The sequence below is a fragment of the Corapipo altera genome, unplaced genomic scaffold (genome assembly GCF_003945725.1).
Source record: "Corapipo altera isolate COAL_440 unplaced genomic scaffold, ASM394572v1 65, whole genome shotgun sequence".
Taxonomy (NCBI): Eukaryota; Metazoa; Chordata; class Aves; order Passeriformes; family Pipridae; genus Corapipo; species Corapipo altera.
The window spans coordinates 5,558,335-5,629,609 of record NW_020884891.1 but is presented as its reverse complement, the minus strand read 5'-3'; the positions used below and the strand labels follow the sequence as shown (position 1 = coordinate 5,629,609).

Sequence of the window (71,275 nt, the reverse complement as noted above, 5' to 3'; positions counted from 1 at the left end):
GAGAGCCCTGGTGATGGGTTAAAATGCTGCAAAGGTGGCCTCTGCCATCTCCCTCATCCTGCAAACCTCTCCCTGTGAAAGGATTGTAGGAAAAACTGAAATGCTTGACTTGTAGATAAGGGCTGGGTCTGAACAGCTGGTTATGCAGGTGTAGTGACGGGCAGAGCCTCTGCTCTGCTGCTGCTCCAGGTGCTGGAACAAAGACTTGGAAAACCTCACCCTCTTCTGCAACATACCTGGGGCGAGAGCTTGAGAATTCATCTCTGCCATTATTTCACCTTTAAGTGTCCCCAGTTTATGTAGATTAGGACTGGACTTTGGGAGTCACCTCCTGCCCGAGCACAGCAGGCACTGTGGGAGCAGCTGCTGCAAGCAGAGATGTCTTTCCTGCTCTCTCCTGCAGAGCTGAGACCGGGGTGATTGAGGTTGGGATTGGAGGGGGCTCTTGCTGTGCCAATGGGAAAGGCAGGACAAGGAGGCTGTGCTGCACTTGATCTCTTTGGCAGCCCAGGCAGGGCTCCCATAGCATCCTGCACCTTTCTCTGCTAAGGCAGAGATGTTTCCAGGTGTACTTGCATGCAATTTTCTGAACTAATACAATTTTTAACTGAAAAGATCTGTCTGTAGGAGGAAGTACTGCCTGTCTCTCTATACTAGGGTGCTACAATGGGGAGGCTGACAAAGGGGTGGCAGTGGTCTCTGCTGCTCCTTTTTCTTGGGTGTTGTTCCCCATTGCTGAATTATCAATACATGAGATTATGTAGAAATACATCAGAACATCACCTGGCAGCTGTCTTGATGAAGCAATGCACGAGCCCCTTACCAGGGGCCCACTGATGGATTTCACCAAATCTTTTAAGATGTAGTTACCAGTGACTGAAACAGGTATCAATTACCAACAGCACAGATGCAAACAAGAGCTGAGCCCCTGAAATGTAATCCGTGAACCTCCTCACATGATGCAAAAACATAATCCTTTTTAAAATTAATCTCGTGGCTTTCTGGACCAAGGGAAGAAGGTTACATCTATAAAAGAGATCTGTTTCAGCAGGAGTATTTTGGAAGTCTTTTATTATAATTTTACAAGCATGGAGTGATCTGTAAAATTATGTCTTTTTGCAAGTCCCTGTCAGGATTGTGGGTGGATTTTTTCCAACTCTTTTCTGGAGCCATGTGGGAAATGCTTTGTGGCATGTCCAAGTCCCTCAGCATCATGGGCAGCTCTGTCAGAGCCACCACTGCATTCAACCATCAGCTTTAGGGAAAGGTTCATGAAAGTAGAGAGGCCTTTTATAGCTGGCAGAGTGGGCAGTGCTCTCGGTGGTGTGCCTGGGTTTGAGTCTGTGTGACTCTGCTGTGTAGCACAGACTCGTGCCCTGGTCACTGTGCCCTCTGAACAACCCATCACTGAGCTGGACATGATGCTAAACAACTAACAAACCTACAAATGCCACTGCAGCATTTTATCTTCTGCTTTCAGCAGCTCTTTGAAGACAAGACATCGTTTGTCTAAATGTGAATTGTTTGCATGAAGTGTTTGATGCTCCTTTGTGTCACCTCTTTCCTGGGGGTGCAGCAGTGAACATTAACATTTGGGAGCAGGACAGGCATCCCTGCAGGTCTACAGGTCTTCCCCATGTCCTCTCCCAGTGTTTCACCTCCTTGGTATTGAGGAGTGTTTGCTTTTTGGCTGTCTGTGGACAAGTAAACATATTGCTGTGCTTTGCAGATCCTGGACTTGGCCAGGACTGAGCCTAAGCTTGCTCAACACTGGCACAAAGCAGGCAAGGCTTGCTACCAGGTTTGCTCTAGCACAGTTGAGAAGAGAATTTGGCTCAAGAGGTGTAACTTTATCAAAGGGACAGCAGAGTCCTTGCTATTGCAGGAAAAGTCCTTGATGCTTTGGAAACCTCACCCTTCCCCCATTGTTCTGCCGTATTCCCAGAGGGACATGGGTGCTTGTGGGCTCTCATGCAATGTAGTTGCACAAGCTGGTTTTAAAAGAAAGCAAACCACTGTTTCACATCTGCTTTAGCTTTTTGACAGTTTTGTTTGGCATTTGTGTGCAATTAGCACTGCTTTTCTGTCACACAGAGCCCATCCTCTAATAGCTGGATTTGGACAGCAGTTGGACAGCTTGCAGTGGTTGTACAGCGAAGAGCTGTTTCTCTTTGCAGACTGTGTTACTTGTTGTCTCTGAACTTATTGTCTCATTGCTACTTGAAAAAGAAAGCAAAATAATTTTTTAGGCCTGGATCCAGCCACAGAGCAGGGGAAGGCTTAATCAAATGCATAAGTGCTTCCACCAACTCCAGTTGGTTTATTTCTATGTTTAAAAGCAATCACTCTTCTAAGTATCCCACTTTTCTTATTCCAATGTTTGTGTTTAATGAGCGTACCAGCCCAGAGACTTTGCCATCGCTCCAGGAGTCAGCACTGATAGAAATGTTGTAACGTGCAGTGCTGCTATGAGAGCCTTGGAGGAGCACAGGAGAGGAGAGGGAACCTTCTCTTGCCTCTGAATGCCTTGGCCTGGCCCTGGGGAGGTGGGGGATGAAGGATTTTGCCATTTCAGCAAATGAGAGGCAAATTAAATTTAGCAGTTTAAGTAACCTCTCCTCTCCACCCTGCTTTGGCCCTGACTGTCTCTTACTAAGTATTAGTCTACTGAACTTAACATTTCCAAGACATTAAAGGAACTCAAATTTTGCCAGATTACCCAAAAACTAGAATGGGAGTGTGCTGGGGAAGGAGAATTCGCCTGCCTCCCTCTCTAAAACAGTCTTCATCCTGCAGATAATGACAGCAGGGATGCCACAAACCAGGGCAGGGCTCTGAAAGCCATTCTGGGCTGGGACTCTCTGGTTTTGGCTGAAGTTGAACCCTAATCCTGATGAAAGACTTTAAGATATTTGTTCCTTTTTTTACATTTGAAGCTGTGTTTTCTAAGTGGCCCTACAAGAAATGCTTTCCAGGGTAGTCCTTACCCAGCTCTGATCTGACATGATTTCCAGGGAGACTCGGGATCCTTATCACTTTATGAAATTTACATTGCCTTACAGGCACTTTGAAAATATTATCCCTGACTCCAGAGAACTGGCTCATACATTTTAATGCTGTTATTAGAAATTGAATTGACAACACTTATCCTCAGTAGAAATTGCAGTGCAGCTCAGGGGGAAAAATGTACAGAAGGCATTGTTGGAGACTTTGGAGAGCTCTTGTCATCCTGAGATATGTGTGCTTCTAGTGCAGTGTGTCTGCTGAATGAGAAAAGCAGGGGTTGGTATACACCAGAGGAAGGGAAAAGAAGAAGTGTGTGGGTCAGCAGCATGGGATGAGACAACAATGGGACTCAAAGCATCCTAAACAGCTTCTGGACTGAAAGGGAGAGCACAGTGGTGGGGAAACATGGGCTGCTCTGGCTTCTGTGTCCTGGGATGCTGTGGAGGTGCTGCACACCAAAGATGAGACTGAGGGGACACTGCATTGCAGTCTACAACTTCCTCAGGAGGGGAACAGAAGGGACAGGTACTGATCTCCTCTCTAGTGACCAGTGACAGGACCCAAGGGAGTGGCCTGAAGCTGTGTCAGGGTATTTAGATATTAGGAAAATATTTTTCACTGAGAGGGTGATTTGGCACTGGAACAGGATCCCCAGGGCAGTGGTCACAACACCAAGCCTGATAGAACTCAAGGAGCTTTTGGATGGCACTCTCTGGCACAGGGTGTGGTTCTTGGGGCTATCCTGTGCAGAGACAGACTTGGACTTGATGATCTTGTGAGTCCCTTCCAACTCAGGATATTCTATGATTCTTTATTTGTTGTTTTAGTACTGTAGAGAAAATGAGTGGGTGAGTGCTGGCTTAAACTGGCATGTGAGTAGAGTGCTGCTGAGGTGCTCAGATTGGTGAAAGGTGCCCTTCATAGGAGAAGCAGCAAGGTACTGCAACAAAGAAACACACTGAAAACACATTGCTTTTAGAATGAATTCTTCTTTTTTGGTGTAAATGAACTTATAAGAACCAGGTGACCATGGCGTGTGGTCTCTGAGGAGCACTTCACATTGGGCTGCAGGGCATTGAGGCTCTGGAGCTGCTGAGCTGGGAGTTCTTGCTATTGAGTGCGGAGGGAGGAAGAGGGACACAGCTGGCAAAATACTCCTTTATCAGGGCTTCAGGCTTTTCCGGATGCCTGGCTGACTTCTCTGGTTTTGCCTGAGTCTCTTGGAGGTCAATTTTGGAAAGACCAGCCATGGCAAGTTCAGTAGGATTAGTGCAAGTGGTCTCCCAGTCTGTCATGGGCTCCAGCTTCCCTGTGGAAGGAGAGAGGCAAAGAGCCTGGCTGAGCAGTGTGATGCGTGGCCACTGAAAGAACAGGGCTGTAGCAGGAGGCTTGATGAGCTGATCTGCAAGATGTTAATGTGAATGAATGGTCGTTAAAATCAACCAGCTAAGTCTGGGCAAAGGAGAAAGTTAAACGGCATCTGTTTTGGAAGAGGAAAAGTGTGAAAACGGAGGACCTGAGTGAGGTGTCTTAGAAGGTGTGCCAGGCTCCATCTTACAAGTGAGCAGGTGCCTCCTCACCTGCCTTGCTGAGTGACCTGGAGCACGTCCCCAGACTGTCCTGAGCATGTCCCTGGATTGTCCTGGAGCATGTGCCCTGGCATGGCCAGCGAGTCCCCGTGTGATGTGGTGCCAAAGAAGCAGTTGTGAATCTGAAGCCACTCCAAGGTGAAGGGTTTCCACTTCTCCTGCCCTTGTTGGTGCAGGGCTGGACATGGCCCAGCCTGCCAGCCTGGCTGAGCCCTCATTGTGAGTGTTGGGGTACAAGGACGTTGACTCCTTCTCTCATTTTAAAACACACTTATCTGAAGCTGGAAATTAAATCAAACATTCTCAAAGCAGAGGTTTATGAAAATAGCTCTTGTGACTAATCTGGCCCCTTAGGCCTCACTGGAGGAGACCTTGCAGCTTTGTTTTTCCTTGTAAAGAATGCTCAGCATATGTCCTGACAATTAGTCAGACTGCCCAAAAATACCCGTCAGCCCTGCAAGCTGATCTCCTTCAGCTCTTGGAGCTGAGACAGACACAGGGTTATGCACTGTGGGGATTTGGGAAAGGTTATTTTTAAAATGGCCACATAACAAGGGGGATTTGGTCCTTTCAGCCATCAGTTCTGGCTAATAACTGAAGGTGCAGGCAGCCAAATGCTAATCTTGCTCGAGGTGACTGCCCAGGGTAATGGGCTGTTTCTCCTGCTAAACCCATGGGCAGGGCTGGCTCTGTCAGCTCTAAATCAGTGCTGAGGGCATGGCCTAGGGCCTGTGCCAAGTTTGGGCAGTGCTTTGATGGTGTGCTGGATGCCAGGGTGTCTTCCCAACTGGCATGCCAATGCTTGGAAAGGCACGTCCTCACTGAAGCAATGGCCTTTCCTCACCTTTAGCCAGGAAATGTGCTTCTGCCCAGCCCTTTTCTGAGGGCTTTGCTTTAGCCTTCTCTGAACACCTGAGCTGAAGTTTTCTATCCTCAGTGTCTCACGTGCTGAAATTCTGGAGGATGTTTTGCCAGCATCACAGTCCATCCACAAACAGCCCTGTCTTCTCCTCTGACAATCAAGCTCTGAAACAGGTAACACCAAGGCTCCTCAGTCCTGCAGAGCCCTGCTGGTGTGGGGTTTTGGCTTGGCCACTGTCCTGTGGGGGCAGAGGACAGACGTCTGCAGAACTATCTGCCCAGCAGCTTCCCAGGAACATGATGTTGTGCTAGGAGACATCACACAGAAAGCATTCCCAGCCTTCAGAGGCAGAGTTTGGGCATTGCCTGCAGAACTATCCTTGCAAGTTTTCCTTGCTGCCAGGTCCTGTTGACCAGGGTGTCAGGGGAGGGTATCAGAGCTACTGCAAACCCATGGGGGGATGCTGGAGAGCATGTGTGTTGTAACTGATGTCTGGGTAGCTGCTAATTTCTGACTCCTAGTGGGTAGGTTTCCAGGGAACAACCCAGCTTTCAAGGAGTGATGCAAACTAACAGCTGAACTTCCTTCCACAGTGAGCTGTTTAACTTCACTGGAGCAGAACATCGCTCAGCCAGGCTGCCCATGAGAAGTAATTGAGAGCAATTAGAAGTGCAGAGAGCAGAATGGAGGCTGTGAAATATTATTTCAGTGATGGCCCAGTAACTGCTCAGTGAAGTCCTGATGTGAGCACTTATTGTGTGGGTATGGTAGGATTATATTGCTGTGCCTGTTCATCACACCTCATCTGTCCTGGAAAGATGGCCATGCTGCCTGGCTGAGATCAGTGTGGTATTTATTTGACGGGGACTTAAGTTACTTTTCTCTGCTCTGAAGCCAGGGCTAAGCCATGAGGGGAAAGATGAGACTGGCAAATGTTTGCCTCACTTTTGACTCCACTGGTCGTTCCTCCTGCATGTGAGCGTGTCTAAATGTGAAAAAAGACAGACCCAAAGTTGGCCAAGATTGCCCTAAGGAGCTTCTCTGTCCTAAGTGTGAAGTTTTGGGGCAATAAATTAGGGAATAACCAAGTTGTGGTGCAGCCTGTTTGGCCCCAGGGCTCTTCCCAGGACCACATCACCTGGTGGAAGTGCTGTTGGTGATAGAGAAGCATCACAGCCTGACCACAGCACTGCTGGGTGGGTCTGTGCACCACCCAGCTCCAGGGCTGCTGGGCGGGAAGATGCAAATGCAGTATTTGAAGCTTTTTAGCTTAGTTTTGGGCTTGATACTCTTAAAGGCAGATGAATCAGACCGGTCTTGGCAGTATATGTGGATCTTTCTCCTGAGAGGAACGAAGGAAATCATGTCCCCTTAAGGTTGGTTGATATTCATGGGCACATTCAGACCTGCTGTTTTCACCTTGCAGTTTGTCAAGGGGGCTGTGGGCAGCCTGCTGAACCTCCCAGTGTGCTGTCTGCACACTCACAGCTCCCCTCTGCAGTGTGAGTTGAGGCAGAAAGACATGGGAGACAGAGCTGGGAAGAGAAACACAGCTCAGGTTTAACTGAGTGCATTTAAGACTAATACATTTAGCTTTCTAAGAGATTTAAAAAAAATCTTCAGCCTTTTGGGACTATCCCTTTTTGAGCTTCTACTGAATGTCTAAATCCTAACTGTTGGAACTACATCGGGCACTCAGTGTCCTTGCTGCTGGAAGATACAGTCTTGGCATTTTATGTGTAACATATGAAAGAGGCACAGGGAGGAGGGAGCAGGGATAGGGGAAATGGACTTTCTCGTGCAGTCAATTCAAAGCCAGCCCTGCACAGCACCTAAAGCTTCTGCAGCCTCTCCTCACCCCAGTCCTCTCTGGAGCCTGTGTGTTCTGCTGCTGTTGCCATGGGGTTGTTTGGTACCTGAGTCCCACTGCACTGTGGCTTCTGTTCTCCAATCCTGCAATAGCCAGGACAGGGAACAGGAGCTGAACAAAGCTTCGGGACTACAAAGCAGCTCCTGATTTATGTGCAGACACTCCCCCCAGGCCTCAGTCACTTGGCTTTCAGCAGCACTGAGAGGTCTGCCATGTCAGCAACAGGTGATGGGAAGAAGTGCCAGTCAGGAGCATGTGTGTAGGGGAGCCACAGAGCAGATGGCAGCAGAGAAATAAATTTGGAGCTGCCACGGGAATAGTCCTGGAAACAGTCCAGCCTGTGGATGGAGGCAGATGGAAAAAAACTTGGTTTATATCTCTTCCTGGTTTTGCTTTTTTTTCAGATGCTTTTATTTCCAGTTCCATTATCTCTTAAGCATTATTTCCTGTCTGTTGCTTCACTCTCGTTCCTATTTTTTTATCTCTTCTTATCTTGTCTTCTTTTCCCTCTTTTGTTTCTACCCTCACTATATCTGAGTTCATTAAGGGTTGCCCAGCCTGCATCCGCTTCCTTATAAATCTATTCCCAGATCCTCTATGCCTGCCTCCATAGTTGATCCTAAAAGCTTCCCTTGGCACTGAAAGGCTCAGCACACTGGTCTGACCCAACTGTGAGCTGGAGTTCAGCATGAAAGAATGAAAACCACTCTGTGTTCCTTTGCCACGTGTCACTCCTTTTCCTTCTCTACTGTCCCCTCTGGAGCTGGTTCCCTGAGGCCACAGGGCTCACCTGGTGGCTGGTGTGTTCATCCCTTCTGTCACTGCAGTGATCTCCTTGCTGGTTTAGCTCTGGATGTGGGTACATCCCGTGTGGACCCGGGTGTCTCTGCCTTGTGTCCCTGTGAGTGCCTGTGGGAAGCTTCAGGGGTGCGGAGGCACATCCTTGTACAGGGAACAGGGGAACTGAGCTGTGTTTGAGAGTTCTGCATTTTTGTGATACTTCTAAGAAAAACTGTCCAGTTTTGATCTGGACTGGCTGTTTGAAAGGACTAGGTGGAAACTCCTTATTTTGTTTCAGGTGTAATCCTGGTTGGGGCAGACCAGGGGCCATCCCCTGACTGCTCTGCAGTGCCTTCTGCCAGTGCTGGGAGAAGAAAGCATGTTGGATACTGAGTGCTTGGAGAGCTGGATCAGTCCCAGGTGGCAGTCCTGGTCCCAAACCTGCCCAGAATTTCTGTGGTATGGGGGCTGCTGCCTCTTCTGTGAGAGAACACATGCATGCAATCTGAGAGATTTAAAATGGAAAAAAAAAAAAATCTGCTGTGCTGTTACTTGCAAAGAAAGAAGTGTTTGTACAAACCTGGATGTGGGGTGCCAACCCTTGTCTGCCTGGTGCAGTCCTGGCTGATGGGACTGTACTGGTCCTGTGCTATTCCTGCACAGCCTCCAGCTGGAGTGAGTCCAGGGTAAGGGTAGGGACAGGAAGGGTAGGGAGCAATGTGGGACTCTCATTTTATGGGGAGCCTGGTGAAGGGCCAGTGTGCTTTTCTGTGCAGGTGTGCTGTGCACTGCTAGCAGCGTGTGTGGAAGGAGAAGGTACAGCATTATCTTAAGGGGTGGACAGGTGCTCTGCTGCTGGTATTTACTGCTGCTTTCTTTGATGATGGTGACTAAATAGTTCATCAATGCCTGGGTTATAACGGCTCTATTTAGGACTTTCTGCCTGTTGAGTGACAGCAGGATGTGTGTGAGCAAGCTGAGAGGCCCAGACCTTTTCTGGCAGGATTCTTAGGGCAAGAAAATACTCTGGAAATCACAATGTGAATCATTTGTTTATCTGAGTGGATGACATTATGCCCCAGCCATGCTGCTTTGCAGTCGGACCCATGTGGTGGGATCAGGGTATCCAGGGCAGCTCCCTGGAAAGCCTACAGGACAGGTTTAATGTTAAAAACATGACATCCCAAGCCTACATGCCCTGCTGTGTACTCACTGATGTATTTGTACCACTCTTCTCTCAGGGTGGGTGCATGTGCCTGGCTCACAGAGAAGGGCTCAGACGGGGCTGGCACACCTTGTTCTGAGGCACCCTCTCCTTCCTGGAGATATCTGCTCTCTGTCATGTTTCCTTGGCACCTCTGCTATATACTGCACCACTGGTGTGTTTATTCACTTGTGGAGGAAGAGGGGCCTGGGAGGAGCTGGGAATTGTCCAAGGTCATATGGTTTAGACCAGCCAAGAAACCAAGAGCAGCCGTAGGAGTTGATCCCCAGTCTATTCCTGCTGTGTTGGACCAGGAGGCCACAAATTCAAACAAAGTGGCCTTTTTGTCATAGACTGCTCTGGAGAATCACCAGAGGCTTGGCAGAGTGAGCTGTGCCAGACAGTTTCATGGTGAAGCTTCATGGGCATCAGCAGGGCTGTGTCTTCATCCTGTTTTCTGGCCAGGCTTTCTCCATCCCACCTCCTCTAGCCCAAACCTGTTGTGGTGCTGCAAACTCATGTATGTTTGTGCACATGAAACACTGTGACGGCCAAGTGTCCACCCCTGCCCTCCACACCCCTCTGCAGTGCTGCCAAACCACTGCTGATTGCAGCTGCCTCTGGGTGGGTGTGGCAGCTGCTGGCATCACACAGCAATGCTGTTCCATCTTTTAGGATGGAGAGCAAAGGTTTCTAATTGAAATGCCAGGGTATTCTGGGGGAAGTAGGAAATGACTGCCTGGTGAGAGGGTGCCAGAGCTTTGTGTAGGGAACTAGAAAGGAATGAGAATAGTTAATGGAGTAAACTCTACGTGCATTGCCAAAAATGAACTCATGTCTGTAAATATTACACTGCACGCAGCAAGATTAGCACAGGAAAATACCAGTTGTTAGGGTTCCTGTTACCATCTGAATTATGCAAACAATTTGCTGGAGTTTATAGATGAGCTGGGGCAGAATAACATTGGGGTTTTCTCTGCCAAAGTGTTTCAGTGCATTAGTATCTTAGTGTGTTTCCCAGCCTCAATCTGCTACATGAGTGGATCCATGCTGTGCTCTTTTGGGATGGCAGGCTGTCAAGTATGGTCTTTTCCAGGCCATGTTGGAAACTTGGAGATGTTGGGATGCTGGTGAGGTGCTGACCTTGTGCATGTGCTCCATGGGGGCCCTAAGATGGGTGTGAAGGCCCAGGTGACATGCACGGCTGACGAGCTCTTGGGACCTCTGCAAGTGGGAAGCAGAGATGCTCCTGGCTGTAGCAGGGTTGCTGTTCAGAGGCCAGACACCACCACGATGGGCTCCCTGGAAGGAATGATAAACACTGGCTTTTCCCAGTGGCTGTCAGGGAGGTTGACTGACTTTCCCACGGCCGTGCAGTGCGTCAGGGGTGAGGCAGGATTAGCAGCTGGGTGGCCCTGGCCCCCGGCCCTGAGCGTGCGCCGACATCAATTGCATAACCCAGAGTGAGTTAGGGGCTGTGGAGCTGCTGCTGCCTGGGTGTCCCCATGGGAGTGAACCCCGAGCCAGAGCTGCCTCCACCCTGCCATCACTTGAGTGGAAATAGGTTGGTTGGAGCCATGGAGCTGGGATTTTCTAGGGAGCTTTTGTGGGCACCTAATGGAGAGGACAGAGACATGAACCGGTGCCCTCTAAAGTCACATTAGATGCTAGAGAAGCCCCACATCATGAAAGCCAGCTTTCTAAGTGCTGCTGTTCAGGGACTCACTCACTTTGAAGAGTTAATACCTTGAGCTTCCTCAGTGTGAAAGCTGGGGAGGGCCAAGCACGGTAGTTTTACTGGCAGTAAAACTTCATCATGATCTTCGTGTTGAAAGCAAGTCCAACCCACCATGAATTTATCTGCTGGTACTTCTGCGGGCTGTCAGCTGAGTTCCCAGGGCTACAACCCACATCCTTCCATGGTCCTACATCCAAAGGACAGTCTCTTGCTGTTTCCTGGGACTGTAGCCCCTTCAGCCCCCACAGGACTGAAATCCACCTCTTCCCTTCAGCAATGGCACAGCAGCATTAACATTGGGTCTGTAATTTAGCTTGGGACTGTTGAGACACAATCTCACTCTAAAGCCAAGGCCAAATAGTACTAGCATGGGGTCAAGTTCCTGAGGCACCCTCTGCCTTTGGGACTAATTTGGGTGCTGAGTAGCTGGGCAGGTATTTGAATGTTGCCTACAGAGACCTAGAGGTCTCAGGATCCTATTCTTCTCCCTCAGATCACCTAAAATGGTAAGAATTTTCCAGGGGGATTAAGGTTGTGATCTCTGGGGAGGGGAGTGGACATCTGGTAGGAGTCCTGTCCGTATTAATAGCCTCCGTTTAAATGTATGTTATCAAATGGGGCAGCTCCTTATCAGCCAAGAGACTGTGAACTCCATTACCTGAGGGGCTGCTGCTGACTTTGGGCTGCTTAGTCATGGCTTTCCACAGGCACACAGGTAAAGTGGACGTGCTGCCAGGTGTTGTGGGAATATGCCTGGTAGATGGGGAGGAAGGTTTTGCTGACAGTCTCCTGCACCAGAGAAATAACTCTTTTGAATTCAGTCTGAAGCCTCAGCAATCTGCAGCTGTAACTCCTGATGGCAAATGGACTGATAACTAGCGGGGGGGGACTGGTCCTGGGAGCAGGGGGGTGATGGTGGCCTCATTTATTTTGTAAAATGCATTGGATGGTAAGTGGTATTGTATTTGCTCCTGGTAAGTGCTGCTGTGGGAAGGCTGGGGCTCAGCTGCTATTTGAATAAGACTTGGTGACAATGGGAACAGTGCTCCTTCTTACAGCAAGCTTATTGTGGTGAGCAGGGAACCCAGAGCTGAGGGGAGCCCATGTGTAAATCCCAGAGGGTTTGCTCTGCTCTGGTGGTTTTGTGGTTACTCCCCCTTCTCTGTGTTTGTCTTGTACATCAGATAGGCTGACTTGCCAGTGATAGGAAAATGTGAACTTCTCCTTCCCTTTAACACTGACAGGAACCTTGAGATCATGTTTTGCATGTCCCCACGACATGCAGATGTGTGGTGTCTTCCCATCCCAACTAATCTCCTCTAGCCCTCCAGTTGAAGACAATTGGAAGCTCTTTGGGATTTTTAAAAGTCTATCTGACTCTTAGAAGCTGTTTTTGTGTGTGCCCAACATGCATTTACAGCCCTACAGCGTAATGACGATGGCAGTGCCATTGCATCTCTTGATGAGATCAAAGGGTGGATGTGCTTGGGGAGAGATTTGGGGTGCAGGTGCCATGGGCACCAAAGTGAACTCCTGCCCACCGGGAGCCAGGAGTGCTTGTGAGACTTGGGAACATAGAGCCTCCTCAGAACTGGGGAGGAAAGGCACAGCACTGCTCAACTTCGTGCTCAGCCTCCCAGGACAGGGCATAAGCACGAGGCTGCTTGCACAGCCTGTAACTGCTTCGGATTTGCTTGTCTGATGAAGATGTACATTATGCAAGGTGCCTTTCTGAGTAAAATTTGACTTCTGTGTTATAATTTGATGTAAGACAACACTTATTTTTTAACTTCAGTCCACAAGACTGTCTAATGTAGCGTCCTTTCAATATCTTCCCAGCTATACCTTTGTTTTCTTTCTCACCTTCCTCAGGAGGTGTTCTCTGGGGCAAGGACTTGTATTACAGCACAACAGACTTGATGTTGTGCTGTAATACAGAATGCTGAAGTGTCTTCTGAGCAGAAGCTGTGGTTGGAGGACAGTGACCACTCTGGCACTCCACAGGGAGCCCCAGTCCTGGGGACAGTTGCAGGGGTACCATAGTGCCTGCTCTGGGGGTGAGGTGACTCCTCCATAGCAGGAGGAAGCTCACATTTGGCTCCCTGGGTATGAGAAGGGCATCCAGCTGCTGAGGTGGGGGCAGATCTCTGCATAGCTGGGAACACAGCTGAAGAATCTCAAAGGCTTAGTGCAGCCACAGAGTTAGTTACTGAACAGGATTCTTGTGTTAGCTGATTTGGTTACTTTTGAAAGGTTTGGACTTTGCTGCTTAAACTCTGCCTAAGTACTCAGCCTTACTTGAGGCAGCTGTGCCTTGTTAGCCTCAGCTGAGCCCTGTACTGAGTGCCAAAGCAATCCCTGGGGGAAGTGTTTGCAGGGCTGGAGCAGTGGTTTTTAATAAATAGCACATCCTTACTTCCCTGGGGAACTGTGAAGATTTAATAATGATTGGGATGTGCTCAGACATGGTGGCAATAGGACCGTAGGGAATGTTTTTGGCCACCGCCTGAGGAACTCGGAGCTGTTCTTGTTCTAAATAAAGAAGCTTCCATTTTATCAACAGGCTAAATTTTGAATTATAGAGTACGAGAGTCGCACGCCTGGCAATGGGAGAGCAGAGTTCTCCACTCAGTACTGCCAGCCCTCCCAGCAAAAATAACCTGCAAGAGTTTTCTTTCCTTCTTTCTTTCCTTTGGCTTTGCAAACGCTTGCTGTCCAAGGCAGTGTGCCAGTCCTGAGTGTCACTTTGCATTTCGGATTAACAGGACCCTTTCTTTAAGGGTTTCCCTGGTATTTATAGCAAACCATGCAACATTGCACAGAGGAATGCTGAGAATGGTAACTCAGGTGACAGAGCAGGGGATGCCAGGACTGAGCTGGAACAGGCGGGTGTAGCCAATCCTGGCAGTGTGGGGGCTGTGTACTCAATCTGCTGAGAAAAATAAAACTGATGGAGAGTCAAAAAGCAATTGCTCTTTTTCTTCTGTATGCAACTGTGGGTAGGGCACAGGGTTAACAACTTCAACCTCATCTTCTTCCTTAAGTGACAGAATAATCTGTAAAGTATAAGTACAGTTTATATTGTTGTTTTTAGAGACCACACTTCAAGTTCTTCCTGGGTAGTTTATCACATTTAAACATACTCCCCAGAGACATTAACACATATCCTGTGCTAAGTGCTTTGCTTATCAGCTGTGCTTCAGCTCCCTTTGCTGAATGCTTTGGTTTTGTTTGCTGTGCAAACCACTGCAATGTTGCTCTGGGTATATAATGAACTGGGATGAACCAGCCCAGGGGTGACGGGAGACAAACCCAGGGAGAGGCAAGGGGTTGTATGAATGCAGTAGCTTTTGTAGGATGACACTTCTTGGGTCTGTACCCTCTCCATCCCAACCTCACCATGCTGCAGGGTGCAGACAGCCCTGACACTGAGCCTGACACAGCCCTGCGACAGCTCCACCGCACAGTGTCAGGATGACTTGAGGTGCGTGGCAGCCGACAGGCCCCAGATGTTTGAGATCTCTGGAGGGTGGAAGTCATGGTTGTCCAAGGGCTGAGGAGCTGCTTTTGAAAAGCAGAAGATGCTCCCAGGGGACAAGTGGCTAACTGGCACCTCTGTGGTCAGGTAAATGTTAGGGTTGTGTTCCAGTGGATCTTTGTGCCAAATACCCTGATACTCGAGAAGGCCACTGGCCTGGCCATCTGCCCTTGAGCTGTAGCCAAATCCATCAGGGAGCTACATTTAGACAGCACCCTGCCAGGGCTGGTAGGACAGGGACACCTTGCTTAGAGAGGGATTAGTTTCTGGAAGTATTGCTATGCTTTTCTTTATCTCTTATTCTTAATGGGGGTCCTCTAGGCTATTTAAGGATGGGCATGTACCCCTCTCCCCTGCCACCTGTGCTGTCTCTTTTCACCTGCTCCTCTCCAGCAGAACATCCTCCAGTCTGTCCGTACTTTTCTTATGTTTTCTAAATCCCATTCTGTGGCCTCAGTGACAAGCTGAAATGGGGTTTGGATTAGTAGATGTCCTCAGGGTACATTATTCTCCTGGAACCAAACAAGAGACACTTGACCAGGCTGTTAGCTTGGAGTTGCTGTAATTTGGTGTAAAAGTACAGACAAAGAAACTGCATTACAATAACTCCCAAGCTCAACCAGCTGCATTATTGATCTTATTTGAAGCACAGCACTGTGAAAAGAAGCACAAGGGTTCAGTGCTTTAGGGTCTAGTGGTTAGTTTGATGACTGCTTACCCTGAGCCCCAAATTTTGTGTTGCTGTAGCATAGTTGTTAATCCACAGTTGTGAATCTCCACTGTGTGCTCAACAGCTGCTGCACCACTTACATGGGGAAGCAAGACAGTGGGCACTAACATAAAGGCTCCAAGGAAGAAATGATTTTTCCATATACCCAGCGTGTCCTTAGTTTCATGACTTGCCTATTTTTCAGACAGTAAAGACAGGCCAGGGTTAATATACCTGAAAACTCTGGAAAGTTAAGCTGTGGGGACCGGGTGCGGCTGGAGGGTGAACAGGTTATTAAGTAGATAAACAACTCCAAAAGCATGACTTGCTGCCAACGAGGCTTTAGAAGATGTAATTATTTTTATACAGAGCAGAAGAAATATCTGCTCTGTTTACCTTCTGTGAGAGGGGATAAGAGGTCTGAGGGGAGCAGCTGTAGGATACTAAATGAAGCTGAGCTCTGAAGAGTCCACTAATGTTTGCTCCACTTTGGGAGAACGACCCGGTGGTCCCAGCACATCTGCAACTTGCCCGGGGCCCTGTTCTGCCACACACTAGTGGCTTTTGGGGCTCTTGTGCACCAGCCCCTGGATGGGCTCCTCCTGTGGGAGGTGGTCTGGCTGACATGGGCTCTGGACATAACCCCGGGTGAGCAGAGCCCATGAGCAGGCAGCATGTTTGCTGTGGGAATGTGCTCAGTGCATCCTCACTGCAGGCAAGGGGACAGAGGTACCTTTCCTGGGTCTAGATCAGGAATGATACTGCTGAGGACAGAAAGCTCCTGGAAAAACTGGAAGTAAATGCCTATGTATGAGGGGGGCTTTCTAGTCGGTGAGGTGGCATGAGGCAGGCAGATGCTGGTCTGGCTGTATGCACAGCCCAGCTCCAGGAGCCAGGCCAGGCCCAGTGTGAATTTGTCTAACTCCAAAGCTGCTGTGATAAATGTGCCTCACATTAGCGCGTGATGCATTACATGGGAGCATAGGATTATGTTACTCCCTGAGCCATACTTTTAAGATTATGTGTTCTGGTAGAAGGCAACCCTAAACCTGAGATGGGGAATGTTTGCTGTGGACTCCATGCAGTTGCATTTCTTCCAAATTAAACCCACCTGCTTGCTAAAGCTCTGCAGAGCTGGCAGTGGCTCACATAGTTTCCATATTTCCCAGCTGTTTATTTGTTTCATTTGCTTGAACTATCTTGGGGTAGTTGTCAGCAGGACATGGACATCCCCTGGCCTTGGCAAGGCGGCATTTCCAGCCCTTGGTTCCCCCATAGAGTGCAGTTCCTGCCAGCTCAGCCTCCAATCTGCCTCTGTAAGTTTTAGGGGAAGGAAAAGGGTGTGAACTCAGCCTTTAGCTCTGCTGCAGCCTCCCCATGTCTCCAGGATTCATGGGCCAGGCTGGGCCCTGGTCGGGACCTGGTGGGTTGGATGTGTGCCCAGCCGGTGAGGTTGGGCCCTGCAGTTGGTGGTGAATCTGGAATTACTGGGGTGGGCAAATGTCCATGAAAATCTGTATGAACAGGTCCTGAAGGCGTAACAGGGCAGACCCAACAGCATCCTGGGGCTGAGGATGAGCCCGACAGGGTCCCGCTGACCCTTCCTTGCTGTGAGGGCACAGCTAGGAGAGACACACCCTCTCTATGCCCCAAAACCCCCAAACCCTATTTCAGTTTACAGACACTGTGCTGAGGCTTGGAGCAGCATGGCTGAAATGAGCACCAGTTGTATCAATGACCTCTGTAGGAACAGGCACCAAAGCAGCCCCCAAATCTCCAGGGCTGAGTGGGTGTTCTGAGGTGAGGCCACGCAATGGAGGCAGCAGCAGTTCGCATGGCCTGAACATGTCCTCTCCTTCCTTGCTCTGTGCTGGCACTGCTGCTCCATCAGGAAAAGAGGACGCTTCCTCTTGGCAGCCCCCATTGCCAGACCATGGTCATAACTCCCATCCGGTTGCCGATGGTGCAGAAAGTTCAGGGCTGTGTCCCAGGGTGTTGGCCATGAAGGGAAACAGGGCTCTGCAGGGCCGGGGCTGTGGGAGAACGAGCTGGGATGGAGCTGCCTTTCCTGCCACTCCACAGGCTTGTGTAACCCTTACGCCCCACCCGTGGAATTGTTCCAGGCCAGCTTGGATGGGGCTTTGAGCAACCTGACCCAGTGAGTGGCATTCCTGCCCACGGAAATTGATGATCTTTAAGGTCCCTTCAAACCCAAACCACTCCAGGATTCTCCGAACCCTGCCAGAGCCCTTGCAGTCCCCTCACACAAGTGATGATGACTTCTGCTGAGGAAGAGTGTATGGAAATGGAGGGAGCTTTTAGCAGGAGTGGTCTGGGAGGCTGTGGCTGGGTGTGCAGGATGGGATGGGTGTCTGGGGAGAAAGCATGAGTATGCACCTCTGGCCAAAGTGGAAAATCCTCTGGTCAAGAGCCCCCACACCCATGGATGTGCTGGATCCCTGGCCATGGGCCTTGGCAGAGCCTTGCTGGCATGAACTGAAGAAGCATCTTTCCATGCAGGGAGATATTTTCCTGTTTGTTTTTTTTCCCTTATGATTTTATATCTGAAAGCCTGGTGAAAAGAGGCAGCTGGAAGCTGCACAACTATCCAGCACAAAAGGCCTTGGAGGGCTGCAGCTGGCTGAGGGTTCAGGCTGGAAACATGGAAACTATTCCGCTCTACTTGTTTGGTGGTGATTTCTGCACACAACTGATGTAGTGCCTCAGCCAGGACCTCGCTGAGGCCTGCAGTAATGAACTAAGGGACTCTCGGGGAGTGATTAGGTGTCATTACCCTTGCTTGATGTGAAATATGTAAATACAACAGTCTAGTGTCCTTCCTGTTAAGAATGTGATGGGGAAAGGCTGGTGTGGGACTCAACAGCAGCTGTGCTCCCTGAGTGAGCAGCCTGTTTCTGAAGGACTGCACCCTGTGGAAGGGACACATGCTAGAGCAGTTTGTGAGGAACTGCAGCCCATGGCAATGCTTCAAGTTGGAGAAGTTCATGGAAAACTGTCTCCTGCTGGAGGGACCCCACGCAGGAGCAGGGAGAGTATGAGAAGGAAGGAGGGGCAGACAAACTGTGATGAACTGATCATTGTCCCCCTTCCCCATCCCTCTGAGCTGCTGGAGGGAGATTGTAGAGGAATCAGGATTTAAGTTGAGCTTGAGAAGAAGGGAAGTGGCAGGAGGAAAGTGTTTTGAAGATTGATTAAGCTACTTTCCCCAACTCAGTTCTGTTTTGCCCATGACAGTAATTGCTGAGTGATCTCTCCCTCTCCTTATTCCAACCCAGGAGCCTTTTGTATTTTCTCTCTCCTGCCCAGCTGAGGAAGGCACTCAGCCTCCCTGAGTATGATGGTTCATTAGCCTAACCTAGACCCTGGAGACACTGGGAAAATGCCAGCGCAGGTGGCAGAGAGGTGTTGTGTTTTCTAACTGCCTGAGCTGCATCATAGAAAAATTGCCTTAACAGTGCTGCCACTGGGGCTGCTTTCTCTACCAGCAAGCTCTCAAGGAGTGTGACACCACCACATGCTCACTGCTGAGCCATCCTCCTCCTGATTTGCACAGCCCCAAGAAGCTGGAGCAGTTGTCAGGGCTGCAGTTCCATTCCCTCATCCTGTGTCCCCTTGCAGGGCCTGGCAGCAGTTACACCGTGGGCACCATGTCAGAGCGCTTTGACTGCCACTACTGCCGGGACCCCCTGCACGGGAAGAAGTATGTGCAGAAGGAGGGCAGGCACTGCTGCGTCAAGTGCTTCGAGAAGTTCTGTGCCAACACCTGCACCGAGTGCAAGAAACCCATTGGAGCTGACTCCAAGGTGAGTGCTGATGGATGATGAGAACAGGCAGATGCTGATGAACCCTCCTGCTTGTCTTGATGGCTCTGGTCTTGTTTGTGAGCTACCGTGTGAAAACAAGTTCTTTGTGGGTGCTGTGGCTGGTGGGCCATGTGCTCCTTGGCAAAGAGCCAGTGACACTGGGAAGTGCAGAGGGGATGCTCATGGTGGGCTGCTGTGGCACAGCAGCTAATTTCAGGTTCTAGATTCAGCAACATGGACTGCTGCAAATGCTGAGTTGCCCTGAAGAGAGAACTGCAGGTAACCTGCACAGGACCTACAAAAACTAATCTGGGCAAAGCACTGGGGAACTCAGGGTCTGATGTTGTCAGTTTGTCAGATGTTTCTTACTTCGTGTTGATGGTAGTAATAATGTACACCTGGACTAGAGGGAGTGTGACAACCTGAGAAGCACACACTTGCAGAACTTCAAATCTCAAAGCTGTTGGTTTGAAGCAACCTCTGCCACCCTCAAAAGTGATTGTGATTGTGTCAGTGAGTCTGGTTAAATGTCCTTCCCTTGACTGCTTGCAGAGGAGCTGCAGCTCCACCCACAGAATCAGACAGTGCTTAGGACAAGGAATCTATCCTTGACTGCCCAGGCTGATGAGCCAGATGCTTGGCTTTAGGGCTGCTCAGTGACAGAGAAAAGCTTATCGCTCCCTTTCTGTTTGTTCCAGGAGCTGCATTTCAAGAACCGTTACTGGCACGATAATTGCTTCCGCTGCTTCAAGTGCTACACATCCCTGGTCAACGAGCCCTTCATGCTCCGGGAGAACAACAAGGTCTGGTGCAGCAACTGCACTGCTACTGAGGATGCACCCAGGTGTAAGGGCTGCTTTAAGCCCATTATTGCAGGTACTGGTGCCAGTGAGAGGGGTACAAGGGCCACATTCTGCTCCAGGGCATAACCAGGGGGAATTATCAAGCTGTGAGGCTGCAGTTATGGGTATGGGCATCACAGTGGAAGACAGAATCACAAAATAGTGTAAGTTTTGACTGTTGCTTTCACCTGTCCATTTTATTCAAGTACTGAAAGGCTTCTTTGCAGTTAACCCTCATGTGATAATTAATAGTTAGTCTTAAACCATTTCTACCAAAAGCTTTGCTCTCTAAATCAAGCTATTCAGAGGCTCGGGCACCTGGTCTGACAAATATTTTAAGAAAATCTAGCAGCCCCTGGCTAAAATCAGATACAGAAATTAACAGCTTTTCTCTTGTTTACATTCCAACTGAATCGTGAGTGTTAAGTATGGACAGTTCTTGCCCACAGATCAGTTACACTGCACAGGGTGAGGGTTTGCCACAGGCCCAAAATCCCACATAACAAGTTATTTCTATCTGTTGCAGGAGACCAAAATGTTGAGTACAAGAAGATGGTCTGGCATAAGGATTGCTTCACCTGCAGCCAGTGCAGGCAAGTGATTGGATCCGGGAGCTTCTTCCCCAAGGGTGATGAATTCTACTGTGTCTCCTGCCATGAGCACAAGTTTGCCAAGACCTGCGCTAAATGCAAGAACGTAAGTCCTTCCCCTTTGCAAAGGGAGCTGCCAGAACCAGCTCTTGTGTGTCTTTTGGAAGCTGGGAGAGTAAGCCAGAGACAGACCATGCTGAAGCTATACCAAGGCTCATGTTATGTCCTTGAGATACTGGTGCCAGCAGCTGGTGGAATAGAAGAGCTGATGGTTCCTGCACAATATGGGATCTGGGCAGGGTCTGTCGGGTTATCTGACGGCAACAGTGCAGAAACCAAGTGGGCACCAGTCTTGCACTTGCTCTGAGGATAACTTAAGCTCTCTAGTAGATCCTGTGTATTCAAGAAGTGAATGTTTTACAACTTTTGCAACTGGTCAGTGTAGAATTGCAGTTACTGCAGGTAAAAGAAACTATTGTGAAAGTGCCAGGTACACAGGACTTTGGGCTAGAGATACTCAAGTGAGCTGCACAATTTAATTTTGATGCAAACTTCTGATGAGTTCCTCTCCATGACAAAGCCTTCCTTCCCTCCACCCCATGTCTGTGTCGCCTCTCTTCTTCCCTACTGCTTCTAAACCACACCTCTGCTCTTTGCTTCCCAGCCCATCACTTCTGGAGGCCTCACTTACCAGGAAAAGCCTTGGCATTCCGAGTGTTTCATTTGCTCCAACTGCAAGAAGCCACTGGGCGGGAAGCGCTTCACACCTGTGGAGGATGACTTTTACTGTGTTGAATGCTACAAGGAGTGTGTGGCCAAGAAGTGTGCTGGCTGCAAGAATCCTATTACAGGTATGTTGGGTTAAATGCAGCTCGAGGGCAGTGGGTGCTTAAGGTCAGAACAGTGACCCCCAAAAGCCACGGAGCCCAGAGGCGGGTAACATCAGAGCAGGTCTAGTAACCCAAGCTCAACTACAGCAATTTACAAGTGATCTGACTCCAAGACATGTGTTCTTGCTGGATGGAGTTCGAGCCAGTAACTGAGCTCTTCACCCTTTGCATGCCTCAAATTTACCTCCTTCAAAACTCCCCCAGCTACAAGTGTTCCCACCTGTATCCTAGTTTGGGACCCTTAAGTCTAAAGCATTCTACTGTCCCAGAGTGATATTTGCTTCGCTGCTGACGTATTTTACATTTAACAGTTACTGGATTACAGAGCTCAGCCTTGAAAAGTGGGCACTGTCCTGCCAGTCCTATGAGACTCATATTCCATTCTGCATTTTAGAGCCAGGATCTGAGACCATAAGTCCTGTCCTTGCTCTACATCTTTCCTTCAGCTTGACTGCTTCTTGGAGCAAGGATCCAAGGGAAAAAGCTTATTGCAGAGACAAGCCATGCAACCCTTATGCTAAGCTACCTGTTTCTACAAGAAACGTCAAAAGATGCATCAAAAAACGTGCTTCATTTGCTACTTTGACTGGATTTTGAGGCACACACTGTGGCCTGCTAGCCTAGAGAAGCACAGGAGGGAATAAGAAGGGGATCTGCTGCTTGGTGGGCTGACCCAGCCAAGGCAAAGCTACTATCGCCGTCCTATAATTGTGTTCTCTCCTAGCAGGATTTGGAAGAGGAACCAGTGTGGTTAACTACGAGGATGAATCCTGGCACGATTATTGTTTCAAATGCACAAAGTGTGCCCGTGGTCTGGCCAACAAGCGCTTTGTTTGCCATAATGGAAAAATTTACTGTGCTGAGTGTCCCAAACGACTGTAATGAGCAGACAGCAAGTGCTGTAAGATGGATTTTAAAGCCCTGCTTTCCCAAACAGTCCTGGTAAAGGAGCAGGTTTTTGCATGTTGAGAATTTTATCTGTTTCCATTTTAGTGTAAGAACTAAATTAGCCTCGATATACTGGGTTTGACTTTTGAAGCTCCTGCAGTACAAGAGCATGTAGCCTTGCAAAAATCTAACCTTGTTTCCAAGTAACTCTTAGTGTAAAAGCTTGAAATGCTGTTGTTAGATTTAGCATTAGAGATCCACACACTACATCATCTGTGTGTGGCTTAACTAAAACAAATCTAGTTTTAAACTTGTCTGGTATATGTTTAAGCTTGGCACTTAAGTGAAGAGGGTTTGACAAGGGATGAACCTGGGATACAAAGAGATGCAAAGATTGCACCTGGGATCAGAGGGATTCATTATTATGCTTTTACAAGTACAGGTACACAACATGCACTACACCATTAATAAATAATCATTAAATACCTTAGCTTACCCTACCCCACCAAATTGCAGCACATGTACGGAATGGCTTCATCTTACTTACAACAATGTTTTGGCAGTGCAATTTAGCTTGGTTAAGGTTCCATAAACTTGTTTTAGTCTTGATTTCCGCATGGTTTGTCCAAAAGTTTTGCTCATCAGCTTTTTTTATATCATTGTTTAAACAAGGCTGTCTATGTACAATTATTAATCCATTAACAAGCAGTAAATCTTTCACCTAAAACATGCACATGCATTTACAAGTGCCTTAAAAATAGCTCAGACAACGATAGCTCTCCTATCCTATCAGTGTATGTTTTGTGATTGAATAAAAGTAAGACTAGTGCCTGCTTGGAGTTCTACAGTCTGCAAAAGTTTTTTCTTTTTCATTTTGCCATCTTACATGATTGACACATCTTAAGGCTGAGCTACTGAAACCAAGTCTCATACACTGATACTGGCAAAGTAAAGAGTCAGCTGTGCTGTCACTGCACCCTTAAATATCTGAGGACCAAAGCAACAATTTCCATAAACTAATTAATTTTTTTAATATATTACTGACACCAGACCATCTGCCAGGAACAGCCTGTGTGAAAAAGCCCTTTGGAGAACATATGTACAGCCACTGTTCGTGCACAGATCCACAACCCTTCAGCAACCTTAACACTGGTTTAAGGTTGGTGGGGTTTTTTTCCACAGTACTGAAATACAGAAATATTTTATCAATTGGATGCTGCTCCAGCCATTCCTTTTCATCTACCAACAAAGAACCCTCGCCTTGCAAGAAAAAGAAAAGGCAGCATCTTGCTGTATTCTTGCTGGGCACTGCCCCACTGTGGCCACAGAGCACTGCTGGACTCACCCTTCGAACACAGAGATCCTGGTGCTGCAAGGGAAAAGCAAAGGCTGACAGGGAAAAGCAGGTTAAAGAATTCAAGAGTTACAAACACGCCATCATACATATGAGCATGTACAAACACAGCAAGAGCTGAAGGTGTTAGTGCAAATACCCTCCCACCCACACAGATGCAACTGCTAAAGAGGCCTCTAGTTTGGGAATGTGCACTTGGGAGTAGTTAGAGCAGCACCAGGGTGCATCTCAAGGCAGGTCAGCAGGGCAAGGGGTTGGAGAGGCCTAGTAAGGTCATGTTTAGCATTACAAAATAAAGCATTGTTCAACTGCAAAGTTTATTTAACAGTGCACACATATTTACACAGAGCTGTATCAGACCATTCAACAAATATCAGCACAGAAGAAAATACTGGCATCTTTGTTAGAATGATTGTCTCTGCCAGAACGAAACAGCTATCATACAAAAATACAGTTTTCCTTTTACCTAAGGCACTGCTCTAAAAGTCTAAAACAGTTCTATGGCATTTCTGAACAGCAAGAGGGAGAGGGCTGAGGGCTTCTGTTGCAACTGTGGTGTTGAGGAAAGAACAGGTGTAGTTCCAGCAAAACCATTTCCATTTACCTACTGCAAACAGCTGCCATTTGGATGAATCACTGGAATTGGAGGATCAGCCAGTGGTTTGTAGAAATTTGAGACAGCTATTCTTTAAAGTAACCACCTATCCAGTCTATCTTTACAGGAGACATCAGAACAAGGCTGCATTATTACTTTTAGTAGCAATTTTCAGAAGATGCTTCATTAATCTTTCATGCTGTAAAAAGCAGGCAAGTTCAGGTTAAATAGATTATTTAATGCAGGCTTTAGGGGAGGGAAAATATATATGCAACTTGCAGCCATTGTTACAAAGCTGGAACTGATACACACAGAATAATGAACATGAACAAAACATGACTTCAGTGGTCTAATACTGTTATGTACACAATAAAATAATACTTCCATAAGTGTAGATAAATAAGTAAATCAAAAGGAAAACATTTTTTAAAAGCATGACACATTAAACTGCACCGACAGACATATCTAGGGACTTGACATATTTGCAATATATTAGTGCACATGCTGTAAAATGTTTTGATGTTTGCCAATAGATTAAAACATATTAGTGATGGTACAACACCAGATTTTGAAACTGTCAAAATTTTTAAGTTAGATAAGGAATTTTTCTTCTCCATTCAAAACTGAAGATAGTCAATTCTGCATTTTTAAATAGCACATGAACTAACAAGCAACAACATTTTTCTAGACATTACAAAGGGAGTTCAGCTTTAACACACACTGAATGAGTCTTTTATTTAATCAAGGGCCATTTTAGAAATATGCAAAGTCTGCAGCTAAGAGGGGAGCCTCCAGTAGCCTTCTCTTGTACATGATACTGATATGGAAATAAAAAAACCAAAAGACTCAAACAGGTTACTGTAAAGCCTGTAAAAGGGAAACAAGGGATATTTGAACTAGGAAACCTTATCTAACAATAAGCTAAACGAATGGAAAAAGAACATCAGCACAACAGTTTCCCTGAAATGTTTCAAGGTGCAAATTAGAACTTTTTCATCCCTCCCCTGGTGTTTTTTGCAAAGTTGAAGATGGATAAAGGTAAACAAGCAGCTTTTCAAAACAAGGCCTTCGGTACTTGAGAAAACACTGGATTACTGAAGTGCAATCAATCAGATTATTTCCAGGTCTCTAGTGTTCACAGTTCTGTCCAAAGAGCAAAGAGAAGAAAACATGTAACCATCATAACTGTGTGTATGCCACATGCATCCGTCATCACTGTCAGAGTCTACATCCAGGAGTGAGCACAGAACCACTCAGACACTTATGGTCCAAAACCAGCACAGTAGGGTTTTCTTTCTTTTTACAGGAATGTTAGTTTTCAAAGTTATATACAGAATTCTTAAACCATATTAAGTCTAAACATTTTCAAGGTCAAAATTAGAAGGCAACATTTTCTTTGCTAAAAAGTTAATGATTTTGCTCACAACAAAATGTGATCAGCAGAATCACATTAAATCTGTCTATTCCCATGGCCCAGTTAGTTTTGGCCATGAGGGAGGCCTCGATCAGGTTGTGCTCACGGGACTAAAACTCACAAGACGCAGAGTGACAGAGGAGACTCAGGAAACAGTTCAGTCTAGAAAAGTGCTACACTTTAATCAAACAAAGTGCTACACATCACTGAAAGAAAATGTGGATAGCAAGGCTCATTTCTTCCACTACCATTCATTTCACTGATCACACAGTCATTTATCTCCTGGAAAGAGATCTCCTGCTGTGAATATGACCATTTGGGGTTTAGCTCCAACACCAGGGAAGTCTAGTCTGTGTTACATAAACTACCTTCCTGAAGCCTCTCTGACACACTAGGCTGTACTGCATGAAGGTTTGCCTTCCCAAGTACATGGGGCTTGAGATGCAGCCCTGCTTCTTTCAGGAAATTCAGAGAATTTTGTGTGTGTACAGCTTTATTACTCCTCTCAAAAATGTAACACAACTGTCTGTGGAACTTCAGGTTGGTGCTACCTGCCTCAGTGAAGTGAAACACTATTCTACAGCTAATACCTTGCTAGAGTTTGAGGACACCTTGTAAGACCACGCAGGTCAGCATCAAAAAGTTACAGAACATGCCTAGGAGTGGAAAGGTCTTGCCTGTAGAGTTACATCAGACACCTTTTAAACTGTTAGTATCTTCAAAAGTAACATGTGCCATTTAAGATATCTCAGAAGAAGCTTAAAGTACAACAGATGAGTTTCAGTGCTGGTAGGAGATACTGGAGCTTCACAAGGGCTCAGCTGTGTCTTTGGAAGAGCCTTAATGTGGGGCCTTAGCAAGTCCCTAAAAAGGCATTGATTGGTGACTCCTTTTGACAGAATTCAAGTTACTAGCACTAAAGAAAGAGCTTTCCCTCTGGTCTACACATTGGAAAAAGTGCCTTGAAAATAAGAAGCTGTAGTTAAGGCAAAGAGAGCAAAATGCAAGGAAGTTAATTGCCTAGGCAGAGGAAGAGACAGACAGGGAGGTCAGCTTGGATTACCTGATGAAGCATCTATAGGTTTGGTCAATGAATTCACTGCACCATCTTCCTCAAAAGCCAATTTGGGACTAGGAGGTATTGTAGCAGCATCATTCAAGTTTTGATTACAGTTACCAGCAGAGATGCTGTCCGAGCTCAGTTTGGTTGACTTGGAATGTACTCCAACGTCAATGAACTCCTCAAAAGTCCATGAACCAGATTTTCCATTAAGATTCTGAATAAGTCCAATTGTATGATCAGCTTCATTAACACCTGATTTCACTGAGTCATCGATAACCACTTCTTTTGCAGGATGGCTAGGAAAAAAAAAAAAGGACACTTGTATTACAATTTCTGCACATTTAACCTTTAGATTTATTCCAGGCCAAACAATTAGTAGACTGAAAACTCTGCAAAGCACTGAATGTCCTGAAGGGCATTTCCAGACAAGCTCCTCCAGCTGCCACACAGGATGTCCCCTCCAAGAGGAACAACTCACCAACACATACCAACTTTTTACTGTACTAACAGCTCTCAGGTAAGGTCTGGCTGCAGAAATTTGATATAAGAAAGCAACAAGTTTAAAGCCCTGAACCATTAAATCCCAATTTTAGTAGTGTGCATTTCTCCTTTTTTTTCTCCAGCTGTGACTTTTCAGGCACAAAACTAAGCCTCAGAAGACCAGAAATATTTAAAAGATTCAAAATCTAAACCCAAATCATTGATCAATTTTCATTCATTCTTTGAAGAATCACAAAAATGTCTTTATACTCCATCACTGGAGGAATGAGATTAATTTATCATCACTTTAAAAAAGCGTTCACAATGTCATTTCTAAATCATTAGCATTTAGATGAGCAAATGGAACAAGCATCAGAGGACAGATTTTCCAGCAGCTGACAGAAATGCTTTATGTTCAAAAAGATAAAATCTGAAATACCACAAAAACCATTCCTCACCAAGGGAGGCTTTTGTGTTGTATCTGGTGTTTCAGCATAACGTTGTTCTAGAGCTTTCCTGTAAGTTATTCTTCCTTTTCAGTGTTATCTCCCCTCCTTCTTGTTTAATGTTTTGTTAACGAGAAGAACCACAAGCCATTTCAACGGAGAAGATTTCAAGCCAATGCCACTCTTTACAAGTAACACTGCCATGTTGTAACACTGGCTGTGTCTCACTTCTCAGCAAAGCCAGTACTGTTAGCATGGTGCCATCTAAACAAACAATTATCCTGAGCTAACTGTTCTGTGTGAGGCACTGAACTGACAGCACACACACACCACATGTCTGGAGCAAGGCACAGAGACACCACAAAGCCAGCGGGGTGCAAGATTTGAGGCAAAGCTACAGACAGCACTAAATTTATTTTAAATGTAGAGAGACATTTTTTGTGTGAGGGGTAACTGCTCTGACAGTAAAGCAGCTGCCTACACAAACTCACCTGGAATCCTTTAGTTCACTAACAGAAAGAGACCCCTCATCACTTTTCAAGTCACTTCCATTCATGAACACTTCACTGGCCTTCAACTCTGACTCATCTTGTTCCTCAGATTCTGCAGAGATCAAGCTCTGTGCAGCCTCTAAACAACCCTCTGCTTCCCTCTTGACTTCCTGGAGCAAGTCAATGCCATTTAGCTTTCCTGAAAATGGGGGAAAAAAACAAGAAATAAATTAAAAAGGAGAGCTTCAGTAACAGAATGGTTAGAAGTGTCAAAATGACCTTTCCTAGCTAAAACTCAGGGCACTGGGCTTCAATCGGTTCATTTCTCTATAGATAAGCTGCCCATAACAACATGAAACTCGTTTTCCATCTTTAAAAATCCACTTGTAAATTGAAAATTGCCTCCATTTCATTCTCAAATAATTTTGACTGTTTCTCTGTCCAAGCAGAGAGTCTCCCTGGCATTTCTGGGACTGGTGTCTCAGACCACCACAGTGCTGTAATGTGAGCGACCTTTTCAACAAAGCTTAAACATCACTGAGAGACTCATTGCTACTCAGACCTGACTCATCCACAGTTTCCTTACCTGGTTGATCAGTCTTCTCAAGACCCAACTCTTCCTCTTCTTCAATATCCTCTCCCTCCATCACCTCTGAGGCAGATTTCCCTTCATTCTGCAACTGAATTGCCAGAGTGTTACTAGGAATAGCTCCCTACCCTCCAGCATTTCACAAATGGCTCAATCACAGTTCCCACACAGGACAATTCTGTGCCCAGCAGTGAGGCCACACAAGTCCAAAGGCTCACAAGACAACCAGCTCACCCAGCAATATATGTTCTACTGAGCCAGAGCCTGTGGGACCCACTTCCACCTCCTACCTATTATTCCTGAGTTCCTTTTTCCCTCATTTCTCCAAGGTGTGTGCTAAATTTTTATTGATTTTCAGCTATACCAAGACTTAGATCTTTGAATATTCAGACAGGAACAACTATTCCCCCCAAAAAGCACAAGTGACCACAAACCTCACTGCATTAACAAAAATACATCCAGCAATCCAAGGGGCATCCAAGATTTGCTTTAAGTGAACAGATGATGCCAGGAATGTAAATTTTCTAGGGAAAAACAACGCTGGCAGAATGTATACAATTGAAAAAAAAAGCCCTACTAACCAGTGGGTTTTTTTTAAACCAATCTGCAAGTGATAATAACAGATCACATTGTAGGCCTTGAACAAAAATACATCCAAGACTTTTTGTCAGAACAAGCAGAGCAGAAGAGTGTGTGCAATGGAAAGCTATTGGAAATTATTCTGGTGCACCACAACTTTGTACTTCACACGGAAGCCAGTCTGTGTAAGGATAACAGAGAAAGACAGGATACAAGGTAAAGCCTTCTCAAGGAAAGGCCTATTCTGCTATTGTATGGATCCAAACAAAAAAGTACCTTGGATTCGCTTTGATCCGATTTTCGTGTTCTTTTCATTATTTCTTCAATTCTCTGTTAAAACACAGAAAATATTTGCAGAGCTTTATATTTCAGCATTCTGGTTTAAATTTTCAATCATATTTTCATATTTCATTAATTTAATACTTTATTCATTGTTTTTAAAGCCCAGAAGCCAGAGTTTGCTTTTTTAAAAAAAACCACACTACTTCTATTTAAATGCATCAGAAACTGTTTGTCTGTTCAGTTTAACATCCCAACCACTATTTTAGGCTTAGAATTCAAAACAGTCTACCTTTTTTCTTTCAAGCCTTTCCTGCATATTTTGCTGCATAATTCTCTCTCTTTCCTGTCGCTGTCTTTCAGCCTCTTCTTGAGCTTTTGCTTCAGCTTCTTCTCTCTGAAAATAAAACAAAAAGAGGAGAGCACCCAGTGCACAGGTCATTCCCAAGAGTCAAAAGCAGAGCTGTTACAGAGATTCTGGTTCAACACAGACAGGCACATCAGACAATCACTACTTAATATGACCACACATTGTAGCTAAATCCCATTACCCAGCTACTGACATGAAATATATACTACTATGACATTCAGAAACTGAACGTCAGCTATACTGATATAATGCAAATGTTCTGAATGTTGAGCTACTCAGAGCTCAAACTATATTTCAGGACGAACATTTGTCTAAGAAGGATAATTTATAAAGTAACAAGACAGCAATTAAATTCTGAATGTGTCAAGATTAACTCAAAAATCTTGGCAGTCAGGTATTGCTACCAAGACACTTGGTGCAGAACATCTTCTGTTCCTTCTACACTGTAAAATCTTTTCCAGTATGACTGGAAAGAAGATAGAAACATAGTTAACACTCTGAATAATTGTCATAAACTTAAACAAGCTTATAGAGAAGTGTTCAGACACATTGCAATGCTATCCATAAGATACAGCACTTTAAACACAAAATTTCATTGTAAAACTGCCTTAGCTTTCAGAATTAATCTAATTTAAGGAAAGTCCACTTTTTGCAGAACAGCTCCCTTCAGTTCAAAGGATGCCTTTGTAATGGTACATGGATACTTGCTGTGGAAGACTATTTAGCAACAGGAAAAGCAGACTTGGAAATACTACCAATCTTTCTTTTAAAGGAATCAGAGCAAGCCAGATGACTTTCCAGACAGACCACCTCCTTGTAACTCACAGCAGTAAGCTGGTAAAGTGGGTTCAGTACAGATATTTTATGTATGCAAAATGATGCCTCCTTGACGGCCAAAAAAAATTTCCAGAATAGCTGCTCCTGCCCACAATCGGATTTACCAAACGCTGGGGAAAAAAATTTTAAAAAATCACATAGACCAGGGGAAGGAATGAACCTGCAGACACTCTCAAATCCATCTCAGACAGGATGAACTCTGCTTTACGCCATTCCTGACAGAGACCTGTCAAAACCGTTACGTGAAAGAAACAAAAAAACACGAAAAACAAGGCAGCAGCTTGTACCAGTAACACAGCTGGAGCCCACAGACCTGGTGCTGAAGCTCTGCGAGTTTTTCCTGCTCTTCCTGCTCCCGGCGGATCCTCTCCTCCTCAGCCTGTCTTTGCTGTTCTTCATAGAACAGTCTCTTCTCTTCCTCCTGCTTCTGGAGCTCCTCTTCCCGTCGTGCTTTTTCCTCAGTTGCTCTCTTGGCCATCTCTTCCTCTCTGATTCTGGTGTTTCCAAGATACAGGTTACTGACTGGGTATTTATTTCTTTAAAAGTGTGCATGCACGTGAGACAGAGCAGGAAAGCATGGAAGTTCTAAATAATCCAGTCACAAAATTACTGCATAAAGGCACTTTCTGGTGGGGATTTGTCACCATCCATACTAGTCAAAGGAAAAATCAGAATAACTTGGAAGAAACTATCTGTGAGTATATGTTCCTTGCTGATTAAGTCAAGGCCAAGGCAGGTTGTTCCAATAATGGAATGTTTGATTGAGAATGGGATTAAGCAACAACCATGTAATAAACACCATCTGCAACCATAACATGAATGAAGATTTTAATCACTGTCAAACATAAATTTAGTGGGATTTCCTAAAAAACTCTTTCTTCTATAGCCTGAATTCCAGAGGTACACTGGAGGTGTACACTGCCAGCTCATGTAGACATACACAGCAGATCTGATGACATATTTCTGATAAAACACCTAAAACAGATTATATTAAAGTTTCTGACAGCTTTACATCCATAACCAGAAAACAGATAAAATCTGATATTCCACTGTGTTCACAGAGGCACAGACAGGTGACTCCTGACCTGGAATAAAGTTATTCAGCACTAACTTAGCAATTTATTTTTAACAACTTCTATGTGGTGAACTAAATGCACACTGATTTAACACTTTGAGTTACTTGCCTGCCACGTTACTGATCTAGATTTCAAATCACTAACATGAGATTTAATGCACCATCAGACCACTGCCTGAGCTCATCAAAGGAAAAATTTAATACAGAGAGGTTTGACTATTTCAAACCAAATACAAACAAACCAAACATAAGTGATGTAAAAAAGCACATTCTGGTTTTGAATTAAAAGCCCCACTAGTGACTGTAAGGAAAAAAAAGCAGTGATTTCACATGGACTATGCATTATATATATACTGAGATATAAACTGATGTTACACACAGCAACCCGTCCCATCTCAAATGTGCTAGTGCCTCCTTGCTTCAGGAACTGCATGAAGATTTGCAGGAACTTAAATTAAGATTTGGAAAACATATACAGCCGGAATGTCCATTCCAACCACACCCCATCACTGAAAGCATCCCTTCCCTGTCTCAACTGTTACCTTTCTTCTTCTTGTCTCTGAATTCTTTCTTGGTCTTCGCGCTCTCTTTGCTCTCGTGCCAGACGTCGCTTCTCTGCCAAGATTTTAGCAGCTTCTTCAGCTGTGGTGGTCCCTGCTACTGTTTTGCTACCTGATTCTGCAAAGGTTAAAGGAAACTGCCGTTAAAAAGCTCCAGTAACTTAAAATTAAGAAAGATGTTCTCACTGCCAGATGAGATCTTTCTCATGCCATCTGATCCACTATCTGTTCATCACTCACTGAGTGCACCCTTATCTAAGGGCTGCCAGAGCTGAAGAGGAGCCCTCAAGAGATGCAGAGCCACAATATCTCACTGACAATGAAACAATAACAACTCATTTCAATACTGATCCAGCCATATTCCAGATGATACACTTAAAGATACTCTCCAATTATCATAGCACTCAAAAACATGTTTCTGAAAAGACATGTTTTTCAGAATATATAACTCTTGAACACTGAAAAGAAAACTGAAAACAAATACTACTTCAGGAAATGTACTTCGCTAAAACTGAATGCACATGACCCTAAAGAGGAAATACTAATTTTTGTATTTTTCATTTTTCATAATATTAAAATTCATGCCTTTATATTTATAGAGTACCTTAGAGTGCAAACAATCACCGTTTTATCTGGCCCTGAAGGCACATACTAATGATTTCAGTAATTCTGTATTTCTACACATTAGCAACAAATCAATTTCCAATTTACATGGAGATCAAAACAGCTTCAACCACCAAGCTAATAAATATTTGCAGGGTCCTACAGTTTATGTTTCTTCACGTCCTGGCTGGTGTTATGGTGTCTGAACATCAGTCTGAACTATTATAAATTAACATTAGGAAAAACACCCAGAACCATGCTGCCATCCAGCCACTCTCAATATACATATTGAAAGAACTCTGATTTTTATCAGTTACTAGTCTGGAGAAATATTTAGGACCTCATCATCTGAATATTCAGAGATGTCAGGAAAGCAGTAAGATCATAATGTTGGTGAGGACCTGCCTTTCTTCTTTTTAATATTTTACAAACCAGCACATATACGTTTGCTTAACACAAGCCTTCAAGTCAAGGTAATTTTAATGAACAATGACATCAGGGTTTGACCAGCTATTTTGCTTCTGACCTAAAGACAAGTCACTCAAAACACAATGTCATCATTAGGAACTTTAATACCTGAAAAGCTTCTTAAGCCCCATGGGCACGTAGTCACTACCTGCAACTGCAGGGCATAATTACACACAGCAAACCCTCAGCAGCTGAATCATGGCTGTGTTTTGTGCATAAAAATTGGTTCTGGCAGCCCTAGGTAAAGCATTTCAGCACTGATGGAGTGCAGGCACAGAGAGTTTTCTAATATTTAGATTTATTCAATGCTGAAAAAATACTACTTCCCCAGAACACACATTGCTTCTGATTTGGGGAAAAAACTGCAGTCATGTTGGTACAAACGAAAATCAGCCATGACTGAAAGCTGAACACGGTCCAAGGAGTCCTCCTCCCCCTGAACAAGAAAGACCATTCCCCTGCAGTTATAAAAAGCATTAGCTGATCTGCTTATTCAAGACATACAAGTGTTTTTTTCCTATATTCTGTAACTTTACTTTCTACTTAAAGAAAAGGAGGGAGAACAATGAAGAAATCAAAATGTCTCTCTTTTCCTCTGCCATATCAGTGCCTTGCCAGTTCAGACTAGTCACTTTTTACAGCAGAGGCTGTTTTTTGTTGTGCACTTGCACAGCAACCAACACAGCAATCCTGTTTTAACACCTTTGGAATCTCTCTCAGTTGTATCAAATTTGGTTGATACTTAATGTGAGGTTTAACCTATTTTCCCTCCTCAAAACTGAACGTAAATAAGAAAATCAAATGCTCAGCAAGAAACCTAAAGGTTTTAGACTTTTAGGTTCTAGGGTTACAACATGATAATGACAGATTGAAATATGATGAATATCTGGTATTGACAGAAGAAAATTAGTCACAACAGTTCAGAACACTTGTGGATATGGAAAGAACAGGGGGAAAACAACTAAAAGAAAGGCTTGGAGACCTCAAGCCTATAGGGGACCTTCCCATTACATTTTCACTTCTGAAGCTTTACTGATGCTTTCCACATGGTTACTTCAGTACTGTTTTCATCTCCATGCACCCCTTGTACAGTCTGTTTCCATAGGGCAGGACATAAAACTTCCCAACATGACTGATAGCAAGCCATAAGAAGACTCTTCCACTGTTTCACACTCAGCTTCTTTTTCCTTGTACTCCCAGTCATTCCTGGTAAGAACTGTCTTTTTCAAAGAGCACCTTTTTGTGATGGGAGGGGAAAGAGGGAAACATGCAAGAGAACATCTCAGAACACTCACAAAGTGTAGTATTAGTTGGACGGAGGGAGGATTCCAACATATTTCAAGGCAAGTCATCTATTCACAATCTAGGAATCATATTCCAAAGACTTCAATACCCAGAAACAAAAAGTGGGGCTCCATGATAGTTTATTACCTATCATCATGCATAAGGTGAGAGCTCAAGAAGGAGCACTTCTTATGCTTAAAGTTGAACAAGCCTTTTAATTCTCAGAGAAGCTGCGAAAGGCTGCTGCCAGAAATGACAACTGCTCCAAGTCACTGAAAAATAAAAAGTGTTTTACTGTGGAACAGTGTATTTTAGTAGGAAGACACAAAAAAACAAGACAAAAACTGACAAAAACTTGATTGCTGTCAGCAACAGGCAAACAAGTTCAGTTTGAAGCAGAAGAGATGGGATGAAGATACAAGTGCACAAAGCTGAAATTAGGCTGAACCTAGAAGACCTGGAGACTGATTTGCCACATGCCATTCACTGGTGGGCTCTGACTTCAGAAGCTGTCAGGGATATGGAATTGCACCAACCCACAAGGTGAACTGTTGACACAGAAGTGTTAAAAGGCAAATTGCCTTGAAAACTGAAAGCAACTTTTTAAGAAAAAAGATTTCGGCTCACTTAGTAATATTGCAGTGTATCAAAACATTCAAAGAGATATATGAAATCATCTCTATGTTGAAGAACATGCCCACTATTTCCTCATCTTCTACATGTCAAATAAAAAGAGCTTCATCCAGCCCCAGTGTGAGTCACTACAAAGATGGCTAGAGCTTCTAGATTGGCAATAAACTAAAATGGAAACGGATAAATTGGGTTAATACAGTTTCAGAAGTCAGTGTGGAGAGGAGACAGGTGGGGCATCCAAAAAACAAGGATGGGTGTTCTTGTTCCAGAATAACTGGAAGTCGCAGGACTAGGACAAATTGTTATGGAGGTTTGATTGTGCCCCCTCTGAGGCTTGTGAGACACTTATCACAGTAATGCAGCACATCGAGGGATGGACATTCTGACTGCAAAGACAAAGGATGTGACACTGAAGATGGATGTGCAACTTCACAGGAACATCCACCTCTGACTGACATCCAGGCTTCCTTCTACAGGAACACATGCTCAGAGAACTGCATCATGAGTGAGTTCTTCAGCTGACTGACACTGCTGCACATCCAGCACTGGGTAGTGTCAGGAACAGACTCAGCAATGACAAAGAACTGCAGTAGCCAAGGAATGCACACAGGAACCACACATGCACTATAACGTGCAGCAAGCACACATTCTCACTTACCTGGTGTCTGCAGGATTCAGCCCCGGTACTGCCACTGGCTGTAACTTAAATTCCAGAGAGTCCTCCTTTTCCTGTCAAGTGACCCCTAAGTCCTTCTCCACAGAGAACTGCCTGCCAGATCTCATCAGAAGGCTCTCCCAGATTCTGCTCTGGAGATGGCAGCTGGCATTTTTTCCGGTAAGAGGGCCAGAGGCTGTGCTCACTTGGCACAGTGAAGAGGACCAGGACACTAACTGCTTATCTGGTGTATGGTTCTCTTTAATCTACCAGGATAATTTCTCAGTGTGATCTGTGAACTGATCCCTTTTCCTTAGGCAACAATGATTATACACTCACCGGAACTGAGGCTGAGGCAGCCTTTAAGCATTGTGAAAACTGTCTCTCAGCCTGTGATGCACCAGGAGCTGATTTATTCCTCCAAGCAGGTCTCTACAGGAGCATTTTAAGAACTACCAACTGGACCGAAAGACCTCTGTGTAGTTTAACTACTGACTTTATAAACCTAAGCTAGCAGATCCCTCAGTTAGTACAGCTGAAGCCCAAAAGGCAAAGAGAATTTCTGCTTTTCTTAAAATTACAGTACAAGCAGCAATATTGAAAGCTCCTGACTTTAATCTCCAAGTCCAATAAACCAACTACTGCACAAAAATCCCCAGCCCAAAGTCATACCACATAACATTATTGTATACTGAGCAATTAACAGCCTCTGCCTTTAAGCATCCTACCCTCTAAGTGCTCTGCCTCACAAACCTGTTGTTTCACCAGTCCTAGCACACACTGGAGAGGCCTCTAATTAGAGTCAGAGACTGAGAAATACCCACCTTCTTTGGTCTTTGTGCTAGCTGCTCCCACATCCCTGTCCAAGGCTGGGGAAGCACCTTGCTCTTGTCCTGTTCCTTCTGTGCTCTTATCCTTTGGTTTGCTCTCTGCTTCAGTCTTCTTTTTGGTAATGTTTATAACACCTGGTGTGAGAGGAGGACGCTGGATGGGTGCTGGTTTAGAGACTGGAGTAGGAGATGGTGGCCTTTGTTTTGACACACCAGGTGAAGGTGGACGAGTCTTTTGCCTGTTGAAATAAAGAGTATTTTCAGGATTAACAATGAAAACCTCAAACACGCATCTGAGGACAGCAGTCTCCTTTGTTTAGTTTACATTACATATCTCACTTTTTAAAACAAATCCACCCAAAAACTACAGTTGCCTTTCTCAAAAAACTTAAATACAGGATTTCAAAATACCCTGAGCACCCGGACTCCCTACTTCTGGGCTAAACATCAAAACAGGTACGCTAGCCCAGACCTCCGTTTGCTCCACATCAAGGATGAACCCTGTGATTCCAATCCAACAGACTTCCTACACTAATACAGGCAGATCAGCTTATTCAAAAGCTTGCAGGCTTCCCTGCTGGTTTTGGTGCACAGACTGTACAGAAAACCAGGGTGTATTTTTGTCTGCACAACAGAGACAAAGGTTGAAGTAAGAGCTGCATCTCTACTGTGGGAAAGGGAAACTGGACCCGAAATTAAATCCTTTTCTGTACAAACAAGGCATAGTGTAGGTCATCCAAATTCTAACAGCACAGCTGTCTTGAGACAGGAAGCATCCTTCATTTTGTTCTGAATGAAAGAAGGTATTTAACCTGGACACGTACCGAACTGCAGAAGGTGACGGAGGACGCTTCACCAAATTAGCAGGAGAGGGGGATCTTCTATGGGCAGACACAGATGGTGAGGGAGGGCGCCTTAAACCAGATCCTGGGGATGGCTTTTCTGTCTCTGATTTCTAGAAGATACATAAAACCAAAATACTGCTGACTCTCTAGAATACTTACAGTCAGAGGAGCTGCTATTCCAACAAACATACAACTTCTCAGGAAGATGTACTTCACATTTCCTTTATGTTCCAAAACACAGACCTGGTCTGTGTTTGATTTCTACATACATTAAACTTTGGGAATCATAAACAGCAAACAGTACGCCTTTAAGATACAAGAGAGATCAAAGACCATAAAATTCCAGTTTGATTTTAATACTGTGTCTTTTTAAAGCAAATGCTATTTAATGTTTCAATAATGCTTACTGAAAGCAACAGCAAACCTGACAAAACAGGATCCCATCCTGAGCTGTTCCAACACATCCCCCCCCCCCGATTAACAGAAACCTGGTTGCTGTGGCTTTTCAACAAACCTGGGTTGAATCAGGTGAACTTGCATCAGATGAAGATAGAGAGGACTTCAACCTGTCGATGCTACGACTGCGCACGGGCACTTTAGGAGCTGGGACTGAGGAACTGATGGAACTGGTTGAAGCTGAACGAGGACAGAGGTGAGATTCTATAAAAGTTAGGAATTTGACAAGACAAAACGAGAGCCAAGTGCACAGTATAAGAACAAGAGAAAAGGAAGAGGGAGAAAAAGAGAAAGAAAGATTGTGTGTGTTAGAAACCATACAGGGAAACACCGCAGGCAGTGCACATTGCAATGGATCATAGACACAGACACCATCACCACACAATTAGTACTTGGGAAGCAACAGCACCAAGAATAAAACCATTCTGAAAGCAGCAGTCTGAAGCAGATAAAAATAAAATGCTTTTCCAAAAATTGACTAAATTTACAGGACTTTAATTTTAGCCAAGCTGCATCTGATCACAAGCGCTTCAGTTTTAATGCCTCAGCATCTTTCTTGTCAAGTTCTTCATGACAGGTTCAGACTTCAAGCATGTTTCCTCCATACTCAAGGAAGAAACAGTCCTTCTTTTCAAAGTGTATTTATAAAGCAGCATTACATCAGGACTCTCAACATTACTATACAAACTTTTCTTGTGAAATATGCATTGTGCACCATTATTTTAGTCTAATTTCTCTCTCTAACCCCTTTAATACTACATTTGTGTGCCCTTTGTTCACATTAACAAATCAAAATAGGTGGTGAAAAAGAAATCTATCAAGAGAAAAAGGCTAAACTAAAATACCTTCCCTATCTGAAGTGTCAATCTCTTCACATGTAAGATATCAAAAGAAATTTTATCTTAATTCTTTTTCCACTAACATCATCATAGATAGAAAAGCACACACAGATGCAAAAATCTACTTCTGAAACTAGATATTGGATTTTCTGTAATCCAAATAAATTGTGACAGATGCCAGCACTTAATTTTGTAATTTTAGGGAAAATACATTTTATTTTTATACTTGCAGCATTTGTGCAAGGAAACCTGCACTCTGTTGGTGCACAGGTTGTGCTAAAGCACAGGTACTTTTCTACTGAAATGAAGAAAGTACCTCTAAGTAAACTTATAAAAATATATCTTTAATTCAGCAGTAGTAAGTCACATGCTAAAAGTAAAAGTGAAAAAGATGGTATTTCCCCACATGAGATGAACTGAGATATTCATGGCAAAACAAAAGCAGCACATACATAGGTGTGCAAAAATATGACCATTGACTACACCCCAGAAAAGTAAGAACTGATTATTGCACAAGGCGAGCAGTGCAGAAATGTCACCATTACCAACAAGGACCAAGTGAAGTGGTGTAAGATAAAAAACAAAGATGGGATAACATACTTAACAGGAAACAAGCAGAACTGGGAACACAAATTGTAAGGTAAAAGAGGAGAAAGGACTCCACATTGGTTCCAGAGATGCATTTACTGGGGCATTATTACAACCAATAACAATTCCAAGACCCGTGGGATGCAGTTACAGCTTGTCCACAATGCGGATTCCTACGCTAGTACTAAACTGAGCTCCAGTCTGGGCTTATCAGATCAGTCTGGACTGATATAAAATTGCTTGAGTCAGTCAGGGTTTCTCTCTGCTCCTTCTAGGATGCCTTGACTTCTACAAACAGCCTGAACAAAGCCAGCTAAGGCTCCCTGTACTTAACATAACATAGTCACGTTCCTACACGAGTTTCTCCCCCCAAAGAAATTTAGGTTTTGCAGTTTGAAATTACAGGTTTGAGTTTTGTGCCTTTAATTTCCCAGTACTGTTCTGATTGGTATATCTTAGATTCATTTGAGAGTACGAATGCAGATCTCTGTCAGTTAAATCCTCCTCCCCCAAAAAAAAACCCAGAACTAACACCAGCATCTGCTTCTCTGCAGAGCAAGTAAACTGGCACTGGAGTTTAAAATCCAGTATCATTCTAAGGTTTTGTAAAGTAAACACGCAACACAGCATGTGAATTGGTTACTACTGACCACAAAAAATACTGGATAAGTAATATAACCATGTATTAAGTGATGTCTACACTGAAGTGTAGCACGGTTAGCAACTACCATCTAAGTTCTTGCTTGAAGAGCAACTGCACAAAACTTTGAGGCTTTGCTGCCCTCCTGTTACCTGAGGGATCCTGTCCATCAGCCGATAGGGTAGCAGCACTTTTACTCCTAGCTAGGGAGGCCTGTGTGGGGGCGAGGAGGCGACTGATTACGCTACTGTCCAGAGGACTGAGCTGGGAGCGACGAGCTAAATGACAGGAACAAATGAAAAAGGATCCAACATGAAATCATATAATGGAAAAGACAAGCAGTACCAAGCAAAGGAACACTGAGCATTTTGTCGCAAATTGTAACAGTTTTGGAAGAACAGCACTGAAGTCACGGAGAGGGAAATCCAAACCAAAAGTACAGAAGGGTTAAACACTGCAATCTCTTATGTTGCACGTCTCGTTCTTGGCTTGCTTAATAGTAGCAATTTTAATGTGCAGAAACTGGCATATGTACAACAGAAGTGAATGCTGAATTCAGTCAAAGTATGAGAAGTTTTTGACTGAGCTCTTCAGAGCTACATTCTCTGGATTGCAGGAAAGGCTGTTCTGACACATTGAACAGAAGACTTGCAAGTCAAAGCGAGCACTTATCATCAGGCATCATCTGCACACACAAATCCACATGGACAGCACCCATCTTTCTCCCATACAGGAAAGGTTCTGAATCAGAGTGTAATTTCCACTGTTGGCAACAGCTGCTAAAAAGGAAAGTTTCAGAACTGTTAACTCAAAGGGAAAACGTGTCAGAGAAGGTGCTAGTCTTCAGCTTTAGGAAGAGTTCCTAAGGAAGAGGTTATTTGTAACGTAGTGGGGAATACACAGACCAAAAGAGATTGAAGTGAGAACAGGTTTCTTCCTTCATTTGCATGCACAAGGTTTAGGCCAGCAGCAGGAACAGAGAAATTGCTTTTAAACTGAGGAATGAAAGAGAGCTTAGAAAGCAAAGGTAAGATTTGACTAAGAAGTGAACAGATCAGTGACATTTTTACCATTTCTTACATTTAAACCTACCAGCGTTCAAATACATCCCTCTCTTAAGTGGAGAGATGTGTTGTTATATGCTTGCAGTGCCATTTAACAAAGGCCTCCTTAGAGGATTCCTTTTTTGTCTTAAGGGAAAAATTTAACCTTTACCATTTACAATTTTATCTTTAACACTGAGTAACTAAAAAGCCATTAAAAAGTTTCACCAGAAAACTAGTGAAAGTAAGCCTATGTAAACTTTACTATGAATGGCTTTAAAAAAAATATTCAGTTTTATGAAACAACCACCTGGTTTTTCTTCCTTTTTCACTTTTTCTAGTTCTGCAGAGGATTGGGGTTTACTACTCATCCTACTCAAAGATGTGCTCCTCTTCTTTTCTGTTCCTCCTAGAGACCAAGCGTAAGGAAAATTATTTTTTAAAAGATACATAAATATGTGATTTCCTAAATTGCCATCCCATGCTTTGCTTCTGCCAATCAGCTAAAAACATCAATCTATCACTATGAAGCACTGTTTTCTCATGAGCTAAATGATTTGGCTACCACTTGTCTACTCTCCCCCCACCCTCCCACTTTTCAGAGGAATAAGGTTGGTTTACAGAGACAGTTACCCAACATCTGGCACTGCAATGAGCATAACAATATCTATGCCACAGTGCACAGACCACATGAATGCCTGAATGAAAACAGTCACAATGAAACTGGGACATGGTTTAAAGTCAACTTCAAATATCCCATTTACTGCCTCCCAGTTCTCAAAACAAACTGGTTTCTAGGACCTTTCTGTTCCCCCTGCGAACCTTTGAGTGCTGACTGCTGGGAATGCAGAGGAACTTTGTTATTCAGTCTGTTTAATGAGGCACTTCTCTTTGTGGTACCTAGAAGTGAAAGCGCATGGATTAATTATGCTGAAAAGCCCAGAGGTCCCCTCCAACACCTGCCCCACTTCCTTAAGATAGAGAAGAATGATTAAGTCACTTTATGATACTGAATTCTTCAGAAGCAGCAAAACTGGATCAGGGAAGAATCACTTTATATAAAGCATTATTTCTTATATTCTGGCATATTACTGATCACAGCAGCAGGATGTCAGTCACAACAGATTCTTGTTTGACCTACTGAGGCCATCCTTATACACCTTTTAAAATAAATGAGAATTTTAAAAGGCTATTGCTCACATTCTGTATGAGTGAGCTCAGAATTAACACAGAACACAGCTGATGAAATACTCCACTGATCCAGGGACAAGCATCTTCCTCTCATTTCTACATTCTTCTCCTCTACCTTCCCAAGCACACACACACACAACAGAAGCAATCTGGTTAATTCTGAGACTATATTTTCTGTCCCCTGAATTTACCCATCCTGTTACCAAACAGCCATTTCTCCCTGAGCAACAGATCAAGAGCACAGGATTGCTCTAAGTCAACCTCTACATCCTGACCACACAGATCACTTGGAGTCCTGTCCAAATTTGTCGTATTTCAGGCCACCTAAGAATTCTTCCTCCAAAGTGACTAAGGATTCACAAAGGATTTCAGGGTATGACAGTAAGTTTGAAAGTAATCCCAATTAGTTGATAATTAGTGACTTCCTTTGTTAGTAGCTTAATTTGTACTTTACAGACCTGCTTCTGACTCATACTCAGAGCTGAACCCTCCAGACACATCATATATAAATATAATTTAAAGTCACAAGCAGCCTCCAGTGACTCAGAGCCCCTGCCAGTACAGATATAGTCACTGATTTCCCTACCAGGCACACAGAGTATGAGCACAAGTTATAATGCTGCATCACCTTCCAACGTGAACCAGTGAAAGCACCTTTAGCTGTGTGGCTGTGTCAGGAATTCTTCTGGCACAGCTCGTTTGATCAAAGGCTGCAGATTAGCAGAACACTGCAGTACAGACCTAGTTGAATCTGGTTTTGTATTAAACAGCTTTTAGCTTTTTCATGTTTTTCATCATTTTGTTAAAAAAAAAAAAAATCCAAATCAAACCCCCACACATTTGGAATACAGTCAGGCTCCTAGGAAACTCTGGGAAGATTCCCCACAAGGAAATCTCAGGCTAAAACAAGCTGATATGTGCTCCTACAAATGATTTTTATTTATCTTAACAAGTAGATTAGGACAATTTCTTGTGTTTCATAATTATTTTTTTTTCGATTTCCAGCAGGTTGATTGCCCTCTGCCCCATCCCAATACATTCTATAAATCATGGTAGAGAGGAGACTCACATGCACAAGTTTAGCAGAATGGAAAAAACCAGAGAACTCTCTCATTCTCTACATGCCTGCTAAGACTAGTTGTGTGATGCACATTTTAAACATGACACGCTGCAGCCAGGAGTTTCGTTCACCCCAAAGATGCAATTCAAAGTGAGACTGGAGGCCACAGAAATTGGTAAATGATCCATCTCTAGAGTGCAAACAGTTTCAGAAACCGTTAAAAAAAAAATAAGAAAACAGAATTGGCCTGGAAGCAACTATTCCCTGGTAATCACTGGAACAGAAAATAACCCAGAATGCTTGCAAGCAGTGGTGTGCACTAACAGCTTAAGAAATACATAATTTGAGTATCAGTATCAAGATTACACTAAATTATTGGGCTAGGAAGCTGTGTCAGAGCTGCACACTATGGTTACAATCATGATAGAACTCCAGGTCAAAGCAACACAATCTCCTCCCACCCAAAAAGAACTCCCACAGGTGACATTATTTTTCATGCATCCTTCTCTATTTAGTTAAAGCAGAATTCTAATACTAAAAAGAAAGTGTGTCTACAGAGTACAGGCACACCAGAACTATGTCAAAACTAAGTTGATTTTTTCCTTTCCACAGGCAATCAAAAGACTGAAGCTGTCTAACAGAACAAGGCAAAGTTTATTTACGTACTATTTCTACTTTGCTGAAATTTTAGGGTGGGAATTAAGGCATGCAAACCTGTAAAGATGATGGGAAGTGATTTGTGAATCAATCATTTATGAAGATTTGACTTTAGTAGCACAATTACAGAAATGAAAAAATAAAAAACCAGCAATTTTTACCGTTACTCTTCTCCTCTAAGAGAGGTCACATCAACTGGGTCAAAGCCCTCAACAGTCAAGCTGGATTAACAAATTGCATGAAATGCATTTGAGATCAAAATATGAAGTGAGTCACACAGCAAGGGAGGAGGGAGGACATCATTCCACCTCCTGTCTCCTCCCCAGCCCCGGTTCAGCAGTACCACACACACACACTTACTTCGATCAGAGGCGTTTAAAAGTGCCGCAGACGACGACAACCGTTTGTTGACGGCACCTTCTGCCTGTTTGAGGTTGGCTGTGGACGTGGAGCGTTTGCTGCCTGTGGAGAGAAGGGCTGACTTTAGAACTCACCTTCATACCTGAGGAGGAACCTTTCACACGTTGCTGAGAGCTCACTCTGGAAGCATTGCATCCTGAAAGCTACTTTCACTTCTGCTCAACGAGAAACAGAAATGATTTTGTTTTCCTTTGAACAGACTTGATACCATTAGCACCAGTTGGAACATGCACAGAAAAGGCAGAGTTTAGTGGAGTTGTGCCAAGATTTCATGCACATGTATGCAAACAAGGGATTTTTAAACCCTGTGCTCCTAATGTGTAAAGACAAAAGCTACTGAGGCTGTGTGTCGTTACTAGACTGGTAAGAAACAGAGAATAACAATAAAACCTGAAATGCAATAATTTCTTTCTTCATTCTTTCCACACAGGTATGTCAAAACAGTTTTTCAGTCGCTAGTTAATAAACCAAACCAAACCAAATTATTTTGGAGGGATAAAATCAAGTCCTAAGGAAAGGCAAGAAAGCATTCCTGATTACTTCCCAAGGGTTTCTGTAAGTATTTTAGAAATTTCCAATTTTTCTCTAAAAGCTATTCCTTAAGTTCATGTTTCCCATCTATTTTGCAACTCTTCTGAAAATGCCACAAGAAGCATTCTTTTTTGTATGTGTATATACACAGACAGATATATACACATAAATCACATCTCGCGTGGCAGAATTGCAAGTTTATTCCAAGTCAGATAAATAATGGTATTTTAATTTCAAATAATGTGCTTTCAGGATGAACACTATTCCAGAGTATAAAAGCCTTGGAAAACCACGTACCTGTTGCTATAGAAACTCACTGAGCAGAAAACATTAATGCACACAAAGTAGTGCAGATCAGGTTAACAAACACACAGAATTCTATACATCAAACACAAATAATCGATTTCACTGTCATATTGGACAGCAAAGATGATTAATCTGAACTCATTAGGGCAGAAGTACCAAAGGACAAAGCAGCACTACTCACCACAGAGGAAGCATCTTTTCCCTTTGCCAGCAAGCTACAACAGCCCCTTACAGCCAGAGCCAGCACATAAGGATTGCTATGGACAGCCCTGAGGGAAGCTCTTGGGACACTGAACAAGAGTAAAGTCTACACAGGATAAGAGGGAGAAAGGGAAATCTACTGCATCTAGTTAAGAAATGAAGAGCTGAGCTTAGTGGATATTTTCCCAACATAACAAGAAGAAAAAAAAAGAGTAGTTCATGAATGAAGCCTGAGAGCTGGGATAACTAAACAGCCTTAAGAGGTTTTATATACGAAAATCAGGAAACACATAATTCTCGTATTTGGGCGTTTTGGAAGGTAAAGGCTTCCCCCTAGTGTCTGCTCTTAAAAGGAAATCCAGTCTCCTGCTTGAACTCAAGAGAGTCCAGGGCCTGCAAACATCATGGACACTTCACACAAATTTCCTTTGGTTCAAACTAGGACTTCAGGACTTGCGTGACATCTGAGATTTGCTCTATCACCTACTGAGACCCAGATGGCAAAAAGTGAACTTTGTCTTAAGAAAAATTATATTGAACAAAGTTAATTCTTTTCCACCAAGGTTGCAAGTTCTGGAGGCAGGCTGTGCTGTTTTATAAAGATATAAGAGGCGATACTTCTACTAGAGAACTCAAAAGAAGAAAGTACTGGCTAAATATGACTGTTTGGACAAGGAAAAAAAATCAGTCTCTATATTTTAGGGGAACAAAGGGCAGTGGTGAGAGCATGAGCTACTATCTCAATTGATGCCTTGACAGAAAGAAATCTAATTGGTAAAAGGTGCTCATACAGATATTTGAGTTTTCTTTTTCCAGAAAATTTGAGTTTGCATTAATTGCTTAAGATATTACGAGGTCAGTGCTTTTTTGATCAATACATCTGCAAATATATGATCAGACAGCCTCAACTTTTTCTCTACCTCACCCACAGGACAGTTCCTACAGACTTTAAAGATTTGGATGATTCACTAGAAAAAAAGCTTTAGAAGACAGACAGGATATTCTCAAGTCAGTCAATCTGGTTATGTAGCTATTTACAAAATAACTTTTGAAAAAGTATCTCAAATATCTTTCTTTGGGGAAAGTTAGAAAACTTCCCTCATGGGATTTGAAATGGAAGTAGCAAACAGCACTCAGTCCACATGATACCAGACTTCTGTATTTTCCTAATGGAAGAGGGAAAGTGCAGCAGCAGAGCCAAAGAAAGCACAGGGCTGCCATGCAGGAAGGCTTGAAACTGGGTAAGGAGCTTGGACACATCGTGTCTTAATAAAATCACTATGAGAGTGAGCAGCTTTCAACCCTGGCTTTTCACAGGGTTTCACTGAGAGAGGGAGCTGCAGCACAGCCTATTTGAGCTTGGATGAAATTAGGCTACACAAAATAAGATTAGCTGTCTCTCACTTCCCTCCAAATTTCTACTAGGACGAGGAAGCTCTTTATTTAGAAAGGAGAGGCTCTGGCAGCCCCATTTCTATTCTAGTAGCACATCTCCACTCCTGAAGCACCTGAATGTCCAGTTCTCCTCAGCAGTCACCACTAAACTGCCTCATTTACCAGGGTTCTGTCATCAAGGATGCTTTATTACACAGCCTGGCCATTTCTCTTGGCAGATCCACACCCTGCCTGTTTCATCTGAGCACTGACAGCAATGTCATCAATGTAACACTTGACTCTGGGGCTTTCATCAATTTTTAAATTTCAGACCATCAGCAGGATCCTTGCTGCGGTCTCAATGAATCACACTCTGTACATCCTATAGAACAATGGCTGGGGAAATGTTCAAATTACATGGGTTTCACTTTTCAGAGCACACTGTATGACCCAAAAGCTCTGCTCTACCAGTCAATATTCCTAAATATTACTGTTGACACAGCCAGTTCATGGAAGACATGTCTGATTCTGTATTTTTTTTGCACAGAAATACAACAGACAAGAAAGCCTTTTGTCCTAAGATGAATATGTGAAATCTGTTCCCCCAATGGCTCTCATTTCAAGAAATGGGGCTTAAATCCCAAATCTGCCACAGAAACTGATGTGGAAAAATACTATTGTATTGAAATTTGCTCCAGACATGCTGCTAAAGACAGTGCACTACTCGGCCCCAATGATGTAATGCAGCAGAGCTTATATGGTGTCATTTTTCAGAGTAAAACAAAAGGTAATTGTCTTTCCTGCAATTACGTAAATATAAGGTAAAATGGACCAAATAAGGATTTTTTTAGAAAGTCAGCTGGACTTAAGTATCCTACATGGCTTGGGAAGATTTTTCATAATAATTACCTGATGGGCTCTCAGAAAGTTAAAAAGAATTACCCTGAAACAGGAATAAATATGAGAAGTGTAAAACCAACCAGGGTTTCACATTATCCACCTCATGTATGAGGACTGCACGCTTGAAACAGTAACATAAAATGAAATACAAATTTAAAACAATGTGGAAGCTACAAGGGTTTGACTAAGACACTGCATTATCTGTTTATCTCCATAGCAATTTTTTTTCCAAATTGGTGCCAAGTTATCCAAATTGATCTATTGTAGCTGAACAATCTGCTCCTCCTCTTGCTACATTATGATGCATAAGTTCCAGCTTAAGCACCTATTATTATATCAGGAGTGTTTGTGTTTGAAGACATTTTATCTTACATGTGCTTCAGCAGCACTGAAGATCTTCCTTCACAATAAAAAGGACAGACAAGGTTCATTTCCTCACATCAATTAGGAGAGAGCAAAGAATGTTATTTTATGTTTTTTACTAAGTTTAGACTTAAAATAAGGTAGGAAAAACCAGTGATTTCTTAAACATGTAAGGCAAATGTGATTTCCCAGTTTCAAGGTTAAATGATAAATGCTAACGTGGGATACAGCAACTGGATCTAAATACGTATCCAAGGAACACATGTAAAACAGGTAAGCCAATCCAGCCAAACTGGCTAATTTTGGAGAAAATTAGGGATTTGTGCTGTGCGAATAAGAGAAGAGAGAAGTTAGATAAAACAGACATGCTTCTACTGTGTTGCCAGAATAAGCCAGAGTAGTTAAATCATACTCAGTCAGACTTTCATTGCATTTTGGAGTCTCACTTGTCTCTGTTACAGAACAGCTGCATTGCATTAGTAATGCTGTGGGCATGCACAGATTGTCAGGACTCAGATTCAGCTGGGTCTCAGCTGAGAGTTATCATCATCTCCAATCAGCTACAAGAAATAATTTTGCTTATTGAACATATAGCCTTGACAAATATATCAGCGATTCAAAGCATTTCTATGAATGGCTCAGTCTCTGCTCTGGAAAGTGCCAGAAATCCAATGAAAACACATTTAATGTATACAATTATCTTTAGATAATTGGACAGATCTGATTTTGCAAAACCCTTCATGGAAAAAGTATCAAACTGCACAAAGGATTCATTCCCTTTCAGCAAAATACCATTTGATTTTGCAAATGTTACTTCAATTGCTGGTAAAACAAAGCAAGAAAACAAACCAAGCCCTACCATGTACTTTTTGCAAATTAGGCAGCAATGAAAAGATTTGAAATTGCCTCTTAAAAACCCAGAATAGCGAACTAATTTTTATTCAAATACTTGCCCCTAAGAATTTCTCTTCTCCTACCCACACTGTATTCAGCAATCTTAAAAAACCCAAATACACACATCCTGCCCCTGAAAATTCCCTCAGAATGCCATGACTTAAGCTGTAGTTGAATTAGCTGGGAGGGATAGTTAAAACAAGGAGGGCTGCCTTCTACTTAGGGATCACATTTGTTGCACAGCTGGCCAAGATCCAGGAAAAGATCTACAAGAAGCTAGTTTTCCTTAGTTTCAGAAAAAGAAGAACTCAAGTTTAAAAGGTTAGTAGTAAGTGTAAAACAACAGAAAAAGAACATTTTAGAAATCAATACCACCAGTTCCACCTTCATCTGTGCTCTGTTGTTCTGTAGAAGAAGAAGGTTTGTAAACTAAGTCACGAGGTCAAATAGTAAAAAATGCAAGTTAATCGAAAAATAACAATAACATGTCAAAGCACTTTCAAACGTTATAAACACACACTCAAGTTGACAGAAGATGACAGTACTAAAACAAACTCAGTACAGTTCCATCAATACAGAAGATCTGCTGAATTGAAGCATTTTTTCTTTTATTTTATTCCTTGACAATAACTTAAGTTACTTATTGAGAGGGTCTTCCAGTCAGGTAGTGAGTGAAAAGATCTCTTCCAATGCAATCCTGATTTGCTAGTCTGATTTTAGAATGTTTACAAGCAGAAACAGTTAATTGTGTGGAACAGGAAATGATCTGAGCTCAGACTGAAGAGTGCTAAAACACATCACTTAATCCAGAATAGAACCCGTGCTCTGAGAAGCTTGGGCAGTGCCCACTGAACCTCATTACCCATGACTGGGCATTCAAGCAATCAGTAAGCATGCTGTAGCTCTAAGGGTGTGTTTAAAACATGTTAGATGTGATATTACAATACAACTAGGTTGGTTGGTTTGTTTGTTTTTATCACTAGTCTTAATACTCCATTACATGTACTGTATTTGAAGGACTCAGAATTATTTTAACATTATACATTACAATTCCCCCTATCTGAGGGTTGGGGGCTGGCAATGCAATTCTGTCAGGTCTTGTATTTCCCACAGGGCTTCTCTCTAGCTCTTCTCAAGGTCAAAACCAGCTCTAAGTCTGAGCAGCATTTCAGGGCAAGCACAGATATGATTCTTTCCCCATTAGCTACCCGTAGATCCTGCTTTAAGATCCAAGACAGTAAAGGATGCCCAGATCCCTACGAACAGTGCTGCATTTGCCAGTGTTCACATATAATATTCTGTGATTTTAGGCCTACTAGAAAATGTGCTGCTTACCTGTTTTACTTTCTGAATCTGGAGTTACAGATCCTCCCCATGACCATCTCTTCTGCCGTGTTTCCAGCCGCTGATTCCGCTCCAAGGTACGATGCATAACTGCTTCATATCTCTCCTATCAAACAACATCTCTAAGGAGCTGTAACCATGAAGCACAGCTACACCAGAGAACAAAATACGGACCCACCTCCCCTGTATGATTTATGTTTTACCTACGCCGTCTGATTAACAAGCTTTTGTTAAAGAAACTATCATGTAAAGAATGTTGAGGGGCAATTAATGGCTTCAAACCACTGCAAACATGATTAGGTTGAGCTAAACCACAGATAATCTATTCTACTCTTTACTTAAAATAGCCACCAAACAGATTTCCTATTCAGTAAACAGCACTACTTATTTTCTAAATAGGGATGAACCCCAAACTGAACAAAAGTAATTGCTTACCCTCTAAACTATTTATATTCTGAAGTTATTTCTAAAAGGTGATAAGAATTCTCATTATAGAATAACAAACAGAAGTTATCTGTATTTTCAAAGAACTATACAAACACTGACCCAAGTCTTAACACACATTAGGAGACATATGATGAAACCAGAAACAGCAAGACAAAGGCAAAACTGCAAAAAAAAGACCAATCAACTCCAGAATCAACTCAGCAACCACTGCTGACAGGACAAAGGGGGTTGAAAGAAGCTTTTGCTCCTGTCTCACAACTAGTAACTGCTAACAGAGGAGCTTCAGCTCTTGTGCATAACGATGAACTGTAAGACTGTTTCTTGCCAGCCAGGTTTCCACACGTGTCAACAACAGATTTGTCTTCTGAAATAGTTACATCCCAAGTGATCTTTTGAAGCAGTATTTACTGCTGATACACTGCAGTGAGATGCCAAGGGAACTCATTATCCAGCCACTTCTCCCTCTTAAAGACACAACTTTCACCTTCTTTCTACACCATTTCACAACACAAACTAAAACAGTCACAGTGAAAAACAGACAACGTAAACTTGGAAAGAAAGGAGGAGGATTCTGCTCCCCGACAAAAGATAAAACTAGAAGTTTTTGTTTGAAATACAAAGTTTTGCTTCCCCTCTGTTAGAGAAACCTGAACTAGAGTGCTAAAGGTGCCAAAGTACCCAGACATTATGTAATCTGTATTGTATTTCCAAGGAGGTACCTGCAGCACAGTAATTCTTCAGTCATAGTTAAAGACAGAGGCTTCACTTTAATAACAGAAACAAATTCAAGACATCAATACAGTAAGTTGCACAGATGTACAGAATAACTGAGTAGCTGTGACAAGACAGGTATCTCAATCCTAGACATGGCTAGTGGTCTTCAAGACTCTTAGGCAGAGAACCACTTCTTCCACAGTATTTGCTACTGTGCTGCTGCTTCTACTCTTAAGAAACATGATTAACTAAATGAGACTTGGCTGAATGTAAACAATAACGCTGAAGGCTATGCATTTTTTATATACTCCTATCTACTAAATTTACAATTGTAGATGGTATCTTGCTGGCAAAATTGACCTAAGATAGCTTAGCTTCTTTAAAAGTGATTTCTTTCTGCAAAGTAAAGATCTGTTTTCACTTTCTGGTTGAAGGTACAGTTTACAGGTCAAATCCATACTGTTTTCTCACCTGCCAGGTTCTTCATGCATAAATCTCTACGTAGAAGGTCATCTCCAGGGACTTAGTAAAAGACAAGGTTAACAACAATCAAACTCATCAGCTAGTTCTTGCCTTTCTTGATTATTCACCCAGGTGGCCACTTAAAACATATCCACCATCCTCAAGATAACATGAATAAATGTAATAAATGTAAAGGTGACACTCTTGAAGTAGAAGGGATGCTTTTTGCATAAAGTAGTTGCTTAAAGAGATGATGCAGCACTGGACTGCAGTCACAGCCCACCCAAACATTTCTGTTCTCCAGCAATGTAAGCTATTCCATGAAGTTCAAATGGAATATCAATCTGATCACACCCAGGAGCTGATTACAGAAAACCAAATACCATTGTACTGCAAGTCAAAAAGGGTAAAGATGGACTGCTAGAACAATGTAACAACAGCTGGACTCCAAGGGAGCAGCCAGCCAGGCTTTCAGGTTCTTCCCCAGTGACCCACAGCAAGTTCTTACACCCAGCTTACAAAAGTGTGGATGTGTGATGCCTCCACTGCTGACACCCTGGAAATGAACCCTCCCAGAACTCCCATCACATTTCAAATGCACTAGCAGAGCTACTCATCAAAAGGGATGGAATAACTTCATGTATTTATTCCTGCTTTCAGCTTCTGTCCATTTGCAATGAGCCCCAGAAATCAAATACTGCTTTGCTGGTCCGTGTGCAGTCAGAGCAAAAGCAAAGAGCCCAGTGACAACAGTCACTACACAGTTCAAAGCAGCAAATGGTAACTACACAGATAACATCAGCAACTGCTCATCATATAGTAATGAGCTCTAATTTAGAAGAACTGAAAGAATGGGAGACTCTCAGGCCACATCAGGGCTCCCAGGAAGCAAGACACAGAAATAAGAGAAGTCTAAGACCTGTCACCCACACTGATTAACAAACAGACTCTACAAAATGCACTGAAGGAATGTAGAAATCTGGGAATACAAGGTAGGGTTTTTGGTTGTGTGAAAAATAACCAGTGGCCAAAGAGCAGCCACAGCTCCTGAAGTCCCAAGTGCTCCAAGTACAGCTAAAGCTGTATGGGGAAGGAGGGCATATGTCTACACAGTCCATTATACTGATGTGGAAAACACTTTCATGTTCTGATACATTCACCACTTCCACAGTTTTCGATTTCCCACCACTTCAGACCATGATAATGTAGAAAATAATGAAGGAGTTTCTTAAGAAGTATAGAACTTTGACATGTTGTACCTTTTCCTCCTCTATTTTTTGTTTCCTCTTTTCTTCTACTGCTGCCCTCCGTTGTTCTTCTTTCTGCTTCATTTCTTTTAGCTTTCTCTGCCTTTCTTCTAACTGTTTTTCATACTGGAGTTTTGCTTTTCTCTCCTTTTCAAGGATTTGTGTCTCTTTGGCAGCTGTAAATTTTTAAGAAAAAATGAAAATCAAATTTAACCATTCACTGATGCTGCAATGCAAGCTATAGGCAAAAGACTACCCAGGCAGAATTATTACCACTTAAAATGAAAACACACAGCAAGATGAGCTCACAGAGCTGGATAACAATGCACGATGACATTCTGTCCCCAGGTTAGGGTGGAATCAGAACCTTGCCTTACACTACACCTTACTGTCTAGACAGGATTATCAGGATAGGCATATTCCCTGTGTTAAGCACATACTTTTCTTGTTAACATAATAGTGCAGTCTTTGCAAGAAAGTAGTAAGTTGAGAATCAATAGCCTGAATTTTCTGTGTTGCAATTTTCCTTTTTTTTTTTTTTTTTAGAACAAAATATATGAAAGGATTTAAAGCACTGAGAGACAAGATGAGAAAACCCCAAGTTCCTGCATCTGAATTCAAAATAGTTCTCTCACTGTTCTCTGCAGTCTCCACCAAGGAACAGCTGTGTGCAGTTTAACAGGAAGCTCCAGGTTCTGTGACACAAAGCTAGTGGCTGAATGCAAAGTGTATTTTCCATGGCTAGACAGATGAAATGAACCAAGAGACCAGATAATTACACCAACAATGCACAGGCAGTATCTACATACAGAGCCCCCAAAATATTTCTGGATTGATACGTGTTTTAGTCCCACCCTCTCCCCATATTAGGATAATACAATCACTCCTGTTGTTGTGGGTCTTTATTTTTATGTTAACAAACAAACACACGGGTCTGAGAGACACCACTCCCCTCAAGCTGGGAGCTCCAGACCCAGGACTGCAGGGCACACTGTGACCCTTTCATCTCTGACTGCACACACATGCACTGATCCACATCACAAACAGCATAAAGCTGGGCAAGACTTTTCTGCTGTTCTCTGGGTCTCAGATTCCCTGCTAAGAAAAAGTGTATACTGCTGACACTTCAATCCAGGAGTCATTTTAGTGTGCTGGGAAACAAGGGAACCAGTGTTCAAGGCAAACAAGCCATTCAACTAACTAAATCCTTTTTGGTTTTCTCTGAATTGGCATTACCTAAACCTCAGTCTTCAGGGCTACAGGAAGCAGTTTTAAGCTAAAAGTTTTATTTTCAAAAGTGTTTTTGTTGAGGATTTCAATAAGAAATTGGCTAAATTTTCTTGGTGGTCACTAAGAAACGGAAGGTCAGAAGTCACACAGAGCTTCAAGAAGCTAAAACTCCCTGCAGCATTTTCCTCTCAAATCAAATACTTCTTCATTCAGGTTCACGGATGGTCACTGATGTAAGACCAAAAGTAGACCTTGTTTCTTGTCCCCAGCAAGCTGGAAAAAAGTGACTGAACAAGGAATAAGTTATTCCTTTATCACAAACATTTAAGAAAACTGTATTTTAAATGAAACATGAAAATACCATGTTGCTTTTCCCGCTCTTCTCTACGCTCCCTGGCCAGTCTTTGCCTTTCTTCTGTTCTTAGAGTGGAGCCATCTATCACTGTCATAACAAAAATTGAAGACATACAATTGTTAGTCATTTTGAACATTCAAATTTAAATAAAAAGTCAAAAGTCTTTACTATCAAAAGGAGAATGAAACTTCCTGAGAGATGCATGTACCACAAAATCACTGCACACTTCATACAGAGATTAAAGTTGTCATCTGAAAAATTCATAGGAAGCTAAACACCCTCCTTTCCCCCACTTTCCATTCTCTCACAACAACCAACCCACTGTTTTTAATAGGTGCAGGAGAAAGCAGACATCATATTAAAGGCTCAATGTGTACAGTCAAAGGAAAGACTAAGCAGTACCCAGATATATGTGAGAACATACCCTTATTCCAAATTCAGCTCTGATCCTCACTCTTTTACATGCTAAATTCCATGAACAAGAATTACAGGAATCTAGGAAAATTTAACCTCAGAACAAATTGTTCACCTGTCACAACCAATTCAGAGCACTGCAGGACAGCTCGTTTCCAGGCTAAGCAGAACCAAGACTGCTTAGATCTTTTCAGGTATAAAAACTTGAATTTCAGCAAGAAGTGAACTGGTAGGTGTTGCCCAGTGCTCAAAACAGTAATTTAATTTTGCTGTTATGCTCACTGAACTCTGAGCCAGTCAAGAGCAGAAATCTGCCATGAAAACCAGACTTTTAATGAATCTACCAACCATCTACCAGGTGGCTCTGGCCTCTGATGCCTCCTGAAGAAAGAGCACCAAACTCCTTTTTAAAATACGTTCTCTTTTTTGCCTACTAACTCTCCCTGGTGAACCCAGCACTTCATGAAGGGTAATGACCAACAATTGTACCTGGTTTAGTTGCTGTCTTTATTGAGGTCTGGACTGCAAGAGGGCTAATGCCACTTTGGCTTCTTCTTTCTTCTGCTATGGCTTGGGCTGCAGCAACTGTGAGAAAGAGTCATTCCATATTAAGAAAAGCTCCACAACTGAAACTCAATAAGTAAATATCTAAAATACATGAAATTCCATTTGAGGTTGCCGATCTTTTTATTAAATAACTAACTGGGGGCTGCTTAACTTGTAAGGAAAAACTTGTCAAGTGAGACCTCAGACCTGGTACAGCTTTTCTTTTTAAAAAACCACAGTTACAAAACCTATGTTTTAAAATGTGCAGCCAAGGACTATAGTTTCAAAAAGATCAAACTTATTATATAACTATTCTAAGACAAAACCAAGTATTTAGCACAGTTACAAGTCTGACTTACACTTACTAATAAAAACTCTTTGCTACCACATGTGCATTTTTGGGCTGGATATACTTATGTAATCCATTAGCACTGGCAGAATCATATTCTGATGAGACCTTAGCAGGGAAAGGTTTATGAAGACCTGTCATTACTTGATCACATGAAACAGAAAGTGGATAAGCTGCATAAAGTGAACCATTATGGGATGCTTACACTGTACTTCTAAAACTGGATCTTCAAAAATAAATTTTAATTGTAAATTAGACTCCAAAACTGTAATTTGAGCATTCATTCACCTTATTCAGGTTTCAGCAAGGTGAGCACAGTGGCTATGACTCGCAGTTAGTAATACAGAAAGGAAATGCTACCAATATTAATGTTGCTAAAATAATGAAACCCATTAAGAAGTCAGAGAGACTAATTTACTGTATCACTTTCCACAGATTTTCTTTATTTTAGTGTCAACTTTCACTAATCATCTTGCAGGGTGTGAAGGTGAAGTGGTATAGGGAGAGCAGGCAGGGCAACCCGTAAGACAGCATTACCCCACTTTCCTGCACAGCTCAAATGGGAATGTTCTCACACAGTGACACTTTGTTCTCACCTTGGCTGACAGACACTGGGAGCTCAACTTTGCTCCTAAGAGGAGCCCAACTTCAGGGGATGCAAGAGAACACATCACACAACCAACCAACCAGAGAAAGTCAAGGCCTGTTTTACACAGAAAAGGCAATCCACAAAAGGAACGTGTAACTCCTGTGAACGTGAAGGACCAACAGCAGAATTTGGTATTATATTTTAAAAAAGAAGACAACAGCTTTGCCAATGATCTCAGACTTCCCTTTAATATGAGTAGTGCAGAATGCAAAGGAGGAAGGAAGAGTCTCCCTCTTCTCCATGCATTGCCATGACAACTAGTTGTGTCATGGTAATAACCCTCCCTAAGGCTGTGCCCAAGAACAATCACCTCAAAGTGTTTAATCCCATGTGATGTCAGTGATAAATGCTGATTACAATACTTATTCAGCAACTCTAAATTGTCACCCGCAGCTGTTGCCATGTCTTGAATTAATTTTCACTATAGCAGCAAACAAAAGTCTTCCTCAGTTCCATCCTATACATCTCTGAGGCTCTTTTCAAACTCAGAGACCAGATATATCACGACATGGTGAGATTACCCATGGGCAAAGAGAACAGCTAAAAAAGGGACTCACTGTAATTTCACCATCTAGATTAAAAGTCAGATAAAAATCTGATTTTTGTACACTTTTGCACGCTACATGGATGGGAATCTAGTCCAAAAAATACCAGGTGGAGAACAACAAAATGATCTACTCTAACACAATTAAAAGTGAAAACAGCCAGAGGAAAAGCAGCCCACTGCAGGTGTGCTGAGAACAGAAATATACAGACAGGGTATTAGTATCCAATGGCACCCTTGTACATCATAAAGGCTGAAGGAGCATAAGGTTCCTCAAATACCATTTAGATTTCAGATACAGAAATCCAGGTACATCTTCCCTTCAGTCTCCATCAGCAAGGGAGGAGACAGGAGGTGCCCAGGCAGCCTGAGCCAACTCAGAAGAAACTCACTCCTCTCCTACACCAGGTTTAGTTAAGACCACTACTGGAATTTTGCCTCAACTCTCAAAGTTTAAACATCTGAACTTCTGTAACAAAGTTATAGTAAGAAGCAAGCTGCAATTAAACAGGTACAATAATCATCTTATTTTATTTGCAGAAATATTTTACTATTAGAAATCCTGCTGAACAAACCAGTCATAATGGATGTGGGAGATTGTTTATTTTCAAATGAATACATAAATACATAAACAGCTGAATAATGTTCATGATTAGAAGGCATTTATTTAAAACGATTTAAAAATCTGCAAAGCAATTAGTTCATCTTAATTATTTAAGGTTGCAAAAGATTATTTGAGGTTCTACAGAACAGGAAAGTGGGTTACAGAAACAGTTCAGCTTGCAAAGGACACAGAGGTTAAAAAAGCCTAGAAATAGTCAGCCAAAGGATTTTGTATGTCAGGGGTTTAATATGGCAGTTAAAGTATTTTGCATTCGCTGCTTCAATGCTTCATTACTTGCATAGAAACAATGTCTTCACAAATTTGAAAGCAGCACATTTAAGGCACCATGAGTGCACCTTCGTGTCACACAGATGTGATCCATTCAACCAACAGAAATCCAGAATGAAATGTGAACTGGGGATTGGAACAAAAGATCATTAAAAGGGAAACAGCCATCACATTAGATATGTCCCTGAGATGTGCAAGCTCAGTTTCACTAAATCTCTGGTCAACAGACAGGTTTTATGTTCCTTGCAAATTTTATGGTAAATTTGCAATATCAAACTGATTTTCAAAATCCCCTTTTTACTACTAGGAGAAAATGAGTTGCATATTGTTGCACCCTACAACCTTTAAAAAAATACAAATTTATTTTTCTTTAATATGATAAAAGAAATCTAAATTATTAATAACTTTAAATGTTCTTTGACACAGACACCTATAATGTCTTTGCCTATTTTTCCATAATGAATGTAGCAGTCTGCTATGGAGCAAAGCTTTGTGGAAAAGAATTTTCCACAAAACCTATCTCTGTAAAAGAAGCCTAATACTTCTGTAATGAATCAGGATACCCCAGAAACAGGAAACCAGTTAACAACCATTTCACTAGAACTTGTGTCACATGCTGCATTAGTGGGGAGTGCCTTCATGGACATATTCAGCAAACTTCCTGGAGAAGAAAAATTCTCTTAGAGGCAAATTAAATCTCATTTCTATTCTGAGCTTCCCCTCCCACAGTAGTCACCAAAGGCTTTCACAACTATAATTTGTGATCACTATAATGTATGTGTTTATTTTACAGTAGTCTACCTTTAAATGCTCCAGGTAAAATTAATAAAACTATGAGCCACACATGTGGCCAATAATAATACTATCTGCATTCAGGCATAATAAAGTAGAGCTATTTGGAACATGAAATGGTTAGGGGATTTGGGAAGCAGTTTTCCCTCTGTGCCCTCATCACCATTTAGCACCATGTGTCTGGCCAAGGGTATCACAGATAAACCAAACCCACAGAAGCACCAGGAACCAGCCACTGTGGAAGACAACATTCCAGATAAATCCAGCTCTCCCAGTTTCACCTCCAGGTCAGGATCACAGAGTCTGTGCAGGTGCTGTGGTGCCTCCCTCGCACTGAGCACGACGGGACTTCCTTCGCTGATCAGGTTTCCAATATGCCCTGAGAAGACCAGTGCTAAAAATAAACCTTGATTTCTATTTCAACCCTTGCACAGAGCTAATACCCTTGGCCCCTGCCAAGACTGGCAAAGGACCCACTGCTGTTCTTAGCAAACCTCATTAGGGACTGGAGCGGCTCCGTCCCTTTGCCCAGCGAGGTTTAGGGATTCCATCCCATCACCTCTCCCGGTATCCAGGACCCAGCCGGACGCTGCCCCACTCACTTTCCCAACCCGTGCAGAACCAGAAAGGAGAGCAGAATATGCCAACTTTCACAGCAATTCTTCTGCTTCTTATGATTTAATGACAAAGCAAACAAACAAAAAAATCCCAGACTAAGCCTTTGAAACGGGAGGTGTTAGAAGATGTCCTGAATGGAAGGCATTGTTAGAAATCTAAATTTTCCGCAAAAGTTTAAAGCAGGTAACAAGAAGCCAATACTCAATCCATGAACCAAAAGTGAATGGCCCAGCAAAATATCTCTAATTTTATAGCAAACTGTGCCAACTCTGCAAGATGCCATTTTTGTCTTGCTCCACTACAGGGAGCTGCTGTTTGTCAGCAAGCATTCTGATCCTTTTTCTTTCAATAACAGTTGCACATGCCTCCAGGAAAGACAAGGGAAGTTAGCATTTAAGTTTGAGATTTCTGCACACTGCCTTTTAAGCTGATTTCCACTCATTAATTAATACAGGTTAAGACAAATGGATGCAAGATCATATGCTTGATGCTTTAAGAAAAACTGGATATTGGTTTTACACCATTACCTCACACAAACAGGTGGACAACACAGAAAGTTGAACCGTGAAAAGAAAGCCCTCTCTGCATGCATTCCTCTTTTCCCTGCTTTCCCCTTCTTTCTGTCTTTCCCTGTTGATTCTCACATCCCATCTTTGGGCTGCAAGGACTGACAGGCTCCACAACCAAACACGTGAGCCTCCCGTAGGCACCTTCTGATGGACCAGCTGGAAGGCAGATGGTTCTCCTGTTTTGTCTGGGCAGTCACCAGATGGAAAGCACACGGATCTCCAGAAAGCAGTGCATGCTGTCTCTCAGCTTCAACAGGCCAGAAGAGCTTCCTATTGTCTTATCCTTATCTCAGACTGTATTTGCACTCTTGGTTCTACATTCATTCCCTATGTGGAATACCTATTTTATTACTTTTGTGTGTTTTCCTCCCTTTAAGACCATTTCTGCAGGTAATTCTGTACAACAATCTTGTTGTACAATCTGTTTTTCCTCCCAGTCAATGCTTAAGGAAGTTTAGGATGATTTCTTCAGTTCACTACAAGTATTCATCCCACTGGAAAACTCTTAACACAAACATTCCTTTGCAATATATGAAATGAGCCTCTCCCCAAGTAAGTATTTGAGAATATATTTCCAGAATGTACGTTTTTATTTATCCTTAAGCATCCACACTCAGACTAAGAGCTAGAAACATTTAAAAAAATATCACATAATTAACAAAACACTACTTATTTCTTATAAGGAGACCTGCAAAGATACAGCTGAAGTAATCTCAAGGACAGGTTGTTCAGCCCAGGGCATGATCATTGAGGCACCAGGAAGGTTGCCAGTTAATTTGTGGGTTGATCTCTGTACACTTTACCCTCGGGGAAACACATAATCTAAACCAAACTTGAATGTAATACAAGCACAAACCAAAGAATCAAAATTCATCCTTAAAAGAACTGGCAGCCACCTCCAAAAACTTTCTACAGAGATGCTACAGCATTGTGTGACAGCCACATCAGAAGTGTACTACCCTTAGTCTGAACCCTACCGAGAGCGTGTCTGCTATGGAGTCTCACTGATTCCTGCTGCTTCTTGTATTCTCTTATTTTAACCTTGCTTCCATTGCTCAGCCACAAATTATGCTTCTCTCTACTTAATGGGAAAAGCAACTGCCAGTACAATGCTTAAAGACAACAAAGAGATGTCACCACCTCTTGCAGAAGCCGACATGAGGTTGGTAAGAAGCACTGTCTGTACTGCACACAAAGGGCTGACAAGCTAAATCCACCCTCTTCTCTGGAAAAGACACCTGGCTTCACAATTTGGGGTTGTTAGTAAGGTATGTTATTATTCACCTCTTGAAAGAAATTAAAGTGAAACACAGCAGATACTGACTTCCTGCTCCTTTCACTATCCCTTTTGCCACATTCTTCTTCGCCATAGTTCTTCCTCACCTTCCAAAAAAAACATGAAAAAGATTAGCATTCTGCACAATCCACCTTATTTTTTTAAAAAAACATAATCTTTCACCATCTCTTTTGATATGATAACATGGTTTGTACAAAAAGGCCCTCCAAAGGGGACACTTCTCCAATTCACATGTCCACAACTCTGCAAGCTCTAATGCAACTCAGATATGGTGACTAACGCTGGGTAGAACACAGAAATTAATCTGTTTATTGCACTGTGCATACCAAGCTGATCTGCCCAGTAACTTCTCTCCAGAGGTGATGCTTCCTGCATAAAAGATACACAGGTCTTACAGCCCCAACCATGTTCTTCAGCAAATGGCCATGCCTTGCTGTCTTGTCTTTGCTGTCTGGAAGCACTGTCTTACTGTCTTACTACACTCAGCCACAGAGAAGCCAGAGCTTTGGAAAGGCTGGAGTGCTCATTATGTTTTTCAGTGAAGGAATAAGGCACTAAGGTATTTGTACTCACTGAAAAATTCTCCACCAGAATACAATAAGGCTGCATTTCAGATGTAAAGAGAGTATTTCTGCACTCTTTCTGTAGATTGGCAACTGTAAACTTTTCTTGCCAACTGCAAAACAAATTGCTTTCATCTACCTTGACTGTTTATATTAGAGATATATTAGACACTGACTGCAATGCTGATGCAATAAACTATGGCAAAGAGTCCCTTGTGAACCTTCTCAAGTGTAACAGAAATCAATATTTACCTGTTTCTGCATACTGAAAATTCCAAAGTACCCAAATACACTGGACTAAAACGAAAGCAGTCTATGTAATAAATATGCCCTTACATAGTTTCATGTAAATTCATTGTGAAATATTCAGTAGTGACATAAATGCTTACAGGTAGGTGTATACATACAGATTAAACACTCCAAACCGAACAGAATTAGACACAGCTTTAACAGCTACAGAAGGACCAAAAAAGTAAAACAGCAGAGTTTTAAACATAGAGTGCAAGATTATTAATAACTGCTCTGTTTATCTTACAGATAATTCTCTTTCATTAATAACACCTTCCAATGCCTCAGGAGTATATGTGCTGTTCCTCACACTGGACTGGCTTCAGAGATGCCAGAGCAGTCCCACTGTAACCTGCTCTGAGCAGTTTAGTTCCCTCTGGAATTCTAGCTCAAGCGTGGGAAGAGGCACAGAAATCAGCTCTCTCTGCTTTACTCCTCCAGTTCTGGAGGCTGCCTAAAACTGACTCCTCTTCACACTCCTGCACAGCCACAGTAAAAAGTAACTTCAAGACAAACTTCTGCTCTCTTCTCTTATTTCACATCTGTTTTTCTCATTGTGTTATTTCTTTCTTTTACAGTGCACTATCCCCAACACTGGCAATAGCTATCTTCTATCCGCTACTCCCCCCTTTCCTGAGCAGTCTGGTTTCTTTTGCTGGCTGGAAGCACGTCCTTGTAAACGCTTTTGTCCTCGTTTGCAGGCTGTGCCATTGTTTAATACACACAGCCAAACAATGCTAGCAAAGAACACAGCCTAGCACTGCGAGTCACAACTGAGACAAACCCTGTGAAAACACCATTTTGAGCTTTCTTTAGGTGGAAGGATAACAGCTCCTTTACATGACAGCAAGGAAAACTACTGCTTTTTCCTTTTACACCCGATGAATTTCTTACGGCAACTTCAGAGCTCATTCAAACACTGTGTGCTTCAGAAGAAGAGAGACTGTGTTGGCATTTACTCCCACGAGAGCAGCCTCCAGCCTCAAATCAAGTCACTCAATACAGAACAGTGCTCTAGGACAGTGTGTTTAACACAGCAAATCTACAGCAGAACAAGGTGGTGTAAAATGTAAAAGGAAATAAACTTAAAGCTGTACAGTTCACTCAACTAATTAGAAATTAAAGCCCTGAGACATTCCACTACACCTAATGTAAGATCCCAACAACGTAACCATGAATCAGTCCCTGCCCTAAAGAACTTGAAGAATAGATAAGTGAAAAGTAACAAATGGCTGTAAAAAACCCAAGCAGGACAAAAGGGCAAAAGAGACCAATAAAGAGACTACGTATTTTTTTAATTCATTACCTAATGGCAGAAAATCTTCTAGAGAAATGTGAAAGTGAGTAAGGTGCCACTCACTGTTCTAGTCTGGAAATGACTATCCTTGGTTTTCAATGTCCAGAACACAATTCACATATTATTGATCAACACTTTGCTGCAAAAACATGTTCCTTTAAGAAATTCTCTTGGCAAAACTAAACAGAGGATAAGCTTTCAAATTAATAAATGTGTTCTATTAAATTATATTAAGTATAGAGATCTCTACAGGATTTCTCTATTCTTGTAGCCAATCCCTCTTGGACTTGGGGGAGGAATTTTAACACTCAGGAGGTTTAAAATACTTGCCCAGAGAACAAGCCACTACAGTATCTTTGCTCCCTCCCAAGATTCAGGTCAGTGCACTTAAACAACAGAGAGTGTCTGTAAATTAAGAGTCAGTTAAGTACTCATAAAAGAGTATTTTAAAAACTCCCTGTGAATTATGGGAGGGGAAAAAACACTATGAGGAAAGACAGAGGTATTCTGAGCACAACTAATGGTAATTGTTTTCTTCAAAGGCAGCTCCAGTTGTGGATCCTTCACCTAGAAAGAGGAAGTTCCAAACTGACTCGAATATAAAAAAAATTTAGATGAAAACAAATGTCAAGCAACTAGGTCAGCCTTCCTTAAAAGCAAAGACTTGTTTCCACTTATGCACTCTGTGAACACCACAGATCCAGGGGGGGTGGCTGAGGTTTCTGTCTCTTTCAAACAAAAACACTTCCAGCGACATTTGATTTCTCTTCCACGAACCCCATGCACCAAAGAACTCAGTCACCAGCATCTAGAACAGTTTTAATTATTGCACAGGCATATGAAAACACACTGAAAGCATATCATCAATGAAGAACTACCTGGTTGTAAAGTGCATAACTGGAAGCTAAATGGTACTAATTTATTAGTGGCAGACCAGGAATTTGAAGGCCCCACTTTGTTTTTAAAATATCACAAGTCATCTGATAAGTCATATTAACAGAAGTCATTAAAATTGCATGCTCAGAATTTTATTTGTCAAAGTATCCTTTTACAAGAGGAGTGCAAGAATCTCCAATTATCAAGTTTAAAGACAACCAGCAGCATTTGATACCCCTAAGATTATGACTAACCTACATTATTTCTTACATTTATCTCACAGCAACCCATAGTAACCTTTCTTTACCCTCTTATCACTTTCAAGAACTGACAATTAATAACAGTGTATCAGTACTTTAAATATTCCTATCTGTTTTCTTTTTGAAAATCACAAGTGTATGAAGAAGCAGCAGTCCTTAATTCCAGTCACATTTTAAGGCTGTGCACAGCTGGAGACAGTGTAAGCCACAGTATCTCTGCTCTCACCATCAGTTATGACCCTTGCAAGTCATTATTGGCAAACTACTTGCATCTGAATTGAAGCATGGAATCCAAATTTATCTTTTGTAATTTTAACACATGAAGAAATATGTAAAGAATGGAACATCCTGTATAAGAAACTGAAAAAAAAATTTGCTGTATATGCACATGGTTTGTCTGGGTTTTTTCCTTGTTTCTTTTTTTCTCCTTACAGCAAGGAGGATCTCAAATGCATTTTCAGAAATCTCAAGAATTTGAAGTTTTAAATTAGAGTAAAACCTTTATATAAACCACTTACAACTGGAGGTAATCTTTAGAATGTTAAGCACCTAATATGTACCATTCATCTTTATGAATCAGCATGAAATTATCCTGTATGATTGTATTTCCATGAACAAGAAGAAAATGAAATTAAGGCTCACAGCCATCACAATTACATCAAGTTCTCAGCCTGACTTGGAAATATTCTCTCTCACCACTGGGATCTACGTGAAATCCAATTTCTGTGCAGTTCTTTGCATTTATCACCCTGGTACTCTGCAAAGCAGTGTTACTACTTTGATGCAGGGAAAAAAGATGAAGCACAAAAAAACCCTTAAAACTTTCTCCAAAGTTATGAGGAGTCTGACAGAACAAGAACCTGGAGGCAGCCCTAGTGATCACCAGCTGAATGCCCCAGTCACTGGGCTGCCTTTGCTCCACACGTGGAGTAAGCACGAGTCATTCACTTGAACACCACCGAGTAAGACAACAACTGAATGCTTGGATTTTGCCACTAAGACTGTACACAAGAGCAGTACTTCCACAGGTATTGGTACAAACCTCTGTTCTTAAATTATGTTTTATAACTATTACCCAGAGACCAGACAAATCTCAAGTGTTCCTGACTAATTGCTTGAGCACTTTAGTTTCACTATTAGTTATCCATCCATCCTTCTTTTCATGCAAATTCTGTGTATGTGCACTTGGTAAAGCTGTTACCAGTAACTGTGCTCCAGGCAGGGAGAAAGCCAGACAGTGTCACTTACACAGGCAGAAAAAACCTGATTAGACGGAATGAAGCTGTTATTTTATCAGACAACTTCCGACCAAGCTGGGCTCAGCCACGCAGGCCATGGGAATTATGCCTGCAGCTAGACTGGTTGAAAAAGGCACTTCATTTTTGTCCCATGTCCTGAGACAAGTTTCCCAAAAAATCATGTAGATCTTGGAAAGGAAAGTACATACAAACAGCATTTTAATATACTGTTTTGAACAACCTTCACAGCAGCAATTCAGTACAAGTGGAAATCCTGGCAACAGCACAGCCAAGCTCTGGTAAAAACAAACAAATATTCTCTACCACCCATACTACAAAACACAGGAGATTTTAGTATTTCAGTGAAAATGAAAATAAAATAATAACTGTGGGATACAACAGCTTAAATTATAGGTATTTTAAATGAATCCAGGAAAATCTCATTTGCTGGGTAAACCACAAGTAACTGATTATTCCCCTCTTCTCAAATCTTAACAAGCTCAGCAGTGCTTATGGTATTAGAATAGGAGCAAAAATTCCTCTTCATCCCTGAAGGATGACAGCAGCAAGCATGGATCACAAGAATGGGGTAAGCAGCTGCCATCTATGCACTGTTGTTTCACAGTGTACAACCACAATTCACTTCTAATATTAAAGGATGTTCATGCATCACTGACAGAAATATTAACTGCCTTCTAGTTGTAGTAGCAAATTCTGCTCTTTGTCATCCACCTAAAGGAGATAAGATTGGACAGGAATGTCAGGGCAGAAAATTATTACAAAAGAACTGCAGAACTGACACTGCAGGCATGATTTGGCCTGCAGAACCTTAACTACCGTTGATACTCAAAGAAAGAGAAACAACTTTTCCTCACCTCTATACTAGCCTGAATTAAAGAGAATATTTTTCTTGCCCAACTTAGCACATTGATACCGAAGTTAGTTACAAATGGCACTGTGGGATTCTACACTTTAAAGGCTTAAAATAATTAACCAGCATCAACCAGCCACAGATGAAACCAATATTAAGAGGCTGGTAACAGAAAACAAAAACCCAGTAGTCTTGTCCCCAGAAAGGAACCTATGTAACTACACAAAAGCTATACATACAGCTCCTAGCCAGCCAGCCAGAAAGACCTGTAGTTTCTCTGCAAGATGCTTCTGATTCTTACTTATTGTCTTTAAATGTGAGATTCCCAACCAACTAAAGATGCACAGCACTGTACTTATTTTGTCTATATGTTTGCCCTCAATTGCCCACAGAGAGGCAGAAACTGGGCCCAAGTACTCTAGTTAGCAGGTATTTTGGAACTGATGAGTCCCCCCACGCAGCCAACTGAGCTTAGAAAAGCAGGAAGTTATATTCCTCCCCAAATCTGCCCAAGGGTAGCATGGGACTAAACAAGGTTCTTTCTGGTGTCTCTTTTTCCCCTCCTACATCCTCTCCAAACAGTCGCGATATCAGACCTGGCTGCAGCTCACAACTTCTCCAAACTGCAGCAAATACTGTGGCAATTATCGTGCCAATTCCACTGTTAACCACGGGATTGCAAGGATGATTTCTAAACATCATCTGCTTTCTCCAGGGAGTACTACCGACAAGAAGTCAGGAGCAGAGCAGCAGTGGCCTGTACACTCAGACAGCATTGATTCAGTGCACACTAGCAATGAGTTTATCTTCAAGCACACAAGTGCTAGAAATACATTCTATGTACACTGAAGTTTAGATTCTGGTTCAGTGACTTCTACCCCCTCAGGGAAAAAAATTTCAAGGTCTAGTCTTTCCAGGATCTAGTGAGGGGGTTTGTTTTTTTAACACCATGAGCATATTAGAACATGTGCATATCTTAAGGGAGATGGAGCTGCCTGGCTCAAGGAGCATTTCCCCTCTGGTTTTGGGACTAAATCTAGGTCATGACAACTACCAGAAAACGTAGGTGCCCGTCTTTAGAAGAACTTAGGAGCCACCGTAGAAGTGCATCCAATATGCAAAATAAAGTGCAACAGTTCTAGCAGGAAGCTTAAGGATCAAATAGACACCGCCTGTGCAGGTGAGAAGTGCTATGTTTCGGCAGATCGTTATCCTTCTGGAGCACTAAACTGTCTTGATTTTGAAACAGAAACGAAAAGTAATTAAGTAATATTTCTGACACTCAACACACTGAAAAAGAATGCCAGAAGAGAGCTGTGCATTCAGGACCCTTTGCCAGCTCTCTTCTTTGTGTAATTACACAGACACACTGAAAACAATCAAGCGAGAGGCTCTCAGAGTAGTGTTTGTACCAAGTCCAAGTTAGTTAGCTTAGATCAAGCCACAATTATCTTTCCTTATCTTTTTGTGTCTGGGATAAGAAAATGTTTATCTTTTCTAATGGATCACCCACAAAGCTTTTGCGTGGAGATCTGCCATGAAATTGTGCTGCAAACACACACCATGCACGCACAACGCTGGTTTCAGAATATATTATTAAGGACCGTAAGTATTAATAGGCACGTAAACACAGCCAAGGACAAACCCAAAGCAGAGCTTCTTTAGCCCTCTGAGAACACTAGTTAAAAAAAAAAGAAAGAAAAAAAATGAAATAAAGTGAAATCATATAAACGGGGCTTTAGCCAGTCTTTGATTAGGAATCAACGCCAGGGACTTCCCTGCCTTCTTCACTCGGGACCGGACACATCGCCGGGGCAAGAGCCGCCGCAGAGACACCGACAAGTTCAGACCGTGGAAAAACGGTGAAAAATGGGCGGTTCGCGTAACGCCGCCCTCCCGCAGCCTCCTCTGCCGCTGCCCAGCGGCTGCGGGAGGTCCCGAGCCAGCAATTCCCGCCCGGGGCTGCGGGAAAGGACGGACCCGGCCGGGCGGCCTCCACTCGCCGTGCCCCTTCCACGCCCCGGGACGGGGGCCGGGGATGGGGGGGACACCCCCCCAGCCGCGCCCTCGGTCCGCCGGATCCCCCACACCGCCGCGCTTCCCTCTCGCTGCCCGCTCTCACCCATCTGCTCCCGCAGCCCCTTCAGGGAGGAGGAGGAGGAGGAGGCAGCGCAGGACGGGGTCGCCGCGCCGCCCTCCGCCATCTTCAGCGCGGGACGCGGCAGTGCCGGCGGCGCCGGGGCCGGGCCGCACACTGCGCACGCTCCGCCCGCCCCGCGCCCGCCCCGGCGGGAGCTGCCGGTGACCCCCGAGCGCTGCCCTCAGGCCCCGCTGTGCCCGATGGGCGTAACGGGGGGTGCATCGGGGGCTGGGCATCCAACCGGTATGAGTAAAGCCATGTAGGTGATACCGTTAACACTGAAGAAAAATTACAGTTATGATTAAACTATAGGATCAATAAAGAGTGCTGTGTTGGTGAGATACAGAATACGGGGTTGTTCAGAATGCTGTGTTTTGTGTATGCAGCCATAGCTACCACTTTTGCAACAGAGCTCCATCAAAGGGGAAGTAGGCAAAAATTTCAGACAGTACACCAAGTTATAGTCTCAACTTGTCTGTGTGGAAGTTGGAGATGGTTTGGTGGATATTGTGCAGTTCTGGCCTGAAGCTGTGGAAAGCACACCCCGCTGGATGGGCTCGCACAGGCTGTGCTGACGATGCTGCTGGTGCTGCTGGCAATTTGCTGGGCCTCAGTGGACCATGGTCCAAAGGTGAAGCACATCCCATGGTTATTGGTACTGCGGAAATTTAGGTGCACTGGGTTCAAAAGAAAGCAGCACACAAAAATCTGTCAACTGAGTTGCACCCACTGCACTAACCAAGCGCTCACTGGTTTGTGACAGGGCTGGGAGCGAAGTCCTGTCTCTCAAGTACCCTTGGTTTTGTATGTGTTTCCAAAAGAAGAGTGGGATAAGGGTGAATGGGTCCAGCCAGTCAGGGAAAAAAAATTATTGAAACCCTATTGAATGAATTCCCAGACAATGTTCTATGTTAACTTGAATTTGTCACTTGTTTCTTATTTTGCTGCCTAGTCTGTTATCGATAAATTCAGGAATAATCTTTTCTCATTTTGCTTCAGGGTTTACACCACGAGAAGAGTGAGGACAAAGCAGCATCCATGGTCATATTGAAGGGCAAGCTCTTTGGGCCTTGTGAAGAAAATTCCCTTTGCAATCATAAACAGAAAGTTTGCTTGTCAGTGGGCCAAAGAATCATCCCATGAATGTGATGAATGCCAAAAAAGCAGCAGTAAAATCATGTAGTATTTTGAGGGAGTAAAAAAAGAAACCTTACAAATATTCTAAGCAGGGCTCCATTTTAACTTGAATATTCAAACCATAGACTTGCCCTATTCTTTGTTTCTTTTTTTTTTTTTTTGTTATATTGGCTATATGTGTGTGCAGAGAATCCTTTGTCTGTTGTTTCCTCTCCGTATTAATAGAATGTCAATTATTATTATTTAAAACAACAGGGCAGCTAAAGGGGAAAAAAACCCCTACACATTTGGTGCCAAATTTCCCAGGTTTATATTTATAATATATACATCTTACCACTTAGCAATCTCCACATGCGTTATACACATGCTGAAATTAAATTTCACCATTCCACTGAGAGACATTCAAATGTTATCCTTGTTTTACAGATGAGAAAACTGAGTCACTGAAATCAGTCTCTAGTTATGTCATGAACAAAGCAACACAGCAAAAAGCCCAGCCCAGATTTCTTGATTCCTTGTTCCATATTCCTGTTTTTTTCCATCTTCCTTTCATCAGCAACTATCAGAAAATATCATCAAAATGGTTTGATTTATAACAGAACAAAGTACACTTGGTGTGGTACAAAAAAAATAGTCAAACTACCTGATAGATGGTAATTTTTATGTTTTGCAAGCTCCAGAAGTAATATGTAGTTAGGAAGATGTAAGAATAAAATGCTTATGCATGTTTTGAAGTGCCTCTGAATTTTTATTAGGTTACATATCTTTTCTTTAACTTGCCCTTTTCCTTAACACTCTTTGCAATAAAAGAGGTCAGAGTCTATTTATCCATTTTTGTTCCTCTGAGAAAAATGAGACCATTGGCATGGGAGGAATCACTCTGCTGAAGGGAA

General features: G+C 42.9%; 2 protein-coding genes across 11 annotated transcripts; one reads left to right on the top strand and one right to left on the bottom strand.

Moving 5' to 3' along the window:
- The first annotated feature begins 11,634 nt into the window (after window positions 1–11,634).
- On the top strand, window positions 11,635–23,169 carry FHL1 (four and a half LIM domains 1). Of its 2 annotated transcripts, none has more exons than XM_027645163.1 (6): window positions 11,635–11,764; window positions 18,936–19,120; window positions 19,819–19,996; window positions 20,489–20,658; window positions 21,217–21,403; window positions 22,167–23,169. In XM_027645163.1, the coding sequence occupies exons 1-6, from the start codon at window positions 11,743–11,745 to the stop codon at window positions 22,322–22,324; spliced, it is 900 nt and encodes a 299-aa protein (XP_027500964.1). In that variant the 5' UTR covers window positions 11,635–11,742; the 3' UTR covers window positions 22,325–23,169. The 2 variants fall into 2 exon arrangements, with proteins under 2 accessions (XP_027500964.1, XP_027500965.1); XM_027645164.1 differs by having other exon boundaries at window positions 11,637–11,764; window positions 22,170–23,169.
- An 813-nt stretch (window positions 23,170–23,982) lies between these two features.
- MAP7D3 (MAP7 domain containing 3) lies at window positions 23,983–69,343 on the bottom strand. 9 transcript variants are annotated; one of them, XM_027645154.1, is made up of 21 exons: window positions 69,228–69,343; window positions 55,946–56,041; window positions 55,049–55,129; window positions 53,470–53,633; window positions 50,579–50,693; window positions 49,616–49,648; window positions 44,615–44,716; window positions 42,148–42,246; window positions 41,657–41,755; window positions 40,456–40,581; window positions 38,295–38,440; window positions 37,760–37,890; window positions 36,930–37,174; window positions 32,445–32,580; window positions 31,141–31,321; window positions 29,913–30,017; window positions 29,618–29,671; window positions 28,760–28,853; window positions 28,174–28,372; window positions 26,757–27,052; window positions 23,983–25,422 (listed from the first exon to the last, which is right to left on the bottom strand). In XM_027645154.1, the coding sequence occupies exons 1-21, from the start codon at window positions 69,307–69,309 to the stop codon at window positions 25,415–25,417; spliced, it is 2,592 nt and encodes an 863-aa protein (XP_027500955.1). In that variant the 5' UTR covers window positions 69,310–69,343; the 3' UTR covers window positions 23,983–25,414. The 9 variants fall into 9 exon arrangements, with proteins under 9 accessions (XP_027500955.1, XP_027500956.1, XP_027500954.1 ...); XM_027645155.1 differs by having other exon boundaries at window positions 23,983–24,478; XM_027645153.1 differs by having other exon boundaries at window positions 23,983–27,052.
- Window positions 69,344–71,275: the final 1,932 nt, after the last annotated feature.

Excerpts from the sequence above, each read along its gene's own strand:
- MAP7D3 (XM_027645153.1), bottom strand. The coding sequence starts at position 69,309 with ATGGCGGAGGGCGGCGCGGCGACCCCGTCCTGCGCTGCCTCCTCCTCC. Across the intron at positions 37,175-37,759 it reads CCGTCACCTTCTGCAGTTCG|GCAAAAGACTCGTCCACCTT; the intron begins GTACGTGTCCAG and ends TTATTTCAACAG. Across the intron at positions 31,322-32,444 it reads CAGAGACAAGAAGAAGAAAG|AATCAGAGAGGAAGAGATGG; the intron begins GTAACAGTTGAG and ends TGGAAACACCAG.
- FHL1 (XM_027645163.1), top strand. The coding sequence starts at position 11,743 with ATGGCTTTCCACAGGCACACAG. Across the intron at positions 11,765-18,935 it reads GGCTTTCCACAGGCACACAG|GGCCTGGCAGCAGTTACACC; the intron begins GTAAAGTGGACG and ends GTCCCCTTGCAG. Across the intron at positions 19,997-20,488 it reads CTTTAAGCCCATTATTGCAG|GAGACCAAAATGTTGAGTAC; the intron begins GTACTGGTGCCA and ends TATCTGTTGCAG.